This window comes from Sinohyriopsis cumingii, unplaced genomic scaffold, assembly GCF_028554795.1.
Source record: "Sinohyriopsis cumingii isolate HCF-2022 unplaced genomic scaffold, ASM2855479v2 utg000066l, whole genome shotgun sequence".
Taxonomy (NCBI): Eukaryota; Metazoa; Mollusca; class Bivalvia; order Unionida; family Unionidae; genus Sinohyriopsis; species Sinohyriopsis cumingii.
The window spans coordinates 409,724-481,812 of NW_028315866.1; the positions used below are offsets into that span (position 1 = coordinate 409,724).

At 39.0% G+C, this 72,089-nt stretch overlaps 3 non-coding genes across 3 annotated transcripts; all 3 read right to left on the bottom strand.

The window, feature by feature from the left end:
• Positions 1-12,122: 12,122 nt before the first annotated feature.
• Positions 12,123-12,206, bottom strand: Trnal-cag (transfer RNA leucine (anticodon CAG)). The gene has a single exon. It is a non-coding gene; the product is annotated as a tRNA-Leu (tRNA).
• Positions 12,207-12,489: 283 nt separating this feature from the next.
• Positions 12,490-12,574, bottom strand: Trnal-cag (transfer RNA leucine (anticodon CAG)). Its single transcript has one exon. It is a non-coding gene; the product is annotated as a tRNA-Leu (tRNA).
• A 4,925-nt stretch (positions 12,575-17,499) lies between these two features.
• Trnal-cag (transfer RNA leucine (anticodon CAG)) lies at positions 17,500-17,583 on the bottom strand. Its single transcript has one exon. It is a non-coding gene; the product is annotated as a tRNA-Leu (tRNA).
• Positions 17,584-72,089: the final 54,506 nt, after the last annotated feature.

Here is a 72,089-nt window from a genome sequence, read left to right on the forward strand (position 1 = left end):
CACGGTGATGGCTCACAATTTCTCCGGATACGATGGACAGTTTCTTTTGAGATACTATACGGAACAAGGCACCGAGCGTCCTAAAGTGACTTTGAACGGAGTCAAAATCATTTTCATGCAAGGGGGACAAGTACAGTTTAAAGATTCGATGAGCTACTTGGCCATGCCTTTGAGCCGAATGCCTAAAACGTTTGGAATGACAGAAATGGCTAAAGGGTACTTTCCTCACTTTTTCAATACGGAAGCCAATCAACACGCCGTTCTACCCCATTTGCCTGAGGCTCACTATTACGACCCCGACAACATGCGTACCGAACAACGAGAAGCTTTCTACGCTTGGTACCAGTCTCACGCCTCCGACCCTTTCGACTTTCAGGAAGAAATGCTAAAGTATTGTCGTTCCGACGTGGACATTTTACGACGTTGCTGTGGAAAATTTCGAGAACTGTTCATGGAACACGGAGGGGTCGATCCTTTGAAAGAAGCTTGCACCATTGCCAAAGCGTGTTCCTTAGTGTATCGACAACGATTCATGCCTGAAAAGACCGTGGCTGTCATAAGTCCTCAAACGACCCACTATGTCAAGCGTCAATACTCGGTCAAAGCCCTACGTTGGTTACATTACTTGTGCGACAAGGAAGACAAGTGGATTCAGCATGCCCGCAACGGAGGAGGCTAAAAGACCATCGGAATGTATTCGGTCGATGGCTCGGACTTAGAAAACCCCAAGATCGTGTACGAGTTTAACGGTTGCTTATTTCACGGATGTCCCGTCTGCTACGCTACCCTGACCGTGACACTAAAAATCAGTTTTTACAACGGACCATGGAAGACTTGTACCAGGACACTTGTCAGCGGCGCCTAAAGTTAGAACAGCAAGGATACCAAGTGGTGGAAATGTGGGAACACGAATACGATCACCGTTTGAAAACCGATCCCGAGTTTAAACGCCTCGTGGAAAGTTACCAGTTCATGGACCCACTGAACCCGAGGGATAGTTTGTACGGAGGAAGGACCAATGCCACCTGTTTGCTGTACCAAGCCGACGAAGAGAAAGGAGAAGAAATCAAATACTTGGACGTGTGTTCGCTGTATCCCTACGTGTGCAAATATTGTCGCTTTCCTGTAGGGCACCCGCAATTGCTGACGGAACACATCGACCTGAAAAACCTTCGACAATACAAAGGCTTGATCAAGTGCAAAGTTTTGCCTCCCACGAACCTATACCATCCCGTCTTACCTCACCATTGTCAAGGCAAACTGATGTTTCCCTTGTGCCGTACTTGTGCCGAAACGTGCAACCAAGATCAGCCTTGTCATCACAGCCAGGAAGAACGGGCCTTGACGGGAACCTGGGTCAGCGTAGAATTGTTCAAAGCTCTGGACATGGGATACCAACTGTTAGAAGTATACGAAATTTGCCACTTTCCCAAGACACAACAGTACCACAAGGGTGACCCTACTCAGAAAGGCATTTTCGCTGACTACGTGGATGCCTTTTTGAAACTGAAGCAAGAAGCCAGCGGCTATCCTTCCTGGTGTCACACTCCCGAAGACCAAATACAATTCAAAGAGAAATACTACGCACAAGAAGGCATCTCTTTAGACCACATCGAGAAAAACGAAGGCAGGCGATCGTTTGCCAAAGTGATGTCAAATTGCTTGTGGGGTAAAATGGCACAACGACCGTGTTTACCCAAGACGGAATATTTGACAGAACCTTCCCGCTACTTCCAGATGATTCACGACAAAACCAAATACATGAAACACGTGGACGTCGTTCGCGAGGAATTGATCTTGGTCAATTACGAAGAAGATCTGGACTTTGTACAAGACGACCCTTTTGGAAATGTCATCATTGCGGCTTACGTGACAGCCCATGCTGGCTTAAAATTGTACGAAGCTTTAGAACTGTTAGGGGAACGCGTCCTGTACTTTGACACGGACAGTTGCATTTACATCCATCACCCGATTCAACATCACCCTGACATCGAAGGAGACCGTTTAGGAGCCTGGACAGACGAGCATCCCGACGACAAGATTCTAAGTTTCGTCAGTGGCGGCCCCAAAAATTACGGCTACGAATACCGGGACAAACAAGAAGTGCACACGACGTGCAAAGTGAAAGGACTGACTCTGAATCATCGTACCAGTCGAGTGGTCAACTTTGGGGTATTGAAAGAAGCCTTGCAATCGGGAGAGGATGGAAACTTTAAAGTGACCACCTATCAACCGAACAAGATTGTACGTTTACCCACTCACCACATCGTCAGTCGACCCTTGGAAAAAGTCTATCAAATTGTATACCAGAAGCGAGTGCGACTTCCCAATCACTTTACGTTGCCGTACGGTCACGTCGGTATTGGTCTGTATATAAAAAGGAACCCTAGGCAAGATCGATAGTTCATTGTTCATTGAAGTAACTTACCATGTCGTTGACGAAGAAGAAACCAGATTGGTTTGGCTTGGACCCAAGAGGTGGCCCAGTATGCACGAGAGTTATTCAAGGAAAAAAGTTACTTTTCAACCCGTGTTAGTGACGGTACCAGAAGAACCCGTCACCCAGGACTGGACTGTCGTGGACAGGCCTGAAAGACCCTTTCGGGAGGACACTTGTGTGACCTTACCCCTTACTATAGAACTGGTTAGAACTTCACCCAAAACATGTTGTACAGACACTTGTGTTTATTCCACGTTCATGGTTATCATGTGCCTTTTATCCTTGTACTTAAGCCTTTGGCTTTTATGTATTTTTGTCTTTCGTATTCATGTTTGAAAAAAAACATTCAATAAACATGTTCTGAAAAAGTATATAAACTCTTGTCTTGTTTGTTTTTCGTGTCACAAGTGACATTTCTCACACCATGGCTACCTCTGCTGTCTCTGCTCCCTCTTCCTCTACTGTCAAAGTCATCGACGAACACTTAGATCGTGCCAGTTGGGAGGCTTTGTATCTTCGCCATCCCTTTAACATGCTCATTGCTGGACCTAGCGGTTCAGGCAAAACCGAATTCGTCAAACGTTTGATCGAACATAAACATCATTTGATCGATCGGCCACCTCAACGGATCGTGTGGTGTTACAAAGAGTGGCAATCGGCGTACAGCCTCTTGCGAGAAAGTCAAGGCGATTCCATCGTGTTTGTGGAAGGCATTCCTAAAGAAGACGACGGCATCGTCTCTGACTCCCGTCAAACCCATTTGGCCATTTTCGACGACATGTTAGGAGAAGACGAAGAAGAAATTAAACTGTGGTTCACGCGCAAAGGGCATCACCGTAATGCCAGTGTCGTTTACATCACCCAAAATTTGTTTCAACAAAGTAAAGCCCATCGCACCATCAGTCTCAATGCGCATTACGTGGTCTTGTTTAAAAGCCCTCGAGATAAATCGCAAGTGCAAGTCTTAGCCAAACAGTTAGGAACGCCTTGGCTGACTCAGGCGTACGACGATGCCACTCAAACGCCACACGCCTATTTACTCGTCGATTTGAAACCTACGACCCCCGAGGATTTGCGATTTCGTACCCACTTGTTTCACCACTGGTGCCAAGACGGAGGGCCTGTCCTGTACACGTCTCCGTCCTCGACTTCATTTCACTCCCCATAAAAAAATCTATAAAAACCTCAGACCGTTTTTCGTCTGTCTCACACAGCGTCAACATGACGTCCCTTCAGTCGCATCTTCCCGTCAAATTGATTCGTGCCTTGTATGGCATCAGTCGAGAAAAAAATCCACAAACACGAGCTCGTGTCTTAGAAGCTAGTCTCAAAGAAGTCTTACGATGGTTCAGGGTGACGGCACGTCAATTACTCCAAGGAATCATTCAGATTCCTCATCAAACCAAACGCTTTTTCGATCGAAGCAAAGTCGCTTTGGTCCAACTGGCCGATCCCCGCATCGACACTCAAACCAAAAAACAAATCATTTTGAAAACTGGAGGGAGCAGTACTCTAGGAGGGGTCATCATTCGCTCACTTTTAAGATGGGATCCTAATGCCCCCAAAGTTATCCCCAAGACAAAAGTCCAACGAAGCCCCAAGAAGAAAAAGACCAGGTCCCCAAGGAGAACTTCTCCAGTGGCAGGACCCTCCTCTGACCAGACACCACCACCCCGGAAAAAGAAAAGAAGCCCCCAGAAAAAAAAAAGAGAAAAAGTCCCCAGAAAAAGAAAAGTTCACAGAAAACTAGTCGCAAGAGAGGCACTTCGGCCAGGACGCAACCTTACACTCGCAAACCACGACCTGCCACGGCGGTGACTGCGTCTCCGGCAGCCTCACGTTCATCCACTTCTCCGTTAATGACACCCAGAACTGAAGAGTACTTGGAGACGTTGATCACACCAAGAACTTCTCCGTTGATGACCCCCAAAAGAACTTCCCCAGTGGCAGGACCTTCCAATTTAGTGGCAGTGGCTGCTGCTCACAAAGTACCTTCTCCCAAAATCAAAGTTCAAGAAAGATCGGGCATGTTACAAAGTTTACTGGATTTGTCCAAGCAAGAACTGGCTCGATTTAGTCCGTTGCGTACCCCTGTACGACGTGTCATGCCTGTCCTTAAACTAACACGACTTAAAGACAATCAGTGGCGACGCGTTCCAGTATAAAAAAGGCCTGTGACCAAGTCGGGTATCAGTGTTTTTTGGTGCTCCTGAAGACTCAAAGATGTCACCCTCCAGAAAACCCCAAGGAAAGAAAAGGAAAGGACTGCCACCACGTTTAACCAAATATGGGGACATGTTATCTGTCCTGTCCAAAGCTTCTCCACCCCTACGAAAAAAACTCATTCAAACAGCCTCCAAAGAGGTCATCGATACCGTGTGCGAATGTTGTTTGAACGTTTTGAAAGGCACGATCCCTTTGTCCAAACACCAGAAACAATGCTTAGGCAAACATCGTCACGTTCTTCGCCAAATGGTTCAAAAGAAAATTCCCATTCGTCAAAGAAAGAAGATGTTAGTGCAACGTGGAGGTATTTTACCTCTCTTGTTAGGCCCCATACTGAAAGGAGTCTTGGGAACCATGTTGGGAGGACTGTTGGGAGCAAGATAAAAAGGCCTCGGAAGTTCCAAGATCTCAGAATCGACCCCTGACAACCCCATGGAAGGACGAAAACTAGCTTTAGTGCCTTACAAACGATGGATGGAATACCATCGGTGGCAAGGACAACACACTCCGCATTTACCTCCCAATCCCAATTTGAGCGAGATGTCCCAGTCACAACACGAATTGCAGTCCTTGATGGATCGCCAAGATTTGTCCGAAACAGAAAAATCGCAAAAGTACGGTCAACTCTTGCAACGACTGCAACTCTTTCACCAGAAAGCTTTAGACGAAACAGCTCTACCCACTCTGAAAGATTTTAAGACCTTGATGAAAAGTCCAGCACCATCACCAGTACCAGCGACAAAGACAGAAAAAGGAAAAGAAGAAAAAGAAGAAGGGTTTCAAACTCCACCAGAAAAAGTACGCAAGTTAACAACACCACCTACCTCCAGAATTGGATGGATTAAAAAGATGATGGCCACCCCTTCTTCATCACAAGAGAAAAAGAAAGTAAAGACAGAAGTGAAGACAGAAGTGAAACAAGAACCGATATCCCCCGCTCAGACATCCTTCTCCTCTTCAACACCTATTGCCGGTCGCACACGCAAAGCATTGCAATCCAAGAAAATACCCCAAGAGAAAAAGAGTAGCATCCTCCAAGAGTGGGTGTCTTATTAACACACCAACCAACATAAAAAAATGGAAAAAGTCTTAGCCAGCATTTACTACGATCCCTCCCATCCTGCAGGTTACGCAGGAGTTCAAAAATTGTATCGTGCTGCCAAAACGCGACTGAAAAGTCTCCGTTTACCTCAAGTGCAACGATGGTTACAAGAACAAGCTACCTTCACTTTACACAAACCCATTTGACGCAAGTTTGCCAGAAGTCGCACCCGAGTGGAAGGCATCGATCATCAATGGCAAGCCGATTTAGCCGATGTCTCTCATTTGGCCAGCTACAATCGTGGCTACAAATATTTGTTTTGTGTCATCGATGTCTTTTCCAAATTTGCCTGGGTCGTGCCCTTGACTTCCAAATCGAGCAGCGAGTTAGTGCGAGCCCTGCAACGGGTGTTGAAACAAAGCGGTCGTCACCCTCTTCGATGGCAAACGGACAAAGGCACCGAACTTCTGAACCAAGCTTTCCAAAAAGAATTAAAGAAACGTGACATTAATTTTTTTACCACCGAGAATCCTGAAACCAAAGCCAGCATCGTGGAACGTTTTCAACGCACTTTGAAAGAACGCATGTGGAAATATTTTACGCATCACCACACTCTGAAGTACATCGACATCTTACCGCACCTGGTGCAAGCGTACAACTAATCTTACCATCGAAGCATCGGACGTGCCCCGCAAGACGTGACTCCCGACAACGAAGTGTTGGTGTTTGAGCGCCTGTTTGGTACGTCCCCGACGAGGGCTGTCCCCAAGAAAAGTGGAATGTTGGCCGTAGGAGATTGGGTGCGCATTGGCAAAACCAAACGCACTTTCGACAAAGGTTACTTACCTAACTGGACGACCGAATTGTTTCGCGTCACTGGACGAGTACATGGCCGTCATCCTGCTGTCTATAAATTGGAAGACATGAACGGAGACGTGCTCAAAGGAACGTTTTATTTGCCCGAGTTACAACGTGTCACCAAAAAGGAAGACGACGTGTACGACATCGAAAGCATTCTCGAACGCAGAACCCGTAAAGTGGGCAAACGACGTGTCAAAGAAGTCAAAGTACGTTGGAAAGGATATCCACCCAGGTTTGATTCTTGGATCGACGCTTCGCAAGTCATCGACTATAAAAAGAAGTGACCATCATGCCTTTTCACACAGACGCAGCTACGTCGACCACTCCTCCTTCACCTAGTTCTTCTGTGCAAGATTTACAAAAACAACCCTTGTGGGTGTGGTGTGGAGAACGTGTGCCTAAAACGCAAATCGTCTTTTTCTGCCAAATCTTCGTGGTGTATTGTGTCATCGGGGCAGCCATCGCCAATTTGAGTTTGCAACAAGGAGACAAACAATTGTGGACCATTTTATTGAGCAGTTGCATCGGTTACCTGCTTTCTAATCCCTCCCTGAAATTCACCTCGAACGGGAACCCCGGGAACCTTGTGTCCAGTGCCAGTGCCAGTCACCACTTCAACCACAACATGAACCCCATTTTAGACGGAGACACGCCTCTGACGTCCAGTAACCCCTCGGACAGCCACAGAACTCTGGAATTATGAGTCACCAAAACCAATTTTACTTAACTTTACCCAGTGACAGTTCCATGGAGGTGTTTCCCAAGAACACGTTGTGCTGTTACACGGCCAAATTACCTCAGGCCATCCAGTTAGATCACGAAGCCCATTGGGAAGTGGCTTTAGTAGAAATGATTCACCCGACCCAAGTCCTCAATGTCCTTCCCAATCAAAACTTTTTTGATGTGGAAGTTCATGACGAGCAAATGCAACAGTGAATGGATAGCAATGTCAAATATGACAAGAAAACCCGTACATAAAAGTACACCACCTATCACTTGTTCATTCCCCCAGGCTATTATTTTAGTGGTCAACATTTGGTCAGCACCATAGCCTCCAGGTTTAATGTCGTGTTTCTGAAAGCTTTGGAGCATGTCAACAAAAGTGTCACCATGGAGTACCACAAAGCAGCTCGTCGCTTGTTGATGAAATTTGAACGAAGTAAAATCATGTCCATTTTATTTTGTCCTGAATTGTTTGACATGTTGGGCGGAGACATGGACATGAGAAAGGCCATGCTCAAGAAAAACGAATTACCCATCGTTTACGACAACGAGTCTTTTAGCAAGTTATTTCGTGCCCCGGTAGAACTGAACCAAGGACTGAATTTGATGTTCGTGTATTCCGATGTGGTGGAGTACAACGTGGTGGGACACACCTCCGTACCGTTACTGCGTGTCATTCCTTTCAAAGTGGATTCTGCCACGAACACTGACGAGGAAGGTGGAAACACTTACCACGTCCACCGCGAATTTGTCCATCCTCACTATTTGCCGGTCAGTAAGTCGTATTTGGACACGGTCAACATTGCTATAAAAGGAGATCTGGGACAAAATATTCCATTCACCAAAGGAAAAGTCACGGTGAAACTCCATTTTCGAAAACGGTTCTCTCACGACTCGTAAGTAAGTCATGTATCCAGTGTACCGAGGGGTTGCTCGACAGCGAGGACACGGCTTAGGAGACATGTTAAAATCGGCCTTTCGTTCGGTGGCCCCGGTGTTGAAACCGATGGTGACACGCGGATTGCACGCCTTGAAAGATGCGGCACTGACGCAAGGCAAAGAATTTCTCCAAAATGTCATCATCGACAAACAAAACCCTAAAGAAGCCTTCATGAGGGCAGGCAAAAATGTCTTGCTGCAAACGGGCAAAGACATTTTAGGCCAACGAGAGACACCTATAAATGCCCTGCACGCTACCGAGTCAGGCATTCAGCAAGGACAAGGCAGAAAGAGACGACGAAGAAAACACCCTTTCACCAGACTTCAAGCGAGAAAGGCCAAGAAAAGAAGAACCGTTCGAGACTTAGACGTTTTCGATTATTGAGAAAAGAGACAAAAAAATGATGCACCGAGAAGCTTGCGCTTGTTCCAAGACGGAACTGGACCTGTTTGCCATGCCCCCCACGATGATGACGATGCAAGAATCCCAGTGGGCGGAATTTCACCCCGTCTCCTCACTGACCGATTCCGCTCCCATCGAGTTTGAAATCAAAGGACAGCCCGAAGATTACATGGATCTGAATAGCAGTTACTTGTACCTGAAAGTCAAAATTCTAGATAAGACTGGAGGTGCTATAGACGATGAAGCAGTAGCTCCCGTCAACAATTTCATGCATTCCTTGTTCAGTGGAGTGGACTTGTACTTGAATAACAAACTGGTCAGTAGCAGCATGGATACTTACCCTTATCGTGCCTACCTGGAAAATCTCTTGACGTACGGAATAGATGCCAAGAACACTCATCTCAATGCCTGTGTGGTATGGGAAGCTGACGAACCTACCAAGTTTGAAATATTGGAAACTGATGAAAAGAAAGACAACAATGTTGGATTTGTAGAACGAAGAAAGAGAATCACGGGAGCCGAGACAAAGTTTAGAACTGATGGATCGTTTGCATTTGGACATGTGGTTGCAAGAAAAGTATTTGCTGAACGGGGTGGATGTCCGCCTGAGACTGAATCGTAGCAGTACCGCTTTCCATTTACTGGCTGATAGTGACGGTTACAAAACCAAAATCCAAGAAGCCAGACTCTACGTACGCCGTGTGGAAGTGTTACCTAAAGTGGGAAACGACATCAGTCAGACGTTGAGCAGAACGACTGCCAAGTATCCCATACGACGCGTGGAAGTGAAAACCTTCACCATTCCCAAGGGACAGCGATCCATGATCGAAGATCATCTGTTCCAAGGACAGTTACCCAAACGTTTGATCGGTGGTATCGTCGAGAATACAGCCTTCAACGGAGCTGCCGAAAAAATCCTTTCTACTTTCAACACTTTGGCGTGTCCAAAATTGAAGTCAGTCGCGATGGCAAGACCTTGTGTACCCGACCTTTCGAACCTGACTTTACCAAGAAGAATTATCTGAGATCGTACTTGTACGAAGCCACCGGACAGTTAGGAACCAATACCAGTCACGGTATTACGTACGAGGATTATGCAGGAGGCTACGCTTTGTGGGCTTTCGATTTCACTCCAGACCAAGGCAGCGACGAGGGACATTTCCACCCTATAAAATCCGGCCAGATTCGTGTGGAAATTCAGTTTAAAGACCGAGACCCTGATGAAACGGTGAACGTCATCCTGTATGCAGAATTCGATAATACCATAGAAATCAACAGTTTGAGAGAAGTCATCCTAGATTACTAGAAACCATGGAAGACTGTTATCCCTCTTTACCTAGTGGAGAAACTTTTAGTGTTGGATTATTGTTAAAAAATGTTAGAGTTGTTGTTGTTTAGTGTTAAGTGATTTTTGAATAAAAAATGTTGTGTTTTGAAAAAATTGTTTGATGTTATATTGTTGGATTATTGTTAAAAATGTTAGAGCTGTTGTTTAGTGTTAAGTGATTTTTGAATAAAAAATGTTGTGTTTTGAAAAAAATGCCTTTGTCTTTTGTTTAGCTATAAGAATGTTGGATTGATGCTCTTTCATTTCTTACTATCCCTCTCATGATACTCACTAAACGTTGCGACTCAAAAACCGTGTGGGGGATGTTTTCCTTCACGTCCGCGCTTTGACTTTAAGAACCGGGTTGTTTCCAGTCTAACCATCCATTGTCGACTCATCCTCCTACGAAGATGTGCTCCAAACTAGCTAAGCTCAACGAAGCCTACGTGAATTTGCATAGGGTCAGACACAGTCTGATACCGAAGCCAGAAGAAATAGAGAATGTGAGAATGCTAAAAATCACTGAAGACCTGATAGAAGAGCTCTTCAGAGAAGAAGTGAACAGGGAGAAAGAAGAATGGACAGAGAAGTACAGACTTCAGAGACAACAACAACAGCAGCAACAACAGCAACAGCAGCAACCTGAAGCTGACAGAGGCTTTGTCGATTGTCGTATCGACACCAAAGAGTTCTTCTTCTCTTTCCGAAGAAGCAGACCTATCGCCAGAAGGTCTATCCTCAGAGGACATCGCATTCTTAGAAACTAAAAAAGAATGCCATAGCAAACAAAAAAAAAAAACAGCCCTTTTCAGGGCTACCCCAATACTCTAGAAAAGAAATAACGATCGATTTGCCAATGTGTGTAGGTAGAGTAGTGTGAAAATAAACACTAACTTTTTTTTAAAAAAATGTGAGGGTATGCGTTTGTGTGTTTGTGTTTGTAAGTGGTTAAGTAGGTTGGTATGGATAGTAGATTAAAATGATGTCTTTTTTTTTGGTGTTTGAGGTGTAGATTAGGAGTTAGATTGGGTTGCTTTGCGTATGTGGATAGTCTATTGAAGAACCCACAACGTTGGTCGTTGGAACCATTCTACGGAATAAAGGAAAGAAAATGGTAGCTGTAACAGAATTGTTTAACCAGTTAAAGGACATTTGGTATTGGATGGTGGATGGAGCTTATGCAGTGGAAAGGATTGAATGTGAGTGGAAGTTCGAAGTAACCAGGGATTTTGTAAGAAGGCAAGTGACAAACCTAAAATCAGCCATGGATCTGGTGGCAGAGATGATAGAAGAAGAAGTAAAAAGACTAAGAGGTTTTATAGATCCAGAGTATGTAAAGATTGGCCACTTGAAAGAAGCCATGGATAATGTGCTAGAAGTAAGGTGTTTTTTGGAAGAAGTAATGGAATGGACAGAGTGGTCCTTTGTCAAAAAAGGCCTGGACCAGATTAAGAAATCGGAACAACTTATGAGAAAAGTGATGGAGGAAGAGGTCATGAAGATCAAAGACAAGTGGAGTAAAGAAAGAAAGGAGAAAGAAAACTTAAAGAAAAAAGACGCATTTGAAAAACTCAACAGCAATTGGATAAAGATACAAGAGAAGTCCAGGGCTATGGGGCACCCAGACTGGTTACCAGAAAAAGAAAAGAGGAAGAACAAAGGAATTTTGGGAAAGATTAGGGGGTGGATGAGGAAATGGAGGAAATAAAAGAAGAAGCAGAAGAAACCCAAAGGCCCTTTTCAGGGCCAGCCATATTTCTCGAAAAGAGAATGACTTTTCAATTGCCTACCCCTTTTTTAAATTTAAATTTAAATTTAAAAAAAATTAAAAAAAAAATAAAATCCCATGTTCAATTCCCCTTGAGGCTAGAGTCACCCAAGACTTTTTTCCCATGTTCAATTCCCCTTGAGGCTAGAGTGACCCAAGACTTTTTCCCATGTTAAATTCCCCTTGAGCCTAGAGTGACCCACAATTTTTTTCCATGTTAAATTTCCATTGAGGCTAGAGTGACCCAGGGGTCTCTGTAATGCTAATTCCCATTGAGGCTAGGGTGACCCCATTTACTACTGCTGTTATATGCCAGCATTTATGAACGCTGTAAGATTGATGTTATCAATTGCACAGTCATAAGAGATACTGCTCTATGACAAAAGAACAGTTTGTCAGAAGTAGGATTCAAACCCACGCCGGGAAGACCCGACTGCGACCTGAACGCAGCGCCTTAGACCGCTCGGCCATCCTGACATATCCAGCACAAGGTAGTGCCTGGCGATACAGTCTTACAGTATTCATGCAGTGCCTTAAATCGCTATGTCATCCGGATATGTCCGTTATGAGATGCTGTGCTTAATTTCCTAGATCAACAAATGGACCCATTAATAGTCAGACCTGGTAGGTATGTACAGGTTCATACAGGCAGTTGATACGTAATATTGTTTTATGGTTATATTTACAATTGTATTAAAGTGACTTGTATATTTCAAAAAATAGTTATTTCTGTTAAACAAGATAGAAAATAAAATCTGTTTGTCAGAAGTGGGATTCAAACCCACGCCGGGGAAGACCCGACTGCGACCTGAACGCAGCGCCTTAGACCGCTCGGCCATCCTGACATATGCATTACAAAGATCCTATTGCACATAGAGAGATTGAAGGGCGTATAGGTCAGCATACTGAATAGGACTCGTTGAGGCCTCGAATAATCGACTAATTGAATCAATAGTAAGATTTTGTAACAACAAAGATTTTGTAACAGCACAGGATAATCTCCCATCATCTATATTTTTATCTTTGTACTTGTATATTGTGCCTCTAATAATGATAACATTAACTACAAAGTTATTAATTTTTTTCTTGCAGAGAAGTCGATGAGAGAGGGATTCTACTGCAACTTGAATGCAGCATCTTAGACCGCTTGTCCATCCTAATCTATCCATTAGTTTTCTGCACACCTTATCTCTTAGAAATACAGTGGAAAGGAAACATTAAATGATAGAGACAAATGCAAATGTTAAGTAATAGAGAACAATTGAAATATCAAGGGACAGTGAAAAACACCAATGTAACAGGTAAGCGTTATTGAACAATGTTATATTATGTATGCATACATCCATAAAGATAGAGAGAGAGAGAGAGAGAGAGAGAGAGAGAGAGAGAGAGAGAGAGTGAGCGTGTGTGTGTGTGTGTGTGTGTGTGTGTGTGTGTGAGAGAGAGAGAGAGAGAGAGAGAGAGAGAGAGAGAGATATTTGGCTTTTTAACTTAGCTTAAAAAAAAACAGTGACGTCGCTACAATGTCTACTGTGTGGCAGTTTATAGTGATGTCTAGCACTGATGCATCATGCAGCGGACATGTGGTACTATATTTTCCTGACACCAGGCCGACCAGTCTTACACTAACCTCTTAATGCTGAGCGCCAATGCATCTGTTAATACCATTTTTATAAGTCTTTGGTATTACTCGGCCGCAGATGAAACCCACGACTTCCCGCATTCGAGGCGGACTCTCTAACCACTAGGCCACCGGAGCGCTAGAGAGAGAGAGAGAGAGAAGTGTATGGTTCGGCGCATATTATCGGGTAATTGTATACAAATTACAGTTCTATTTCAACACATGGAATACTGAAAAATCATCTTGATCCTTTTTCTGTGTGCTTATATATTGTATCTATAGTGTTATGAGATAAGCTACGAAAGTTAATGCATTTACAAGATACATATTCGTGTGTGAGAGACTCTACTACAACACGAACTCAGCGCCTTAATTCTCTTAGACATCCGGAATGTGCGTTATCATGTATTATGAATTATTTTCAAGAGAAACAAATATATCTATTAATAAACGATTGGATTTGGGACACACACACACACACACGCACACACACTATTTTTGTTGAATATATTTACGCTTGCAACTAACATTTGCACATTCGAATAAAGTTTCTTTATATTATACAATTTACAAAATGAAAAGGATTGTCAAATGTAGGATTCGATCCGAATCCTAGATGACCAGACTGTAAACTGAACGAAACGCATTGTGTAATTTTTTAATTTCAATCATTTCGAGAAAGTTACAAATTAGTAGTAAACCATATATATATGTGCCATGTATAGCCTACCGTATGCTGAAAATTCGCGTTAAACCCTACAACAACAACAACAACATGTATGTACGTATGTATAAATACTATATTATTTGTTTGGTAATATTAAAGATCTTATATTTATAATGTTACTGGCAGTTTCTCCTGATTTAATCTTGTTGACATATTTTGTTACACGAAGATTTAGCAACCAAAGCCTGCGTTTTGTGACTGTAGCATTGATATGCACATAATGTGTTTTGTATTCAAATATTTAGAGTCTTTCTATGCCTATTTTGTTCTCCCAAATAATGTCATCTTTCTTTGTCTTTTGCAAATACACAATGGAACAATGCTCAGAAAGTAGTTAAAAAATTAAACAGTGACTGATTTTGAGTCTTTGTTGATACGTAATGCTGTTAAGAACAGTAACTGTAAATTTTTTAAATAGAATCTCAAGTATGTATAAAACAGAACTCACAAAAAGGTTTCTTCAGTACATTTAAAACGTGTGAAATAAATTTTCTGGTTCCAACTGACATGATCGATATCAATAGTTACATCTGCATGTTTACTCATATATATATATATATATATATATATATATATATATATATATATATATATATATATAGAGAGAGAGAGAGAGAGAGAGAGAGAGAGAGAGAGAGATTTAGTTAGACGGATGGAGAATAGTTGGGCATCCTGTTTTTGATTCGTGGTAAATATAGTGCCATCGAGTAATTGGATTAAAATGAGGATTTTGCAATGACATACAAGATATAAACTTCTTTCGATAATCTCTTGTGCTCGTTTATTTTGTAATGTTTTGAACATAAATTAGAAAAGGCAATGTTTTCTTGGGACTCGACTTCACGTGTGAGAAACATTACTGCAGCTTGAATCACTATTTCATCTTGAGATGTCCTTTATCTGGTACAATACTCTGTGTGTGTGTGTGTGTGTGTGTGTTAGAGAGAGAGAGAGAGAGAGACCCACTTACAGATGAATATATTTTAAAGGCAAGACTTTATCACTAAGACAGCTGATATATACATGCTTACATAAAATATAGTTTCATTTTATAAATTACACATTATTGTTAATTGAAATAAGATCTTTTCTGTAGTTATGCAAAATGCAAGAAACAGCTTTGTCAAGAGTGGGATTCTACCCGACACCGGGAAGACCCGACTGCGACCTTAACGCAGCGCCTTAGACTTCTCGGTCATCCCGACATATCCATTACAATGTTATACGTGGATACACATGTGAAGTATACATGGAGAGAGAGAGAGAGAGAGAGAGAGTTATACTGTATGTGCCTCGTTGAAATATGGATATCTCCAGCAAGCAAAAGATATATATTCATAAATTAATAGGTTAGAAAGTTAAGCACAGATACATAGATACAGTTGGTCATAATTAAACTTGCTTTAAACATACCTCTATATATTTGAATAGCGTTCTTTATATTATACGGGGCCTCAGGTTGCTAAGTCGTACAAGGTGCTCGTCTTTTTTTCTCTTTCTAAATACGGAATATAATAAATTCCAAGTGTTAAAAGTATTGCACACGGATTTAATGCAATGGATGAAAAGTGTGTGTAAGTGATGTTTATGAAAGCTAGGTGACAAAACACATGCGCGTGCAATTAGTCTTTAGATCAAAAGGATCATTTGGCATCTTAATTAATCTCCTTGTTCTGTTAAGATCTAACATTTAACCCAAACACGATACGTCTTTTATTAATTCAAAACTTCAAGCCATTTCACAAACTTCAAAACTTCAAGCCGACTCATAAAAAAATGTATATTCGACGGGGTAAGAGGATCATGTCTTATCATTCATTTTGCTGGGGATTTTTTTTTTCCTGTTCTATTTATTTGAGCCTTTAAATTTATTTGTTAGGTAGTGATCAGTAAAACCTTTTTTCTTTTCTTTGTCGATCCTGTGTGTTAGGTTTTAACTAACTGTCATAATTTCGAGCCTGAATTATTGGAATCCCCGAGGAAAATTATCAGGAAAGGTAACCTTAATAGACTTTTACAAACTGGATTTGTGGACCGTTTAAGGCATTATACTGTCCCAAAAGAGTATAGTTACCGGGAATCCTGTCCAAAGGAAATAACTTTCAATTATTTTTTGCGTTAAGACCAGAATGAGTATCAATAACTCTTGATCTGTAGAACTTTGAAGTAGCCTGACATACACAAAATGCTGTGCAAACGCCACATATCGCCGACCTTTGTACCGGACTCATTTTTGCGATATCTTGAGGTAGAATGCAAAATCGGCGCGTACCATAACTTGAACCTTATAGTGATGACAGCTCCATGTAGCATTGTAAAAACCACTTTTAAAAGTTTAATTAAAAATGAGCTCGCATAAAACTAAAAATATGACAATGGAATAAGAGAATTAATGATGACAGTAACATATACGTATGTTTCATTAAGATCGATCACACACACACACACAAACCGCGAGAGTACAATTTTATCTTTATATAAAACATTTGGTTCCTTTGCCAGTTACTTTAAAGACTGATTACACTAACGATGTCGTACGACATGATACGATTAATACAAGAAGACTACGATGATCTGAACACATAATATGGTTAATATTGTGTAAATACGATTATCTCGACACATAATATGGTTAATATTGTGTAAATACGATTATCTCGACACAGGATATGGTTATAGTGTACATATGATGATCTCTAAACACATACAGTTAATACTGTGTGAATACAATGAATACTACAGTGTGAGGTATGTTTCAGAGGACATTTATACATATACAGAGATTGGCATACATGCGTATGTATGAACGTACAGAGGAAAGGAATGACAGATCTTATGGCTTATAAAAGTAATCTGTATAGTTGTGATATGCTTGAACCTTAATTAATAGGTATACGTACATGTACATTCTTCAATGAGAGAAAGAGTGAGAAATGGATAAATGTGTATACCGAATACGATTCGTGCGAATATAACGCCATCGAGTAAGTGTATACAAGTTACATTTCTTTATCGACACGTAAAATGTTGAATCGTGAGCTGTATTTTCTTAATTGTTTTTATATATTTTTTCTCTAGTGTTTATAGCACAAACTACAAAAGTTAATGTTAGAAAAAGAGATTCGAATTCATGTGGGAGAGATTCTAATTTGAATACAGCACATTAAATCTCTTAGCCTGCTCAAAATGTCTATTTTCAGGCGCTTTCTTTATTACCAGCAAAACAATCACTACTATTTGCAAACGAATAGATAAAAAGGTAATCACACATACACGCTATGTAATATAGTTTATACGATTATGTTTGCATTAAATATACTTATACATTCAAATGACAATTATATTTCGATAAATAATATTTGGGTTTTTGCATTATGCAAAGAAAAAAAATATGCACTGATGGAATCATATAAAAATATTTTTGTCAGAAGTGGGATTCGAACCCACGCCGGGAAGACCCGACTGCGACCTGAACGCAGCGCCTTAGACCGCTCGGCCATCCTGACTTACAATATTTAGGCACTCATTATCTAATATAAACATAACAAGTACGAAGTGCGCTAGAAACCATTGCATAATATTTCTACATTCATGGCAAAAATGAAACCTGTGGCTACGCGAAGAACTACACATCACTATGGCTGTGCATGATTAGTAATACGAATCGCAACCAACCTCATTTTCCATATTCATACTTTCTTATTTTGGTGTTAAGCTCTTTTTTGCTTGATTACATTATGAATAAAGGGAAACCATTTAAGACCTGATCTTCTGTAGGCCTATGCTTAAACTTTTGTGCAACACTTGGCAACGCTTCATAGCAACGTCACTGAGTACTATAAAAAATATCCACAGTGTTTACCAGATATAAATGGAGTGTGTAGCGTGCTTAATTGATTCAACTTTTTCAGAAATATCAGATCAATAAATATTCGGGTAAGAGCTCATTTATATATGAACTTGAAATATTTAAATTATCAGATTATTATTTTTTTTTTACAACAGACACAGTGAAATCAAAGTGTGAATTCTAAGCATATAGTCAGGCCCTGTCACCACGGCATTTAAATATTTTTCTTCAGTGATGTTACTGTCACGAGTTCTGACATGCACAGTGCACCACAATTTCATACAGAAGAGATATGGACCTGTTCAGTCAGGAAATCGAGGGTCATGGGTGGAACGAATTATTTTGAAGTTACTTATCTTCTCTCTTATATAGCATGATAGACAGGGTTCTTTCAGTCAGGAAATCGAGGGCCATGGGTGGAACGAAGTATTTTGAAGTTACTTACCTTCTCTGTTATATAGTATGATAGACAGGGTCCTATGTCAGAACGGGTCATGTGGGTCGTCCATTAATTTTGTCAACAAAATTGGGTGGGGGGGGAGGGGGTTTGAAGAAGTTTGAGAATTGTTGACATGGGGGAGAGGGAGTTCAAGATGAATTGACGTCAACAATGTTATTTTTTACAATAAATTGAATAAATCAAAAAATAGGAAATTAGTCGGTGCGTTGGTATGGCACACTCGCTCGCCCGTCAACAGCCCACCAGTTTAATCCTAAACTGGTTGAGCTCTTGCCAAGGAAATCATAGTCTTGCATCATCATATTTTGTTTTTATTCAGTGTAGATTGTAGACTGTAGACAGTTTAACCACATATGGTATTAATCTGAAGAAATTAATGAATCAGCCACTATGCCCATTATAACAATTGAGGAACATTTGGCTTCCCCATGGGAAGATGATAGAAGCTAGAATAAAAAGTCTCGATTTTTTCATGAATGCAAAGTGTTATAGTCAATTTGAAATCTGTTAAACAAGTAAAAAAATGTATTAAAATTTATTTGTAGACCTTTTAATTTCCATAATTCTATTTTTAGCATAAAAGCCAGCCGTATAAAATATTGTTAGTTTGTGGGGGTGGGGTGGGGTAAAAAAATTTTGGCATAATTTTATTAGGGGGGTCACTGAAAGTTTGACAGTTGTTGACAAGGGGGGAGGGGGGATGTAAAAAATTGCCTAAAAATTGTTGACATAATTAATGGACGTCCCCATGGGGGTAATTTGAGGTATTTTTTTCACTCTATGATTTTTTTAAACTTCAGATGATTTGTTTTCTCAACATCAAGCTCGCGTAGAGCACCTGTGATTCGGACATGACTCGCACATGTAACGATAGGGACCGCCCCGCACAAAATAACAAACTTTGCATAGATTTGAAACAAATGCAGTCTGTGAAGTATGCACAAACGGTGGCATCCTTGAAATGAGGAAGACGGACGGGGTCGTTCCTTGCACCTCAGCAGCAGAGGAGCTGAACGGAACGTTTGCTGGAACGTCATTTTTGGAAAAATTAAGCTTCTTACGACAGCGAAAAAATAAGATCAATAACGTCAAACCAAAGCCTCTAACTTACAGAGAGTTACTCTAATTGGGTTAATTTCTGTTACCTTATCGTTGTCGTTTGTGTTTTTCTAAATTTGTATGTATGTTTTATTTGTCTTCTGGACGTTTCATTGAGGTCGCACCTCCTCTGCTGCTATAAATGTATGTATGTTGTTGTTGTTGTAGGGTTTAACGCCATTTATCAGCACACGATAGGCGGCTATACATGGCGGCCAGTATTAATGGTGGAGGAAGAACCCGGGGAAAATCCCAGAAAGAACCACCGACCCACGAGAAGCTACTGGCAAGCTTTCTCACATACCTACATTGGCCGAATCGGAGACTCGAACCCACGCAGACAGGTGAGATGGCAGTGATCCGTAACGGAGAGCGCTTTAGACCACTCAGCCACTCGGGGCCCCTATAAATGTATGAGTAATTAAATCATTATTATATCAATAATGGAATCTTACACTAGTAGATTAGCTAGAGAAAGATTAGAAGCAATTAAAATATATATTCCTGTCTGTGATGCTCTCAAACAAAAACCGCAGTAACGACAAGAAGCACAATTTGAATATGCTAAAGGTACAAAAAAAAATAAAAATATTTAAACCTGTTACAAAGGTTACTGAAAGAGTTGCAGAAGCTACTGAAGGTCTTCTTTCAACGTTAAAATAAACTGATGAGCGAACTGAAAAGATAGCAAGAAGAACCAAAAAGACAAAAAGGATTTTAAGAGATCTTCCAACTGAAATTGCTGCTGCTCAACCCCCACCTGCTTCTCAACTTGAAGAAGAACTTGAAGGTGAAGATGAACTTGAAAGTGCTGTTGTAAAAGAACCAGAACCAAAACAAGCCGGAATCAGATTTAAATAAAATGATAAGTTTTTCGAGACGAATATTTCCTACATAAAACACACTGAAGAGATAAGATTATCTGCACTTGCCGTGCACAGTTATGATAATAGAAAAGTATTTCTGAAACCTGAGTACTTTAATAAATATATAAGTCATACAACCTGGTGCAAGTGGATTTATAATGTATGCTATGAAACTGATAACGTCAACAATGATCTAAAATATATTGAATTTTTGATGGGATAAACAAATATCTTGAAAGCTTACAACGACTACAGAAACGAAAACAACCACAACAAAAACAATACCAACAACCAAAGCAACCAGTCTAAACAACAAGTGAGGAAGAACGAGAACCTACCGCAGAAGAAGTAATTGATGAAGCTTATGATAAATATTTTGGTCCAAAAAACAGAAAGCTGCCTTATTACCTTTCCTGACAGTGTTCTTGCCGATGTTGACCGACTAGAAATTCTGATGAGAGGAAAACGCGCAGGAAATAATTCTCCAGAAATTGTTAATGAAATATCTGATATTTGTCGAAGGTTGTTTACAGGCTATGTTATGGATCGTAATGTTTATTATTCTCTCATTAATGAAATTGCTGATGATTATTACAGCGACTGAAAACAATTAATTAATCAGCGTGTAAATTAAAAATGATTATACACACTGCTCAACGTGGGCCTGTAATAGTTAGGATAGTAAACTCATGATTGCAAACTTACAACGCGATTTACGGAGATGGACCTGGTGATCTTGTTTAAGGTTTATTTAAGAGAATAGCTCTAAAAGCAATACCGATTGCAAAACAATTAGGAATGAAAGCTATTGATGCTTTTCGCGATAAAGGTATTGGTGCTGTTGTTGATATTGCCGGTAAAGCATTTTCATCGATCGAAGAAAGATTAGCTCGATTAGTACGAATAAAACCACAACCAATGAAATTACCCAGCACTGAAGTTATGCCTGCAAATATCAGTAAAATAATAAATCATTTTGCAAATCAAAAGCTAGCAGAGTTGGCTGTTAATGAAGTCGTTCCTACAAAGTTGACTAATGCAATAATACCGACAAATACAAGTTTTATTTCAGGAAGTGGTCTTCGTATTAGACGACGATTGTTATAATAAGATGTTCAAGCGTATATCCGATCCGGCGTTTCATATAGGCGCACCAGTTCTTAAAGACGAATCTATACGCGATTATCGCACGTGTACCAGATCAACGTGGTCGAATCGAATTACAAGTTCAAGATACAAGCAGATATTTCTTACCTGCTGAATCATTTACTGAAGTAGAAGGAGAAATTGTAAAAACAGATAATACTGTATATAATGCTAATGACAGTTCGTTTTGTAAACAATGGTATTATTTCGTTGTTTGATAGCGCTACGTATATGATTGACGGAAGAAATATTGAAAAGACGTTGACGTTGCTACAACGATAATACATTTACAAGATATTCAGCTGATTATACAAGATCAGCTGGTCCGTCAATGATGTTTGTTAAAGATAATTTTAACAGTCCTGATCATAGACCGTATCATATAAGACGACCAAGAAACCTCGCCGATAACGCTGGCGCTGATATATGGCAAGTAGTTCATGGAGCCAATCCAGAATTTAATTTAGGATTTTCTACAAGTAAATCAATGTTAAAAGACGCAAATAGATGATTTTCATGCGCAATTCCACTGTCACGTATCTCTGGATTTTGTAGAAATGCCAGAAAAGTTATCTTTAGAGCCCCCCAAAACCACAGTTATATTTGTAAACAAAGGTAATGATAATGATACAATCTGGTGATCTGGTGCTGTTGTTAATGATGCTAAACTAATATTAACAAAACTTTCATTGTGGATGCCAGTCATGACTTCAACAATTAGCGAGGAAGAAAAGTTAATTAGTCTTATGAATTCAGGTGGAAAATCGTTGCTGTCATCTTTGACAGAAACTAGAGATAGCATTCTGAGTAATGCTGTTGGGTCATTTACATGGCATATTGCATCACAACAAGGAGTTTCTGCGCCAAGACATATATTTTTTGCTTTACAAAATACTGTTCGATTAAATTCGCAAACACATAGTCATATGATGTGTTATGTATATTTGATTTGATTATATCTGATTTAATATATATTTATTTCAATTTAATTGTTTGTCAGTTTTAAATTTGATATAACATGATATTGTAATGTAAATGTATTCACTAGAGATGATATTATTTAATAGAAAATAGTTTTGACCTTGACTGTTAGTTTATAAAGACCAAGTGTTGATCTAAATCCTGACCTTGTTTCAGAATTTGTAGCAACCTTCGTAAACAAGTTCTATTTTATTTTGAAATGATTGGTTGTTTCCATGGTCATGATGGGACCTTGTCTTTAAGATATAAACATTTTTTTATATTTTTTATTTCTTAGAGTGAAAATGATTGGTTTTGTCAGGGTCACACTGGGTAAACGTGAGCTGTAACAAGTATTTGCTTCTGTAAACTTATAGAAGATGATCACGTGACCCTTGTTTACGTTTTAGAAAGCCCATATAATCCATGTTTTGAAGAATTAATCAGTAGAAGTTGGGCCGTTAAACTGTTCGTTGTATGTTGTGCTGTTTGGAGTTATTTCAGATTACTTGGTTTGGAGTTATTTCAAATTACTTGGATTCAAAAGGATTAATTATATTATTTTTCTGGAAAATACGCGTGCTCATGTAATATTGTGGAACAAGGACAGTACTCTCATCTATATCTTCATCAACATTACCACCTCATAAAGTCGTGCACGATTATTCAAGTAGCCGTTAATCGTTTTAAACAGAAAAGTATAATGGTATATATTTACGGAAGATATTCTTCTATCAAAGACTAGAAAAAAAAGATGATACTGATTTGTCAAATTACGGGACTAAAGATGAACTTTCCGATAATATGAACCTCTCTGGAGTTGACCGAGATGAAGCTGTTATTTTTCAGGATAAATACGGTGTTTTAAAGACGAGCAATATTAAATAGAATGACATAGTTCGTAGAATTCTAGGTGCTACTAGGGATACTATTCCAGTATTCACTGACGGCGGTAGACTCAGAGACTCAAATATATCAATCGCAGCTATTAGAATTGAAACTGCAAAAAGTGTTGCGAATCGTTTACGATCTACCGGTGATACCATGACAGGTGAACTCAGCATGAATGGAAATAAAATACAGTAGATACTAAATTAACCACCCTGAGAGCTTGCGTTCACGTAAATATGTTTTCAAATCTTCGTAGAAACGTTCAAAAACTCAATAAAATCGCAGATGACTTCTTTGGAAGTCCGTTGGCTGCCAACGTAAAACTCTCTTAAATTAACACAATACTCGGCGACATTAAAACAGCTATGTCAGACAGGGAAACGATTAATAAACGATTTGTTGTTATCAGAGATCCTAAATCATTTTCAGAGCTAATCGCGATAGAGCAGAGTAATATGTACGATATTAGGAAAATAAATAGAAGATTTTATTAGTGCAATTGCTGACATCGTTAAAAAAATGAATCTGATTAAAATTCCTCACAAGCAGATTATCAACGTGGTATTTTCAACATGGTCACATCGAAATAACACTATCAAACATACTGCAAAAATCACTGATGTGTAGAGGCTGTCCGTGTTCAGCGGTGCAAAATTTATTATATTTAGCACGTATCCTTGGCATCATTCAACCTATAGATTTTCGGGAACCGTGCAGGCATGACAATGGTTCACTCAGGAATATCACATAGTGTTAATGTATTTCATCTTAATTCTAAGGACAGCACAATACGTATAATCTTAATTCTGAGGACGGCACAATACGCATACGGTAGCCTTCTATACGTTCAATAGATTTCTGCACATCACCCCAATAATCAACCCCGGGAAAGTGTAAAAGAGAATCCACCACGTGGTGACATGGTGTGAGGGTGTGTATATATATATATATATATATATATATATATATATATATATATATATATATATATATATATATATATATCTGCCTTGACAAGGTCAGGGTTGAAATACAGCTATTTACCTAGAGATCTAAAAATAGCTTATTTGTATTGTACATGTAACGGCCTGTGTGACATGTTTTCTGCTTTTATTTTGCCGTTAAGTTAGAAAGTACAAATATCCTTCTAATAATCTGAACTATTATAAAGTTATGTTGCTTCACTGATATTAATTATCACAAAGATGGGTAATAGCTAATTAAAGTGATAAAACGATTAAGCTTTACTGGAGAAAGATATGCTACAGTTATCTCCCCTCTTGAGCTCAGTACGTAGTAACAAGCAAGGTAACTACTGAATTACTCGACAGGAGAGAGCTGAAGGTTGACATAGTTATCTCCCTTCAACAATAGACGTCTCTGAAGTGGCGCTCTACAGTTTCGTATTTTGCATAGGGTTAGAATTTTAAGGAAAAAGAATTTCCCAGGATTTCGTCACTGGTTATACTGGCTATATAATAAAGACTTTGTATATCTTAGGTGCTGTGAAAAGAACTTTTAATTCCTTTATTTTGATGCATGATTGATGGGTGTAATTTAGGTTCTAGAGTATACAGCTTGGGCTCACTTAAGATGTGCTTGTGTAAACAAAATGCAATCACCGCATGGTCATTTTCACTTCCTGGACTTCAGAGGTAAATTGTAGTAAAAAGAGCCGATAACTTTTTTTTTTACTTTTCAGATATTTTGTAATTGGTTCATTGCACTTTCAGTAAATGCTATTGTCTACTTAGCAAAATTCGTTTTCCTTATTTTAATAACTGTTAAAGTTAGTGTACTTTTGATTAATTCTCGTTAATTTGTCAAGCACAGGGGAACATCCATTTTGTTGTACCGTGTGCTTAGATCATGTACAATTTCCACAAGTACAGTATCTAACGAAATGCCAGCCACATTACATAAAAGTAACATAGAGGTATGCCAACATTATCTCCATTGTGCACGTTAGAAATGCAAACAACTTCACCTTACCTACGTCACTCTCTCAAAAGTACAAAATAACTGGTGAGCGCCCCCCTGAATGATAACAAAACTTTGTATTATGACATTTTATGCTAGATAAAACACACCTTACATATTTCATGACTGGCAAAGTGCACTAATATATGTAATTCCGGTACTTTCTCCACTAATGAGTAGAAGTCGCAGAATGAATAGTTATTCTATCGGTAATTATTCTTACAATGAGTATCATGACAAAAAATTTAATAAATAATAGTAATATAGTATTAGTAGCAACACTACTTAGTTACTCTACTGGAGATATCTTAGCTTGACAGAGTTATCTCCCTTCAACAATAATGACAAGTCATCTTTTGTTTTGTATTTTTTCGAAAAAGCAGACCTGGTAATATTAACTGCGACGCACTGAACCAAAGGCATGCAAATATCAAAATACTTGTCAGCTGCATTCATTGATTGAAATATTATTGCTTCACCAGGTTATGTATTCACGGATTTAACCGTTTTTGTATTATCAAATTGTCTTAAATTTTTCAGTGTTACCAAATTTACGAATCTAGCTCTTTGTGATTATTCGTAAATTATAAAAAGAGTTATTGAGTTTTTCTCCATCAATATGATGAATCACATGACCCTCTTCGATTACCCCGTGAAAAGACTCGTATATAAATTTTTGGCAAAGATAATTTTTCTTCCCCTACATTGAATCTGAGATAACCAAATTTATTAACATAACCGACTGTTTTTCTTAGTGGACAGTGCCTGACGATACCATCATGATATGCCTCATAATCTTCCACGATAGTATGTCTCACAAATTACTTTTGCTCCATTTATATATAACCTTATTTGTTTAAATGATTATTTGTCTAAATAATTATTTAAAAAATCTAGCTAGATAATCTTTCACATTTCTTATAACTTTATCATTATTATAGGCGTAATTTTTCTTTCATAATATCCTGTCACTTCTCTATATTTTTTACCATCACATTTCATACACAACTGTTTGTTTCCTCTAACCCCAACACCACTATTCAAAATACGGTTTAGGCTCTAAACTGTGTCACCGTACACTTTGTAAATGATATCCGCAGACTTTGTCACAGAGTTGTAGAGCCTATTATAAGCCATTTGCATTTGTTATTTGTTTGAATCAATATATATATATATATATATATATATATATATATATATATATATATATATATATATATATATATATATATATATGTGTGTGTGTGTGTGTGTGTGTGTGTGTGTGTGTGTGTTAATTATAGTATGAATGAGATACTATGCACAATTAAAATTAAGTTTCTAAGGATAAATTTAATCATGACAGAATATCCCCTGACTTACCGATGTGAGCTATGGTTGATCTGATGAATACAAATTTGATTAATACTATTGATGAAGCCAAGGAAGAATTTAGTAAAGATGGTTCATCCCATGTGTGGTCAACGTTTAAGATCATACGAAACGCCGATGGTGTTGACAAAGTGGTAGATGCTACAATGAACGACAAATGAGCGGCAACGATTATTAATTATCCCGACAATCGAAGATATTTTTTCAGAGTATAGTTTACTGTATTACCAGAAACAAACAATTGCCGTATTAAGTAAAAATTCCATAGACAAACCGTATTATGAAAGAGCATATCATGTAACCATGGTTATTTATGGAATTAAACCGATAAATGATAAACCCATTGTCAATAATCTAAAACCGATGAAATTTTCAAAAATAAATTGTGTAGCCGAACGAGTATCGGAACATTGTACAAATGCGGTACGTGGAAATGGTTTAACGGATAAAAGACGAAAATATCCTAAACGAGTGGGGAGAAATAGTTAAAGATACAGGAGCATCTGTCAAAGACGTCGCTGAGCTAGGAAAGAAATTAATATTCCCGATAACAGTAAGAACGACAGCCGGAGAGATTTTATACGAATCAAAATATAATTCGGAAGAAGGTTCTATTGAAATGATTGATCATAATGTGCATATATTGACTAATGCAATATCAATATTTCCACGAATTTGATATATTGCATTTCATAACGGTGATATATTTGATTTTATTAACAAAATAAGTAAAAGTGATCCTGTAATAGTGTGGTTATTTCAAAGTTCAGATAATGGAAACTATGATCAGTCTGTACGGCCAAATGGAGATATTTATCGTGCAGAATCTCTCCATGAAAATATGAATATTCTTACGTTGAAATATACCCATGACGATGCTGAACTGGTACTGAGTAACTGCTTTACCGTTCCATCAGTTGCTGCTCATTTTGCTAGAGAGAAAATTCGAGGAAATCAACACGATTGGATTCTCTTGAAAAGAAATACAACGAAGTTGTGTCGAATACTGACACGATGTTTTATGGAATACCAGATACGATTATAGAGATAATATTTCGATTGTTATGGTTGCATGTTATCCGGGAAGTTTTCTTGGTATGGGAGAGTGTTCTAAGTATTTGAAGCGATTTGGACATCCCACACACGAGATGACCACATTATCGATAAATGGACCATTACCAGATTTTTATTTGACTGGATTCGCTTGTATCGAACCATTTAAGTTATCCGAAGATCTTCATCCGATTTATTGTCTGGTTTGTCAAATACTTTTCAGAAAAATGTGGGCAACAATATTATTATTACGATATATGCTTGATGTAAAAATACTATTATTTTTAATAGTAAGTACAGCAATTATAGCGTATCGTCCGCAGAAAGAAGTTTGGTTATCACAACAAAATGAATAGCCTGATGATGAAATCATGATATTACTGATTTTGAGAATTAAATGGCAAAAGATCTTGGCAGAAAAATAATTGGTAAATTCACCCAAGGAGGATCATATGATCATAAACGACATTGCACAATATTAGTTATAGATGATGCTGAACTAGATTTTATAATTGCTGAGACAACGAATAGAAACATATTTATAAGTCGAAGTGATGTTAATTTATCAGACGGAACTAAATTGGGTACAATTGTGAGTTATGTTGATGGTGAGTTACCTCAGTTCGCTCATTTAAGATCTTCTATGCTCGCGTATGTTTCGACAAATCTATTTTCGATGATAAATACAGTTTCTGAGTTTGCTGTCAGAGTCGCTACAGATTCATTTTATATCAATATAAAATACAGGATTGCTAGAACAACTATATATCGGCACTTATGTTTCATGGGGGTGAACGGAGAATAAAACAAGAACATATACCAAATTATTCTGAATCCGCCGACGGTGAAATTAAAAATATTGATTCCCAAAAGATCAAATATCAAAGTATCATCTGCACCATCTGTATTTGAACCTGTAGCTAGGCATAAAACAGTTTATCTCAATGGGCCTAGTGGTTGTCGTAAAACGTCTCGTGCGATTAAATTATTCTTGAATAGTTGTTCAGAAATAGTTGTATTAACACCCACACACATACTCGCATGAGCAAAGAAAGAAAGAAATATCAAATCATGCATTTGTCATAACTTCGTTCGATGGAAGGGAAATAAATGGACTCATGAACGAATGGGAGAGAAATATATTCCAAGGACTATTGTTTAGGATGAAATATGCACCGTTTCATTAGAAACATTAGACATATTTCTTGGTTGGTTATTGACAAATAATACTGATACAATAATATGTGGCGGTCATGGTCAACCACCACCTTTTGCTGGCTTGTCTCCACACGAATGGTTAAAGAGTTTTGTAGATTGTGATGAAAAAATAGCTGATGATCATAGAGCACTTGATCCAGAATTAGAAGAGTTTAAGAAATTGATCAGACAACAACAGAATAAAATTCAATGTGAAATAATGCGTGAAATAATTTCAGAAACTTCAATTAATAATTTTTGGAATTTATGGAGACCAAATAAGTTGATAATGCAAATAGAAAGACAGTTCGTGATACACTTCTACAACAATTATTTATCTTACATAAAGAAAAAAATATTTCAAATCTACCTGAACCATTGTGCTATCGACCAGCAGATACGCGACGACAAAATATCAACGTTGATATACCAGGATGGTCAGAAAAACAAAATCTTGTGTTAAATGATATTGTTTCAGTTCCTGTCAATGCTGTTGAGAGCGCGTTAACCATGGAAACGAACTCCATGGACGCTAGGATACGCAATGAGGATTCATTCATCACAAAGATTAACCATCTCTGATACAAATGTTTGGATCGTCGATGATCGTATCGAATGGTCAAATTTGGTTTATGTCGCAGTGTCTCGAGACAGAAGAATATCTCAGCTACGAAGGATTATTATAGACTTTACAGAAACTGCTGGTAATGGCGATGTTACTGATAATGGTATAATAAGAAAAAAAATTAGTTATAAACTATGTGACAAATTTATTTTTAGCGCGACTTTGACCTCGATGGCGAATTTATCATGACATTGAAACAAGATCAAAATAATCATTGTGGGAGATGTAACATAGTAATGTTGTGGCAGTATTCAAATAATAATCCAAGACAATTTACCGTAGACAGCAGTAATAGTAATTTTGGTCACACACGCGAAAATGTAATGCTGACATGTTTTGAATGTAATCGACGTCGGGCTGGTAGTTTACAAAAGTGAATGCGGTGGTAATTGTTTGTCTTGAGGAATTACTTGTAATTGTTCATGTACAAATCCACGTTGAGGAGCAGTGGAATCAAATCTGTAGATTGCAGGTCTACCTGTAGATCTTACCACGCAAAAAAATGTTATGTGTCGTAATACTCCAAATAGGATCAATCGCTCTTTTATACCGTCTGCAAGTTCACCTGGTACATATAGATACATGACAGTAACATTATCTAATGCTGGTTGTTTTGAGAGAGATTCATGCCGTTGCATTGGCATATGGTTTTTTATTTTGTAATTGCATTAACGGGTTTCATATAACTTCCACTAGTAATTTCATTATTTAACGCATTTATGACACTTGGTAATCTCGCAACCCATTCGCGAGATCTTATTTCTTTCTGAATTATTTCCTTCGCATATTGATATCCAAATAACCGCTCAGCAAGGTTTCGATTAAATCGTTCAGCAATGTTAATATGTACTTAAAGATTTTAATGAAACTGCAAAATTGTTGGACGAAGATGGTAATGATATTATTTATTATATCACTGATATTGATGAAACCCCATACGTAGACGACCTCAATGGATTTATTAATACCTTAATAGTACATGACGACGTAATGCTGGACAAACATTCAAATCCAGCTAGAATATTTTCTCGAGGCAGACATAAAAACACAGTTGTGATTTATGTTACTCAGCGATATACACAAATACCTAAAGTGATCAGAGATAACTGCAATATTTTAGTTGTGTTTAATGAAGTTGATACACATACTCGGCGAAACATTCATCAGACTTGGTGTAGTGGGGATATGGACATGATTAAGTTCAAAAACTTCTTTTCAAAAGCACATCTACTAAACACGGCTTTATAACAATAAATTTACATGATCCTTGATCACAATATCGTATAGGTCTTGATAAAATATTTTGTTGAGAGATTGATTTAATTACTGGTACATTTACAGCAGCAGAGGAGGTGCGACCTCAATGAAACGTCCGGCGGGTAAACAAAACACACATACAAATTTAGAAAAACACGAACGACAAAGATACAGTAACAAGAAAACCTAATCCAATTAGAGAAACTCTAGTTAAAGGCTTCGGTTTGGCTACCTCTGTTTCTTGAGACCTGCTGCATGGGCATGATTGTAATAGCGGTCAATCGTATAAATTAAGAAGTACGCAAAAGCGTACAATTTTAACGAGTTGTGAATGCCCATTGGGCAATATACGACTTTAATTAAAAAAGAACAAAGAACGAACCACATGTTACAGATAGAGAACGCGGTGCATTAACTATCCAATTTAAGTTCTGAATAGGCAAAGTGCCGTCTTAAGGCATGGGCACAAAGGGCAGTTGCCCAGGGCCTCACACTTCTAGAGGCATCATGCTGCCCATATTGTTAATGAATATTGCGAGATCTTTTGGCAATTTAATTTGCTTTAAAAGTGCAGTGTGAAGCATGTTTCCCAGTTTTACAAAATAGTGACATCTAGCAAAATTCCTGTGGGTGGGTAGGGCCGGTAGGGGTCCCCAGTGCATTGCTTTGCCCAGAGCCTACACTGTTGTTAAGACGGCCCCGATTAGGCGTAGGTTAAATTGGACAGTGCGCATACTCTGTTTGGTTTCTGTTTTGGTACGAACATGTGAAATTTCAGTTCCACCCATCTCACTTTGCTTAGATCAAGAAATGTCGTTATGAGATTCGTTACACTTATTAGTTCATATTTTGGCGAGAAATATCCCCAGCTGATTATCTTGGCCTTTCATTCTTCCACTTTCATTGTCTCATTGTTTCGAGAAGAATTAATGACACATCCATTTATAGAAAGCATCATAGGATATCGTACATTGACTTACTTCAAAGAAAATAAATGGAATTTGAACCAAGATTTCGCTCGCTAGGAAATTAAATAATTTTAAAAAAAGGTGGATGTGTTGGATATAGGCGATTTCTAAAACACATAAGGGCAAACTAGAAGAATGTGAAGGCAAGACTCCATGGAATATGTACACATGTAAGCAAACGAAAACAATGGAAACAACGAAAACAACGGAAACAACGGAAACAACGAAAACAATGGAACATAATACACATGGAGGAAGTTCTTGCACTGAATCTATGGAATAGTTACTAAGGTAAGATTTATGCTTTAATAATGGTGCAATTGCTGATAATTGAACATATCGTGTGGGATATTAAGTTTGTAACAATATTTATTTAACAATATATTTTTGTCCTGATGCACTTACGTTCAGAAGCTTTCTTAAAGATCTTGCAATTTTCAACGACATTTTCTAGGCGGATGATTCAATGTAAATGCATTGCCACATATTTCTGTAATGAGACGACTGTTTAACAGTTCTATTTCTGCACTCTTTTCAAATTCAATTATTGTGATTCTCAAATATTCACAAAGAGTTTTGTTTTGCATTAAGAGATGTATGCTTATAGTTTTTGTCACGAACTGTTTTGGTTTTAATCACAGTTATTTCATCCCTTCCTATTGTATATATTGCCGCTGACCTTGGAAAGAGGAATGTATTTGCACTATGTTGGAAGACTGTTAAATGGAATGGGGGTAGCTGTACTCTAAGTTTAAAGAAAACAAGACAACAACACCCCCCCCCCAAAAAAAAATCCCCAACAAAACAATCATGAGACTAGAGTAGGCTCTGCCTTCTACGTTATTCTGAGTAATGCGATTTTATAGGTTTTCACTGTCAAAGAAAATTCCAGCTGTGAATGATACAAAATGCTGGTCGATCGTTATTGCTGGGACGCTTTCCAGAAATCACCAAAATGTGTAATGTAGCCGGCATATTTATTTACGTTCATTATTAAATAATAACATATTTATCATTTCACGTATACAGTTATAGTCTGTTAAATCAAACGCATTTTCTACTACTACTACTACTACTACTACTACTACTAATAATAATAATAATAACAATAATAATAATAACAATATTAATAATAACCACCAGACCGTGTCTAAATTCAGAACATGAACATTAATGAGCAAAAGTGATCCGAACTAACGAATAATGTCTTATCATGATATATGATAGAAAATCAGTGGTTTAAGGGTCTTGTTGTTTGTTTTCATCTAAAAGAGACAGGTTTTTTGAAATATTTTCTATATTAGAATTATGTCATTAAGAGACCATGGGAAGCATTTTAATCCGAAGAAGTTTAGCAAGTATTGCTAATTATTTTTATTTCGAATAATATCACATTGAATATTTTTTATTAGTGGGATTGAAAACACGGTTTAGATATTATCAAAATAAAATTAAAGTCACATTTAAATTTAGCGAATAAGCCAATAATTCAGTTGATTAACTAAACTAACTAATTAGTTAAATTTTTTGTTTTAAGATTGTCAGTATCGGTTTAACAAGGGAGTAACAATCAGTGTTCTAATTTGCAAGAAATATCCCAACATTTGCTGTCGGCATCACGAATAGTTTGCAATCAACTTCCATAATACCCCCCCCCCAATAACTGATGCTTCCCGATAAGGTCACTAACAGATGATATTCTGCCCATTTTACATGAACGATGGGGAACCTGGCAGTTTCCCCTATATGCAACCACCAGAACAGATCATTTTGAACAAGGCACACTGAAGAAAAATAAACTAATGAATTACAAATATAGATACTAATAGAAAGGGTATATGAGAAAGCTTGCCAGTAGCTTCTCGTGGGTCGGTGGTTTCTTTCCGGGATTTTCCCGGGTTCTTCCTCCACCATTAAAACTGGCCGCCATGTATAACCGATCGTGTGCTGAAAAATGGCGTTAAACCCAACAACAACAGCAACAACAACAACAACAACTAATAGAAAGCCTGATTTGTCTGTTTATGTATGTATGTTTTGCAACAGTATCTTGTGATTCAGTGAATTTATTTAAACTTCCAAGCACTATATAAACTCAACGGTAAATTTGTCAGCACATCACAAATATGGCTTCTGATGACGTCATTCGGAATTTATCTATAGTTGACCTACTACAAGCCATATTATTACAGGTCTTAATATAATTTATTGGTTCTATTTAGTCATGTTAAAATTTTGAATCACGACAAATTTGCTAATTTAGGTTTGAGATCAATCCTTTTTCTATTCTCCATGGAGATAGTTAATTGATAATATTTTATGTTAACATGACTTTGGGCAACTTTAGCAGTCGATAAAAGTTGGGTTGAGGGTGAATAAGTTCACAGGTGTTATTTACTAGAATTTACGACGTAGTTAAAAATAATAAACACTTGAAGTTGTTAATGAGGGTCAACAAGTTCACCAGGTGAACCACCGAGATGTATCGCTGCGAAAACTGAAACACCTCTTCATTTGACACATGGACCGTACTTTAGAGAGTTGGGTCAACACAGGTGTATTATGGGTTTATATATATATATATATATATATATATATATATATATATATATATATATATATATATATATATATATATATATCTGTTTGTGTGTGTGAGAGAGACAGAGTTTTCGAATGTCTGTGGCTTACAATGCGATCTATTTGTCTTCATACTTAGTTAATTTTGTTGCTATTTGTTATATTTTTGCAGGTTTTCAGAGGTAATGATGAATACTCTTGATGTAGTAGAAATTAACGCATGTGTTCATATAGATAGGCATAAAATACAAATTGTTAGGGAAAACATCAATTGGTATTGCATTCCTCTATCGTCCGAAATTTTTTCTCTTGTTAAACTAGCTTAAGTGTCGTTATCAGATGATTAAGTAATTTGCTTTCTTTGTACTGGATGAAAGATTTCGATTGCTAGATAGTGATTTGTATGAAGTACTGTAAAATGGAAATTACTGATATGATGGCAGTATATGAATTATCTACCTGATGAGTGACTTTCATTCACACAGGAAATATTCAGGATTTGTTCGATATAAATAACGACGATGAATTGAATGTCTTTTTTCCGGACAAACGACAGTTCAAATTTCCAAGCGGTTTTAACTCTAGCTAGAATGGGTGCTTTTTACCTTCTAAAATCAAAGGATGCAAAAACTAATATATACGGCCAAAGTGTTAGTTAATTCACCTTAAACCAACTCATGACACGTGACGTATTAATAGGCCAATTCACGTGTAAAATTTCGAGACATTATTTTTTTCAGCATGTGATAGATCATACGGAGAGGACAGTATTTGTGGTCAACAAAAATTAGGTTTAATATCGTTTCAAATCGGTTCTTCATTCAAGTGAAGCTGTTATCGAAAAACTGAAATCTGCATCTCATTTAATATATGCATACTGTATTCCATTAAACATTACTAGCTCTTTTAAAGGACAATTTCTAATTCAACGGCATGTATTTGCATTAATTTCATTGGAGTAACGAAGCTCACACTTCACTGATGACTGGACAGAACCGCTGAATCGACATCGTTTTACTAAAATCTGCTGGCATAGATACTGTACATGTTTGGGAGTTAAATAAACGTAAACCTATGGAATTACACAAGTCAAGATTTCTCAAAGCTACAAGACTTAAGTGCAATCTTTCAGACATTTTCGCCAGAGTCGCATTTATCTATTTAGCATGCATCGACTTCATTGATGAAGGGTTATGGTCCACTAGTACAGTGCAAGTGATCTTTACAATTTTTTTATTCTATATGAAATGTTTAGCATAACAATTGCTAACATGTGACTTTAATTCTTCATTGTATTCTTTATTTATGATAAAATCTATGATAAAATCTAATCGTTAAAGTTGCAGGATCAAAGAAGTTCTAGCATTGTTTGCTATTTAATTTACAATTGTTGCACTATAATGGGCTCTGAACATATGAAATGTTGCCAGTGTTTGCTAATTCATTCGAGCAATTCGCAGCTGGTCGAGTCTTTTGTTCACTTGTGGAATAAAGTCATTATCGAAAACGATCGCATTTAAAGCTGAAATTTACAAGCCTTATGCAACTGTGTTAATGCCAAGAACGTCAGAAAGCATTGATGTTGGAACTTTATTGACAGTGTAACCGGATGAAGTTTGCAGATGGCATTGCAACATATAGCCATTTTAAGTTTTGAATAGATAATTTTGCACCGGGCTAAATCCGGGGCATGTTAACAGAATGCTTGTATTTAAATACATCTGGTAGGGACATTATTGATGCTTAATGGTACCGTTTGATAAATATGTTAACCAAAATTGGCCGAGGGGGTGAAGATCGTGGATTTTGTTTATCAAAATGCTAAGGGTCGAAATGTCTTAGAAACAGTGTTGAGCATGTTGAAATAATTGTCAAATACTGAAACATTGCAGAGATCAGTATATCAATAGAAGTGGGAGACAAGATGTACATTTTTTCAAGCAATAGCTGTGGCGTGTGTTAATAGTAGCGGTTAGAGAAACCTGAATTCTGATTGGATAGCCTAACCGTATAGGGTGTATATACCGGTATATGCCTCGTATTTTATAAACGTTTTTGCGCTACGCAAAACTTCTTGGCTCTGGGGATAACGTGGCCATCGTTAAGTTGTCCAAGCGACGTGTAGTTTGACAGTCTTTGAGAGACACGTAGCCAGAAGTATAAGGAGACGTCTCAAAGTACTATATCTTAATTTAGTACATAATGTTTCTTTGATATGAGTCTTAAGGTAACGTTTTAAATATATTTGTCTTAAATTATATATGAATTATGTATGCTAAGAATTGATAAGTATTGGTTTTTCATGCTTTATGCCGATGCATTGACAGATAACAACAGTGTATTTAAGCTAAAAAAAGTTTGACATATTTGTTTATCTACGAAATTAATTGTTTAACCCATGAATCGGCTGTATTAACGTTGGAGGAGCAATATCTCGCACACGGCTATTTATCGTCATAAATGGTCTCTTTGAAAGATTTGTATGCCACACTAACCAACATTCTATGTTTGTGTCAGACCACCAGAGAGATTGTTACCAGTTCATTCCTTATGTCATGTTTGCCTTTTAATAGTAGCATTCAAGAGTCAACACAAGAAACACACGTCTTCATGATGCGATAGCACTATTTCAAGAAGTATTCACTCAAGTCAAACACAATATCGAATTATTTCAGCAAAAAACAACAATTTTCAAAGAACCAAAATCCCAAAGACCCCAAATCCATTGTAGGAGAGACAGTTGTTGGGTATATTCAGAATCCATTAAGCCAGGCCTTTCTAAACTCTACACCGGTAGAGTGGCAAACATAGAATAATTGCGAAAACATCAATAGTAAGGAATCAGATTGTGAGTTGTGACGATAAAGAAACATTGCCGGTTTCTACACGCAAATCGAATTTAAGTGTTTATAGCTCCGGATGCCTTCAAGCCAGATCTTTATTTTCTACAGAGGCACCAAGTGACAACGAAAAGTATTATGACAGTAATATTGAGATTGAAGAAAATTGGGAAAAGTTAGACGATTCACACTTTTGGAAATCCTTTACACCTTGTATATGAATGTCAAAGGTGGGGGATGAGAAACATACCATTGTGATCGGTACATAAATTATGCAAAGAACAAAGTCTGGGTATACACACAAAAGGTCCCGTCTCTGCTTATCCAGGCGTTTGAGGAAAATAAATCGCCTCAGAAGTAGAACTAATAGAAAGAAAAAGTGGTTATAGTGGATTTAACCTATACATCTAGGAATTTGTTTTCAATGCTGTATATATTTCAACACTTTATAAGTGCTGCCTTCTTATCAGTGCCGTTTGCATGTCATGACTGACAAATTACCGTGAAGAAAAGAAATGTATTTATTCCCCTCAATATACGATTCTCGGGTGAAAAGAATTCACAACTATATTTTACAAACATATGAATGGACTAGACTTGTCCTAACTACATTACTCTGCAAATTTGTGATTCATTCACATACATTTTCAGACATAGAAAAATCAATTCTCAGCATACATGATACAAATCATTGAATATAGATAATTTACTTCTCACAATTCGTTTCAGAAGAAATGCACGAAAGTCCTAAGATACACGATTTCTACATCAAGCCAATGAAATAATGTGTAACGTTCTTGCAATACATGAATCATATAACATTTCAGACCATAATGCACGATTATTTTATAAACACAATGAAAACTTAAAGCATAAATTTAAAACGAATAAATTCAACAAATAATTAAACTTATATTAACGAACATACTTTTTTTTCTGGTTTCAGGTCTCTCAAATTTCCAGATCTTATATACCTTGGAAGATTTATTTAATGACACGAGTACTTTTTACTGATCTCGGGGCCAGCTTCCCCTTTCGGCTAAAATCTTGGACTGACTAATGTTGCGAGGGTGATTACTTTAACACCTTGAATTTTGTCTGCGAAAACACACCTTATTTCAGCCTAGACAATAGTAATTATTTTCTCCAACCGCAAAATTTTAACACTAACAACGAAGTTAGAATTATCCTCTTTAGTCCGCCTTTGTTAATAAATAGTCTGGAAAATATCATTTTATGACGCCTTTTTCAAAGGGTCCACGTTTTCCCAAAATGTTTGCTCTGGATTGTCCCAGCTTTGACATTCCTTATACATGACCTTACACTGACATATCCGTCAGACTGTTATCGAACTGCCTTTAATTAAATTTCATTTCACGTCCCAAACACAACAGATCCCATCTTTTACAGTCACTAATTTCTTGGCAGTCAAACTCATGAGGCAATCATAATTCAGACATGTGGCATCATGTTCCACCCAATCACGTTATCCTGACACCACTCCGCGACCAGTCCTAACACTAACCTCTTAATGATGAGCGCCAAGCGAAGTAGCTGCTAGGACCATTTTTATAAGTCATGGGCATGGTTCGGCCCGAGTTCGAACCCGAGACCTCTCACATCCGAGGCGAACGCTCTGATCGCTTAAGCCACCGCTGCGGTATTCGAATTGATAAATTGTGATTCTGAAATAGACGCTAAATCGCTTTTTTTTAAAACCAGGAGATATATATTTATTGTTTATCTTGCTAATATATAACTGTTTTGCTTTTAATCTCGACTCTTTAATCCCTCTCACTGACCTTTGAAAGGTGAAAGTATTGGCAACCTGTTCTATAACCGGCAGAGGGAATGGAACTAGTTGTATTCTAACTTTATAAAACCATGACATTAGAGAAGGCTCTGCCTCCCAAGTTATTTTTATTTAAGCGATTTTAAAGAGTTTCATCAACAAAAAGGAAATTGAAGCGGGGAATGATACTAAATGCTGCCGGAACATCGTTTCTTGGCTTCTTTCTGGAAATCACGTACAAGTGTAATGTAGTGGTCATAATTAACTACACTTCCTCATACAAACCTTTTCGCGAATTGAATTTCATGCTAACACCAAAGTATGTTCATTCGCGGTCAGTGGTAAATATAAAAATGATGATATCCGATGTTTTGAATGGGCAATCTTATCCTCGTTGTATTCCGTAAGCGATCGTTAAGACCAGGCCCGAATTTCTTGGACTGGTTACTAATATCAGTAAGTACGAAACGTATCAACCTTGTCATTTGGATGATATTTGATAAGTGGTATTGAGTCAAGACGGTTGATCAATTTCACCAAAACCCCAGACAGCTGGTATTAGCTCAAAAGTTCAAGACTGTGTCCATTATGAAGTTAAGACCTACCCTGTTGAGCAAAAGGTAGAAACTTCAGAAAAATGGTCCTCGTACTCCTGAAGATTATTTATTGACTCACAAGGCTTTATTTATCAAACATGTCTTCCTCAGCAGTTTTACGATAAGAAACCCATCCTAAATTCCATAAGAGTACTTCCAAATCTGACACTAGCAGAATTATTAGAAATCAAACTAATTATTGTACTGGTCAGAGATCCTTATCTATTCCAACGTACACCTAATGTAAGAGATTGAAAACGGAACAGAATAAAGACACAAATATTCCAAATACTCTTATTTCTCAGAGGTCATGGTGTTCGGATATATACATTTTTATATTTGTATTGCAAGCAATACATTTGTTGATATTGTTATGGACAATTATGAACCATTCATGTTGACAGGTTCTGCATCAATGGCTGATGATGTGCCAAACCTATCCCTATTGAAAAAGTTAAGGGACACATGAACTTCTCAGAGTCTTTGACTATTAGGCACCTTCTTCTGCTAAGTCTTCTTCTAGCGAAAATATTATTCAGGGAGTAGAGTGCATCTTTATTAATGTTCCTCTCCATCGTGTGTATTTGTCACCAGATCCAGTTGCAGGACACGTGATAGTTGGAATAGCTGCGTAATTGCCAATCAAGAGTATTTATTTATTGCTAGGCAATGACCTAGCTGGAGATAAAGCTGTGGTTAATCCACTTGTTACTGATAAGCCATGTTTGGATCGAAAGCTGATCATATTCAAAATGAAATCGCTGATTGATATCCAGCTTGTACAGTTACTAGTGCATTGACAAAAGGAGCTCTTGTGAATGATGTTGATCCGGAAACAATTTATTCAGGTGACCTATGTTTTGGTCAAGGTTTAACTGAGGTCACATTTGCTCTTGGTATTAATAAATGAAGAGATATTGATCCCTGTGATATTTCCTTTTGTTACGCATTCTTTTGATTCCAATCAGAGTGACAAAGGACAATCACTTGTTTTCGAACAGGAAAAAGGTCATGGTATCTTCCGTTTGTTTAGAGGGTATTAGCGAAACTGAAGCCAGACACATATATGTTTATTATTTTCTTACAAATGGGGTCCTAATGAGACCACATGAGGTACCATCTGGTGACGTATGGTCAGTGAGCTATCAAAAGTTCTTACTTTAGCTCATAAAACTCCTTTGGCTGGTCATTTGTGGGAGAATAAGATTTATACCAAAATCTTGAGTAAGTGTTATTGGCAGAGAATTAAAAGTGATTTTGAAAAAGCCATATATCTTGTTACACTTTTCAAATGGAAGGAATCCTGTTGAGAAGATACCTAGGTTCATCCGCAACCTACTGCAATTCAGTAAATTAATGGTAGTCTGTGTTGGTCCTTGACTTAAGACCGAGTCAGGCAACCAGTACATGTTGACCATCATGTGTGCGTCAAAACGATTTCAAAAGGCAAATCCTTTGAAAATATTAAAACTGTAATGTAATGACCCACTGCCTGTGGGCTCAAGGTAAATCGGTTTTCTCATCGTAAGCACTTTGCTCGTGCATCATGGGATGATCCGAACTCACCATTTCGAAATAATATACGATATACATACACCTCCCTCAGGTAACGCTGTACAGAGAAAGGAAATCCGAGTACATGTATTCAATTCAAATAATAAATAAACGATAGATATATACAATTCGTGACAATACACACCCTTAAAAAGTGTCAACGCGTTTAGAAAATCACGGAATATGAATAAAAACGATTATTGAAACATCTGATTTCGAATAATGAAGAAAATGATGTGCTAATTACACCCTACTTAAAATATTATCACCCACATTTTCCGACCCTCGAATCGCCTCGATTCGGAAACTATACGGCTGCAAAGATAACGCCTAACGCATCAACCATGCGTTGGTGACCTTTGCTTTGTTTAAGTATAAAAGGGGTTGACGGTCCGTTTGTAGGATAAATTCCCTCCCGATAAGGAATGTGTGGAATTTTCGTGTCCCCCATACTAAGGCTAAGCATTCCTTTTCAACCACGGAGCAGTTTTGCTCCCGAGGGAGCAATTTTCTACTTGCGCAGGTAATGAACTATTTCATCCCCTCGTGCTCCTATAGTAAAACAGCCCCTAGCCCGTATTGGACGTATCAGTCCTCAACACAAAAGTTTCCCTCAGTTCTGGCAACTTTAGATTGAGCACACTTATCAGTTTCCCTTTAAAAGAGTTAAACGCTCTTTCCTGGCACACACCCCAGAAAACTTTAGTCGATTGCCCCTTCCTAGTCAGGTCATTTTATGCGCTGGCTATAGCCGCAAAATAGGGATAAAGTTGCCTTTAGAACCCAATCAAACCCAGGAAAGGTCGTTTTCGTTTCTTGATCTCCGGTCTGGGGGCATCACTGATTGCTCCACCTTTTTGTCTGGGTGAGGTTTTACCTGACCTAAACCACTTACATGATGACCCAAGCATTCCAAGAAACAAATAAGATCTTTCCAAGACGTTTGATTTGGTTGTCAGTGAGCAGTCCACTTTATGACACGCGATTTCCAGCTGTATAGCTGATTGATTGATGACTGATTGGTCATTGACTGATTGATGGCCGGTGACTGGTGGCTGGTTAATGTTGAGCGCAGTGCTGAAGGAGTGAATAAGGGACGGAGTGATAGTTATTCTGTATCTCCGTTTATGTACCGTATTGTAGGTGTTGTTTAGCCGTGGTTTTAATTTCGTTTGTTATACCCAGTGTGCTGCTGTCGGGGGTGACGTTGACCCTGAAGAAGATAAAGTTGGTCAAGTGTTGAAGAACCCGTTATCTGTTACAATGGGTTGGGGTCGGGTTATAAGAAAGAACACGTGATGCTGACAAAAATACAATGTTTATTTATGAATTATTCAATGAAAAAAGATTATATTTGACTCGCGCGCCAAAAAATCCAAATATTGGATATTTAACAAAATATGCATGAAACTGATAATGTATTGCGATTTAAATGAAATATAAACTGATATGCAAGAACATAACTTAAATAGTAAAAAGATAGAATTATTAATGATTCAAAGTGGCAGCGACAGTGGCAGCTTTTTCATATGCCTGTATTTGCCGAGCCACATACTCTAACCCAAGCAAACAGAGGTGAGATGGCAATGATCGGTTAAGGCGAGCCCTTTGGACAATTTGTTTAACCGCAACTCTAATTATAGATGCTTTATCCCCCGAAAATAGATCAAGTGATCTGTAGTGGCGAACATCTTAATGTTGTTTGGTTTCGGATTAGAAGAAGGTCGAAGGATTTGACCAAAGTTTGCCCATTTGTATTTGTTATTATTTGGCATACATGTCAAATAAATATACTGTAGTAGAACAGCAGTCGTCTAGGTTGTAAACAATTATAAATAGAGATGTAAAAGGTGTGTTAAAAGACGAACCAGTTGTGACGTAAATGCAATTACAGCAGAAAGTGAGATAGTGACAAATATATAAATTCATTGCTTGTATATTAATACATAAATGCTATGCTTGCACATTTCGAAAAAAGAAAGGAACTTAATGTAAGTGACCTAGGGGCTTTCCTGGTCAATCACTCTTAGCGCGCAAACAATATTCCGACTGGACAGAACATATCAACCGTAACATGAAAACAATGTACCTTACATAAGTCGGGTGCGTTCCGGGTCAAACATACCCAGTTGTGCGCTGACTCCTCGCAGGCAGGTATAAAAAGACAGCGAATATTATAAATTGTGTTCCCACAGGCAGAATGGTCTTGGACAATCGTGACTCCTGTTTAACGAGGTAAGACGTATATGCAGTTGCAATTTTAAAAAATAAATAACATATATAGAATGAAATAAAATCAACAGATCTATAATTATATAGCAAGATTAGGAAAAGACGAAAGAAAAATCTAGATTAAAAAGCTCGTTAAATTCTAGTGCCTACTAAATAAGATTTGTTTTGCCTTTATGTCTTTATGACAGTGAACTTGGTTGTGTTTATGACAGTGAACTTGGATGTGATTATTTTGCAGGTATTACATTTTTAAACCTTGTCCTACCAAAACTATAATGATAGATGATTTATCCCCGAAAATAGATCAATTGATCGGTAGTGACTAACGTCTTAATGTAGTTCGCTTTCCGATTTAGAAGAAGGTCGACAGATTTGATCAAAGGTTGCCCATTTGAATTTGTTATGATTTGGCATACAATTCAAATATAGACACTGTAGTAGAACAACAGTCGTCTAGGTTGTAAACAATTATAAATAGAGATGTAAAATGTGTATTAAAAGACGAATCAATTGTGACGTAAATGCAATTACAGCAGAAAGTGAGATAGTGACAAATATATAAATTCATTGCTTGTATATTAATACAGAAATGCTATGCTTGCACATTTCGAAAAAAGAAAGGAACTTAATTTAAGTGACCTAGGGGCTTTCTTGGTCAATCACTCTTAGCGCGCAAACAATATTCCGACTGGGCAGAACATATCATCCGTAACATGAAAACAATGTACCTTACATAAGTCGGGTGCGTTCCGGGTCAAACATACCCAGTTGTGCGCTGACTCCTCGCAGGCAGGTATAAAAAGACAGCGAATATTATAAATTGTGTTCCCACAGGCAGAATGGCCTTGGACAATCGTAACTCCTGTTTAACGAGGTAAGACGTATATGCAGTTGCAATTTTAAAAAATAAATAACATATATAGAATGAAATAAAATCAACAGATCTATAATTATATAGCAAGATTAGGAAAAGACGAAAGAAAAATCTAGATTAAAAAGCTCGTTAAATTCTAGTGCCTACTAAATAAGATTTGTTTTGCCTTTATGTCTTTATGACAGTGAACTTGGTTGTGTTTATGACAGTGAACTTGGATGTGATTATTTTGCAGGTATTACATTTTTAAACCTTGTCCTACCAAAACTATAATGATAGATGATTTATCCCCGAAAATAGATCAATTGATCGGTAGTGACTAATGTCTTAATGTAGTTTGCTTTCCGATTTAGAAGAAGGTCGACAGATTTGACCAAAGGTTGCCCATTTGAATTTGTCATGATTTGGCATACAATTCAAATATAGACACTGTAGTAGAACAACAGTCGTCTAGGTTGTAAACAATTATAAATAGAGATGTAAAATGTGTATTAAAAGACGAATCAATTGTGACGTAAATGCAATTACAGCAGAAAGTGAGATAGTGACAAATATATAAATTCATTGCTTGTATATTAATACTGAAATGCTATGCTTGCACATTTCGAAAAAAGAAAGGAACTTAATTTAAGTGACCTAGGGGCTTTCTTGGTCAATCACTCTTAGCAGCAGGGGGGGGGGGGCGAATCCGACATTTTGTCCAAACGTTATTTGGCTTAATTGTTACTTTCTGCACTCAGCGGATCCGGTGTCGTCAGCGCCTGGTAAAAAAAAAACGACGTCGTCGTCGAGGGGATCGTCCGGACGTCATTTGGTTTAATTAATACCTTCTGCGCGCCGATCCCAGCGTCGTCAGCGCCTGGTAAGCACAGCGACGACCGCGTCGATGTCATCGCCCCCCCCTGCTGCTAAGTGGTTATTTACAATGAAAATTATTTACAACTAACCGAATATTTGGTCAAGTCCGATACGATATCGTGTCCGAGGATCATGTAAATTTATCGTTACGAATCCATGTGGGGTCGACTGAGCATGACTAAAAAAGTTTCGAAAAACATTAAAGTCCATGTCACCGCCGCACCATGTCTGCCAAATATTTCGTAGCGTGTGTGTATCAACGCCGTTGAACACAGCAAGAATATTACAGTTATCTCTGATTACTTTTGGAATCTGAGTATACCGTTGAGTGACATATATCACGTCAGTGTTTTTATGCCTGCCTCTGGAAAATATCCTAGCTGGGTTTTTTTGATTGTCTAACATAACATCATCATACACGACTAAATTGTTAACGTCGCCATCAATATCATCAATACCCGGTGCATCATTGATATCTGTAATAAACTCAATAACATTTTTTTTTAGCGATCGCTGATGCATTCTCGTTGAAATCTTTCAACACCTCGTAGCATCGTTGATCATCTACGCTAGGAGCAACCAAATACAACTTATCCCACTTCATCCATCTCATTATTAAATTAAGTAACAATTGCGTCTTGCCGGATCCAGATGGTCCGATGATAATCATCCGGATCGAGTTTAGTAACGCTGCAACATGCTTAACTGGTTCTCTTGTTTTAGTCGCTGAAAAGTCAATTATATTCATATCTCTATACATAAATTATGGATCTATATTGTGTGAAGTGTAGAGTGCGTACTGGCACAAATGATATGACAACCGTTACAACAAGAAATAATAGATCGGCCCTTACTGGTAAGTGTGTACAATGCGGTACAAAGAAATTTAGATTTATTTCTATTAGACCCGGAGATGTTTTAAAAAAAAGCGAGGAGGTGACATCGCAGCCGGGTTATCAAAACTCCCCGGAACCCCGTGGGCAAAGTATCCAGGAGAAAAGTACCTCCCAGGATATAGCTACTGTGGCCCCGGAACACGATTAGATATCAGGCTCGATGATCAAAATCAGCCCAAACCCGGTGAGTATCCAATAAACGCTATCGATAAGGCGTGTCATGCTCATGATGTTGCTTACTACAAAAGTAGCGATCTGCAACAGCGTCATATCGCGGACGTAAAATTAATTCACGCGTTAAATGCTATTCCTGATAAATCCTTCAAAGAAAAGTTGGCTTCATGGTTGGTAAAATCGGCTATGAAAGGTAAATTAATGATTGGAAGCGGAGCTTCTCGCGCTGGTAATTGAAAACGCCAGCGTTTATAATAACAACATGGAATCCATCTATTATTCTCCGAGAGGATACTGGAAGGGGAAGGCCGCAATTGGTAAGCTTGCAAGCGCTGCAAAAGTAACGAGGGCCACCGCGGCTAATTGGTTATCCAGACAGGCTATATGGCAAATTTATCTACCACCGCCTAAACAAATCAACTTCTCGCGCTTTGATGTCAGCGTACCCAATGAAGTTCATCAGGCTGATATACTATTTTTGCCGCATGACAATGGTTACAAATACGCGCTAACCGTAGTTGATGTTGTAAGTCGATACAAACAAGCGGAGCCGTTAAAAACAAAGTCAGCAACTGAAGTAGCCGATGCGTTTGAGCGGATTTATCGAAGAGGTCCTCTGCGCTGGCCAAATCTATTACAAGTTGATCCTGGTAGTGAATTTCGCGGCGCTGTTTTATCAACGCTGAAACATCATAGCGTCGCGATACGACCAGGTCATACTGCGCTACATCGTGATCAGGCAATTGTTGAACGATTCAATCGGACTCTCGCTGAACGGTTATTTGGATATCAATACGCGAAGGAATTCATCCAAGAAAAACGATCTCGTGAATGGGTCAAAAGGTTGCCAGGCGTAATTGCAGCGTTAAATAACGAGATTACCCGAGCAATCAACATGAAGCCCAGCGACGCGATTAAATACGAGTATATACCCGGAAGATCAAAAATAAATAGCGTTTCCAAGCCGATTCTCGGCGATGTCACTGTTAGATATCTATATGAACCAGGAGAGCTTGAAGGCGGTAAAAAAAGAGCTACTGATCCTATTTGGAGTGTTACCACACATAACATATCAACGATAACACGATCAACTGGTAGACCATCGATCTATAGACTGGATTCAACTGCCCCACAGCGGGGGTTTACACGCGAGCAACTACAAGTGATACCTGACGATACTCAATTGCCCCCGCGTGGTCTTAACTAGCGCCGTTGCGTCTATTGCACTCAAGACAGGTCAACCTCACATTGGTTTTGACATGACCGAGACTGTTATCGATCCTGTCCACGGTAAATTGGCGAGCGTCTTTATCCGAATAACGCCAGCGCATTACACAATTACAACTCGCGGAGTGATTATTCTGTTGTTGTCGTAGCGCAATTATTAATTCGGCATCAATATCAAAACGCCGCTGTTTTTTTTTATCCTGTTGGCGGTAACCCGAGAGTTTTCTATCAATGACGCTTGCATCGATGACCCCGTCGGTGACTCCGTCAATGACTCCGTCACTGACTCCGTCAATAACAATTCTTCGAAGCTGATTTATCCTCCGTACTCGGGACACTGCAAGATAGACTAGATTCGACCATTCGATGCGATTATCAACTATCCAAACAATTGTGTCCGTGATGGTTAGTCCCTGCGAGGAATGTATTGTTGTTGCGTATCCTAGCGTCCACGGGGATTTATCAGCACGTAGCGCGTCCTCGACGACGCTGATATCAACGAGCACGATATCATTCAGCACGAGAATTTGTTTTTCTGTCCGGCCTGGAATTTCAACTTCAATGTTCTGCCGCCGTGTATCCGCGGGTCTATAACATAACGGCACTGGACGCGTTGGAAACTTTTCCTCATGCAACGTAAACAACTTCCGCTGAAGTGTGTCCCTGACTATCTTTCTACTCGCTACAATCAAATCGTTTGGTCTCCATGTTTCCCAGAATTCATTTAACGGCGTTTCCGGAATCACCTCGCGGATTATTTCACACTGAATTCTATCCGGCTGTAATCTGATTAATTTTTTAACCCCGCGCAGTTGTTCATCAAGTGCTCGGTAATCAGTATCGGTTTCTTCATAATAGTCCACAAAACCCCTTAACCAATCATGTGGACCCTCGCCGACAAATGGTGGTGGTTGGCCATGATCCCCACACATGATTACCGCTGTATTCGCGAGCAGCAACCAATCAAGAAACATTCGTAAAGTATCTAACGAAACAGTACATATCTCATCCCAAATGATAACCCCAGGAATAAATTTTTCACCCATTCGATCAGGAGTCCACTCACCGCCGCTGTATCGAAAAAAGCTGTGATAAGTAACGGCGTCAACATTTCGTTGTTTTATCTCTCGCGCTAGTCTATGGGTCGGTGTAAGCACGATTATACTTGCCCGCGTTCGAAATAATTCAATTGCCCGAGTCGTCTTTCCTGACCCGCCACAGCCGCTTAAATAAACCGTCTTGTGTCTACAAATTGGATCAGAACACGGTGGTGCATTAGACCATTCCGATAATTTATCACCGCGTAAGTAGTTGTTCTCAACGGTGACATCTGCTGACGGGGAATAATCGCGTCGTATTTCATTTTTAATTCTCCATGTACCCCAACTCTCGTCCGGACTAGTAAACTCGGCTACGTTTTCCTTATACGCTACGTCAACATAAAATGAATCAACGGCTACTCTAACCGCGGTGTCGGGGAATCTATTTATCATCGAGAATAAATTGATAGCGGCGTAACCCAGCATAGATGCCCTCAAATGAGGGTATGCCGGGCTGTCTCCATCGCTGTAGGTAACAACTGTACCCAACTTTGTTCCATTGGACAAGAAAGCTGTTTCGCAGTTCACGTATCTATTTTTCGCCACTGCGTCCTTGATTACGAAATCATATTCTGCGTCATCTATAATCAGCCGTGAGCAATATCGTTTGTAGTCGCAGTTTTTTCCACCTTGTGTGAACTTACCAATTATTCTTCTACCGAGATCTTTTGCCTCGCGGTTTCGTTGGTTGAATATCCTCCTGGACCATTCGACGATATATTCCTCGTCGGCATCGATGTGTTTTCTGGACTCGTCAATTATGCTATCTAGACGCTCCGGTTCTGGTAACCAGACTTCAGTCTGCGCTCGGTATGATATAATGGCGTCACTGACAATCAACGAAACTAGCATGCTACAATCAATCATATACCGTAGCAGCGCTATTGGCAACCACTTCTTTTCAGCCATGTGTCTACCGATCCAAATATAGCAACAGCGATGAAGTCCTGCCGCGAACTCAAATGATACTATGCGAGCGAATCCGGTTAAATCAAAATCAGGCAGTGGTCCATTAATAGCAACACGAGTCATTTCATGTCTGGGGTGTCCAAATCGTCTAAAGTACTCAGCGGCGGATCCATACCCGAGAAAACTCGCTGGATAACAGGCAACCATATCAACCGAGATCATAGCGTCGCGGTTGTATTCAGTGTTCCATAGTCCACCGTGATAGTATTCCAAACAACTGGATTGTACATCCGGTAGAAATTCCTTGCGCGTTGGACTCCACGCATTTTTCCTTGCTGCAACATGAGCTACAACCGATGGAATCGTAAAACAATTTGTTAGCAGTTGTTCATCATGCTCTTCAAATTCCATGGCGGTTTTTTTCATCTTGTTGTGAAATGCTTCAGTGCGATATAATTCACCGTTTGGTCTTACAAACTGATCAAAGGTATCAGCGCTGCGAAGTAACCACACTGATACAGGGTCGTTTTTACACAAATAAGCGATAGCATCAAATAGTTTCCTCTCCGCGAGAAACCCGTTCTCTTCCAGGAATTCTTCGGGTATATACTTTACTGTTCTATCCCGTGGAAACACTGTGATCGCGGGCGTCCATGCGTGTTCGTTATGATCAATAATTTTGATTGGGGCCCCATTTGATTTGTACTTTGATTCGTATAATACTTCACCGGTTATCGTTGTAACGGTTATTGGAAATCTCAGCGATGTTTCTAATCTCGCTATGTCGCTGATGGTTGCTCCACGCTCGCGCACTGTCTCCTCCCACTGGTTGATTTTGCTACGTCGTAAATCAGTCAATTTGTTTCCTCGACACGCATTTGTAAAATGCTCTGTTACTCGTTCTGCTACACAATTTATCCCCGTTGACTGTTTCATTGGTTTCAGTTTTCCGATATCAGGTTTCTTATTTAACGGGTATATTCCATAAACAACTGCTGTTTCAGGATACGCTCGTTCATAGTATGGTCTGTCAATTCCGGTTAACAGCCCCGGCTTGGAGTCGCGGCTAACAATGACTGTTTTCTTGTCGCTGAGAACTGGTTCAAATTTATCACGTATGATCCAATTACCTGATTCCACCCGGACAATGAATATTACTCTGAAGAAATACTTTTTACCGTCAAGTTGTGATATTATCGTTGCTGCGCGGTTGTCGTTCATGGTAGCATCAACAACGCCATCAATTCGAAATGTTGACCAACTATGAGATGCGCCATCACGCTTGAATTCATCGATACAATCGCGTATTTTGCTCAACAGGGTTCTATCGTTTATTAACGCTTTTGGTGCGTCCTTGAGGACTCTATCGAGATTGAACTTAATATTTTTCCAGGGCTTAATTGCTGCCAATCTCTCGAACTCATCCATATAATTAAAACAAGTATTTAAATGAAAGAATATAGTATAATGAATCACTGCAAATGGTTGATGATTGGGTCGACAACCCCGTGCAATAAATCATGTAGAGGTGAATTCTGCGGGTATCATTTACAAAGCGTTCGTAATGGTTATCTTGGCCCCCTCCCGTGCTTGGTTTGTCACGTCGGTGTAAGAGGAAAATCGCAGTTGTGTATCAATTGTGGCGGAAAGCGATACAGGGAACTAAAACGCTATTATGACAAGCGAATTAAAAACGCCGTCATTGACCCCACCGCCGACTTCGTCATCAAAACCCCCCAAGACTACGTTGAAAGATTTATAATTAAACCAAATAATAAATTAGACAAATAGTATTATTATACAAATGGACCAAGAATTTCAGCCGCATCCTGTGCTCGTCAATTACGAGGCATCTCGCGACGGCATTGTTAGAAACCGCAAACTGAAGAAGCCGGTTGGTACCGTAAGTAATCAGGGGTATCTGATGTTTGGTGCCGGAAAGAAGAAGTACCATGTTCATAGGGCGGTATTTGAGGTATTCAACGGATTAATCGAAAATGGACTTGTGATTGATCATATTAATAATAATAAGACTGATAATTCTCTTATAAACTTGCAAGCTGTCTCGCAGAGTCAAAATACCAAAAAAGGCCAAACCGGTAAATACCCAAAGAAAGCAAAACCCGTAAAGTCATTTGATACAACAACTCACGAGGAAAAAATATTTCAGTCGATGAATGAAGCCAGTAGATACTTTGACATTTGTATCGCCTCAATACGAAAAGTAGCAGAACGAGTATATCAAACAGCAATCTCAAAAAAGACCGGGCATAGAATTCGATTTTCATATATAGATACGAAGTCACCGGCGCCCATGGCGCTGACGAAGTCGCCATGACAATAAATTGTCCATTCCGGAAGAAAACAAAGTATTCAGTATTGTTGAACACCTCGGAATCGATACACGGGGTTTCATTTTTTTTTATTTAAAAACAAGATGTTCTATAAGAATAATGAATATCGAAGACATCAATAATATATTAGCCGAGATTTCAAAATTAAAAAATCAAGGAATTGAATTATCTGATGGTCTCGACAGTGAAAAAATATTATCCGATTATGAGATTATTAACGAACAATCGAAACGGGGGCGTTTTACCCTGGCCCGCGAGTACTTTTTCATAAAACGATTACAACATACGATCAATGAAAACTTGTACCACAATGACGCAAATGCATTCATTGGACTATTCACTGCCGTTGAAATAATACGAAAAAAACTCGGACGTGTTTATGAACGACGCCGGGAGATTTCTAGTAAGATCAAAAACATTAGAAGGATTATAGACGAAAACTCCGGCGAGAAATTAGAAATTGCTTCGCAATTGCAATAATGGTAGGTGAATCACTCACTACTCGGCTAGCCAGAGAGCGGCTAGCAGCGCTTAGAAAGTTCATACCGTTACGAGACAGGGTCCGAGAACAACTTCAAACGCGGCAGCAACTACAAACCGATTTTACTGTTGGAAGCGAACAACTCTTTGCCCCGGTAACTAAAGCGACCAAAGATGTTACGGCGGCAACTGTACCCGTCCTCGATGCGCTTGAAAAGATAGCGGCTCAGACCGAACAAACAAAAAGGTCTTTAGAAACACTCCCTGCAAAAATAGCGGCTGCTACAACACGGAGGCCACCACCACTCGCTATAACCGAACCACAAGAACCTTATGTTACAATGGCCGACGAAGAAGAACTAGGTGCTACCGCAAGAGAACCAGAAGAAGAAATACCGGAAGAAACACCGGAAGAAACACCGGAAGAAAAAGAGAAAGGGGGGAATATACCCCGTAATGTGCTTAGAAAGTCCACAATAGATCAAATTAGAGACCTCAGCAGCAGGAGGGAAGAATTAATTGATTTTGCTGCCAACAATTTTGCTAAGAAAACACGAGATAAGGAGCATATCAATAGCGGTTACGAGAAAAATATAAAGTCGTTAAAGAATTGGACAAAAATAGTGTATTTAGCGAGTAAACATAAAGATGTATTACTACGTGGTGATGGTCCCGATTACGACGCATTCCACAAGGAAGTTGAAAAAAGGGTAAAACTAAAAAAAGGAAAAGGATACTCTGTTGGTAAAGAATCCTACGGCGTTACCTGTCCTAACAGTGTTCTCAGTGATATATCACGGCTAGAGGTACTAATCGGAGGAAAACGAGCCGGAAATAACTCTCCGGAAATAATCAATGAGGCCGCTGATATTTGCAAGCGGTTATTTACGGGCGGTATCATGGACGTTAGTGCGTATCGAACGCTCATAGACGAACTCGTGGATGATTAAAAAAATTATCGTTTTTGTTAATTCTGGCCGTTTTTGGTCGTTTTTGGTCGTTTTTTGGTCGTTTTTGGTCGTTTTTTGACCGTTTTTGGTCGTTTTTGGTTGGTTTTTGAGGGCAAAAACCCCAGGAATGCATTTAGAGAAAATCGATGTTTTTGCTGAAAAATCGAAAAAAAACGACTATAGGCAACAAAAAATGACCAAAAATGACTAGAAATCAAGAAAAAACCGGAAAAAACCGGATTTTTATCGAGGGCAAAAACCCCAGGAAATTTTGATAAATTTATTCCGGTTTTCCACACGGCGGTGGGAAGGGGGTGATCAATCACTGGTGATCACAATCACTAATTGAAAAACCGGTGTTTTTATAATAAAGATGATCATACACTACAACCACGATAAACCAGTACTCGTCTACGTGGTAAACTCGCGATTGCCTGTTTACCGCGCGTACTATGGAGATGGTCTCGGTAGCACCATTGCGGGGTTATTTACAAGAATGGCTCCAAAAGTAGCGCCGTTAGCCAAACAATTAGGAATGAAGGCTATTGATGTTATTCGTGATAAGGGTATTAGTGCTATTGGAGACGTTGCCGGAAAGGCGCTTTCTGCAGCAAAGGACAAACTAATGTCGTTGGTGAGGAGAAAAAAACAGAAACCACCGGTGATGCCATCAACGACGGTGATGCCTGCAAATGTCAGTAGAGTAATAAATAACGCCGTGGAAGAAAAACTAGAGTCGTTGGCGGCTCAGTCATCCACCAACGCGCCCATGAACACAATAGCGGGAGAGTGGTCTTAAACAGAATTCAAAGAAAATCGCAATTGAAAACATCAACATGATAAATAATAAAATGTTTGCGCGAACCGCTGATCCCGCGTTTGATATAGATGCCCCAGTGCGCAGGGATGATTCTGTCCGTGATTATCAATATTATTCTTATTATGCAGCGCAACCCGACCTACGATCGCGAATTGAACTTCAAGTCCAAGATACCAGTAGATACTTTCTGCCGTGTGAAGCGTTTATCGAAATTGAGGGAGAACTCGTGACAAATGCTGCCGATAATGCACCATACGCAGATGACGATCGTGTTCGAGTTGGTTTCGTCAACAACGGTATCATGGCGTTATTTGAGAGCGCCAGATATCTTATTGACGGGCGAGAAATTGAATCAATAGAACGCGAGGTTGATGTTGCAACAACGATAATTGGGTTAGCGAGATACTCGGATGATTACACGAGATCGGCGGGCCCATCTATGATGTTTGCGAAGGACACCACCGATAACGCTGACCATTTTCAGTACGTTAACGTGCTAATAAAAGAAAATACCGCAGTTGACCCACAGGCTGAAGCAAATAACCCAGATCGCAGAACAAAACCAGGCGTTGATTTCACTGTTATAAAAAGTCTTAACGATAATTACAATATGGGATTCGCAGCACGAATGTCGATGCTAAAAAAACCACACCGGCAGTTTTCATGCGTGATTCCACTCCATCACATATTCGGATTCTGTAGAAATGTCAGAAAGTTATCTATGGGGCTAAGCATACAATCGCGCTAACGCGAAGGGGCGATGATAACAATGCAATATGGCATGCTGCTGGCGTCGCTGCCGGTAAAGTCGTTTTAACTAAAATGGCATTGTGGATGCCGGTGCTGACTCCATCAGTTACCACGGAAGCACGATTGTTAGCATTTATGGAACAGGGAGGAAAATCGTTGTTGAGTTGGTTAGCGGTAACAACTGATGCTAAAGAGGATAACGTCGCCGATACGTTTACATGGCACTTGGCATCAAAACAGGGTGTTTCAGCCCCGCGTCATATTTTTATAGCGCTACAGAATAGGGAACGATTGGGCAGTCAAGAACGCAGCCATATGATATTTGATCAATTAGGAGTCAGGGATGTTTCGCTGAGAATAAACGGACAACAGGAACCATCCGAGGATATACAGCTTAATTACGGCGACAACCATATCGCACGTGTGTATCATCGATTGCTGTCATATATGGGTCGTGATCAAAACGTCGACACTGGTTTGCAAATATCACAACTTGATTTTAAAAAGCTGTATCCGATTTATTATTTTTCGTTGGAACATCTTGATTTAACGAGACAATCCGTCGTTGATATACACTTCCGAGCTCGTATAACCCCGGCTGGTGTTAATTATAGAGCGGTTGCTGTCATTCTCAGCGATAAATCAATGCTGCTAGAAGGTGTTGGCGGACGAATGAGAATCATTGATGCACCAGTGGAAAACATGTAATTGAAAGCACAAACGCGTTTACAATAAAATGTCGTATAGTGTCGTCAGTGTAGAGTTGACTGATGGTCAAGTCAAGAAATTACGATCAAAGTCGGCTAAACAATGCGGAACCACAATAACGCTGAAGCCGTCACAGATGGCAGGTGGTAATCATAAGATATCGTTGACGGCGCGTCAAATAAAACATTTCAATGATGCGATGAAGAATAAAAAGGGTGTTCAAATAGATTTTTCAGCCGCAGCGATTAAAAACATGGAAAAGACCGGTGGGATATTTCCGCTGTTAGCCGCGATTCCGGCATTGATTGCCGCGGCCGCACCAGCAGTGGCTAAGGCGGCAGCGTTAGGAGCCGTTGGTACCGCGGCGGGAATGGCATTGAAGAAGGCAACCGGGAAAGGCTATAAAAAAAAACGATCCGTGGCCGGAAAGGGTCTAAGACTACCGGGGACCCCGTATTCATGGTACTCGGGAAAGGGTCTAAGACTACCGGGAACCGTTTATTGACTCAGGAGTCTATGACTCCCATGTCTAATTTTGATTTAATAGACGCCGCAGACGCGCTAGCGATAAAAAACTTCAGAGGTGTTTTTATGAGGGATCAATTACCGGCGGCACCAAGGAATATTGAAACCGGCATAATTAACCTCGATGGGTCCTCCGGAGCGGGAACTCATTGGGTTGCATACGCGATTGATCCGCGTGCGATCGTCTATTTTGATTCATACGGGTTAGCCCCGCCGAACGAGTTTATGCGGTATATCCGGGCGTGTTCAGCCCGGGTTTTTTATTCCACGCTGCCAACACAGCAGTTAAGCGACCCGCCGATATGCGGCCGTGAAGTATTGAACGTACTCGCGGCGATTTCATCATCGCGAAAACCACCTCATGTGGTTGTAAACGAATACACTAGTGGGGTCGTAGAGACCCGGCGGGTTAATTAGAAACGCTGTTTTTTTTTACAATAACGATGATTGATATTTGGGGACGACCTATTTCGGCGCTGAAAGGATCCACGGAAACGCCCGCCACCGATGACATAAAAAAACTAATCGAGGATGAAATCGCTGATACGTTGAATTTAACAAGTGTTGACCCAGGTGAAATAGTTGTATTTCAAGACCGCCAGGGTAAATTGAAATCCAGTAATGTGTCGCTGGATGACGTTTTAACACGACGGCGTGATGCCGCCGAGGACACTATCGCGCTGTATACCAGCGACGGACGACTCAAGCCGGGTGAACATCTGTCGACGATAACATTAGTCAAAGACGGTTTTATAAGGTTAAATAGATCGGTGACCGAACTTGACGCGCAGGTGAAAAAATCTGTCACCGAGGTGAAAAAATCTGTCACCGATATACAACTCACTACCGCTAGTTTTTTCGGGACCCCGACGGTAACCGAACCGAATCTTGCAACAATAAAAAATACTATTTCGGAGTTTACAACGCTGTCGGGCCAATTTTACACGTTACGAAAAAATGTTAACAGGATCGATGACAACTTTGATAAATTCTTTGGTAAAAAAAATACCAAGCTGGATGAAATCACAACAACTATAAATGATATCACTGCGTATGGACAGGAAATAAAAACAATCAAAACTGATGTTGCAGCGAACAAAGGGAGTGTAGACGTGCATGAACGGGAAATAGAAATAATCGGCGCTAATGTTGCAACGATCATAAATAATGTAGACTCGCATACAGGGGAAATAGGAACGATCAAAACTGATATTGTAGCGAACAAAAGGAATATAGACGCGCATACACAGGACATAATGACAATCAGAGCTGATATTGAAGCGAACAAAAAGGGTGTAGACGTGTATAGAGGGGAAATAGGAACGATCAAAACTGATGTTGCAACGAGCAAAAGAAATATAGACGTGTATGGACAGGAAATAAAAACAATCAAAACTGATGTTGCAGCGAACAAAAGGAATATAGACGCGCATACAGGGGAAATAGAAACAATCGAACTTGATGTTGCAGCAAACAAAAGAAATATAGACGCGCATACAGGGGAAATAGAAACAATCAAAACTGATATTGTAGCGAATAAAAAAGGTATAGACGTGCATGAACAGAGAATAGGAACGATCAAAACTGATATTGTGGCGAACAAGAATAATATAGACGCGCATGAATGGAGAATAGAAACAGTCAAAACTGATGTTGCAGCGAACAAAAAAGATGTGGACGCGCATACACGGGAAATAGATACACTCATTACTAAGGTTGCAGCGAACAAAAAAGATGTGGACGCGCATACACGGGAAATAGATACACTCATTACTAAGGTTGCAGCGAACAAAAAAGATGTGGACGCGCATATACAGGAAATAGATATACTCATTACTAGGGTTGCAGCGAACAAGAATAATATAGACGCGAATTTGCGGAGAATAGAAATAATCGGAACTGATGTTGAAGCGATTAAAGACGGACTACCGAGAGTAGCAGAGCAATTCGAAAAAATAAAAATCCCTCATGAGAACATCATCAACACAGTATACACAATTCGGCATGGATCATTCGATTGGACTCCTACACAGAATACAGTAAATACTACCGCAACTGTTAAGGGCATTTATCGATTGACACTGGTTTCAATGATGCAGTTTAATATATTATCGTCGAGTTCATCCGGGTTTAACAATACAATATCAACAATTATAGACAAGAACGCAACTGAACAGTTTACAATTTATGACGTTGATGGAAATTTAGCCCGGGCAAACATCACATGGTATGTGGAATTTGTAGCGAATCTAAGTAATTAAAAACACTAGCTCTTTTAAAATAAAAATGACCACCAGGGTAATTGAATCAGAGGTATCACCGATGTCACATCAATATCGATTCGATACCGCAAAAGAGTTTTCCGCGAACTTGAAAACGCTTTCCGAACAATACCGCGCAAAAATAAAAAAATACCGCAGAAAAATAACCACCATCGACGCGGTCGTGTACTCGGTGTCGGGTATAGTAGCTGGCGCCGGTGTTATTTTATCCACGGTGACCACGATAGCCCCGATCGCTGTTCCAATCGCTATCTCCGCGATGACAACAATTGCTGGAGTCGCCAACGCAATCACTAAAAAGATATCATCTTGTTTTCAGAAAAAACTCGACGAGTATACAGTAAAACATCAAATAGTATCCGACGCGTACTCGAAATTATCCGGGTTGATCTCGTTATCGATTGATAATTTGTTCATATCCGATGTTGAATTCTCCACGATGGTCCAGTTGTATAGCTCCGCGATGTCAAAAATCGAGGATTTTCAACTGGAAGCCGGAACCACCTGGTTGTTAAAATTAGACACTAAAGACAACGAATAATAATAATGTCGCTGAACCCCGAAGGGTCTCAATTACTTCAGCGGATCGCGGAGAACACCACTCCGGTACAAACAAATATGATATCGATAACGTCAACGAAGCCAGAATTCAGTGTGAACTTCCCGTCGCCGGTTCCAGTGAAGGAAATAGCGCTGGCAAAATTGCGAGTATATCACAGTTGGCCTAATATTCGAGCGGACGCATTTAACGGACAACAACCTAATAACTCGCTGGTTTTTGCACGGACAAATAAACCCGATGGGACCCCAGACTGGGAGGAGGTTACAATACCAACTGGGTCATACCAAATAGAACAAATCAATAAGGAATTTCAACGCAGGATAAAATCGATCACAGGAAAAGAATCAAAAATCGCTATTACGGTTCATGAACCGACGTTATCGTCGACGATTGAAATAAGCACACCGGGGTATATGGTTGATATTTATAACAGTTCAATAAGAACCATACTAGGATGGCCTAAGAATCCACCCGCGGACGCCCCCCCATCAACTATCCTCAGATACGATAACGGAGATGGTGGTAGGCATATTGCTCCATACAACGTAAATATTGCATCGGTGATAGCGATTAATCTAGTGTGCGATGTTATCGAAGGGAGTTACCAGGTGGATACCAAGCAATCAAATCAAGCTCAACAGGGGTATATCCTTTATTCGTTTTCACCAACAGCCCCTCCGGGATTTTTGATCATTGAGAGTCCGATTAATCCGGTCTATATGCGATGCCATGATCGGTTTTTAACGAGAATTAATTTTAGAATTACCGATCAGTCAAATAACCTAATTGACCTACAAGAGGAGGAGTTAGTGATCACTCTGTTTGTAAGATCATAGCAGCGGGGGGGGGGGGGGCGATGACATCGACGCGGTCGTCGCTGTGCTTACCAGGCGCTGACGACGCTGGGATCGGCGCGCAGAAGGTATTAATTAAACCAAATGACGTCCGGACGATCCCCTCGACGACGACGTCGTTTTTTTTTTACCAGGCGCTGACGACACCGGATCCGCTGAGTGCAGAAAGTAACAATTAAGCCAAATAACGTTTGGACAAAATGTCGGATTCGCCCCCCCTGCTGCTCTCTTAGCGCGCAAACAATATTCCGACTGGGCAGAACATATCATCCGTAACATGAAAACAATGCACCTTACATAAGTCGGGTGCGTTCCTGGTCAAACATACCCAGTTGTGCGCTGACTCCTCGCAGGCAGGTATAAAAAGACAGCGAATATTATAAATTGTGTTCCCACAGGCAGAATGGCCTTGGACAATCGTAACTCCTGTTTAACGAGGTAAGATGTATATGCAGTTTCAATTTTATAAAATAAATAAAATATGCAGAATGCAATAAAATCAACAGATCTATAAATATATAACAAGATTAAGAAAGGACGAAAGAAAAATCTAGATTAAAAAGCTCGTTAAATTCTAGTACCTCCTAAAACAGATTTTTTTTTGTCTTTATGTTTTTATGAAAGAGGACTTCGTTGTGAGTATTTGCAGGTATTACATTTTCAAGTCTTTACAGTTCTAGGATAACATTAATAATTTGAAAGGATTTATATATAATTTTTCTCAAAAGGGATCTGGTAGCTCTTTCCACAGAAAGACCGCTGCATCTACAAACGGTTTTATGCATATATTGAGGTTGTAATTTTTGGGACAGCTAAAATATTTGATTATCAAAAATTGTTTTTATTGTCTTTAAAACATGGCAGGTCATTAAAAACATTGCAAAAGTTTCGAAATGCATCGATCTAAGTCTACGTACTATCAGGTATGTAGTTACTGTCACAAGTCAAAGTTCATGGTAGTTGCTGGTACAAATATCAAAGTAAGCTCATGTATTTTTAAAGCTTGGCGTTTTTTTTTTACTGCATACGTTCCAAGCTAAAGAACAAAAGTTGAAATTGGTAAGAACAGAAGTATTAGATAGCCGATACATTTACAATGAAACAGTTGTAAAGAAGCTTTCAAAAAATTTAATGTTAAAAGTTGAATATCGAATTACAGTTTATAATGAGTATCCTTACATTTATAAAGAATTATTTTATTAAAAATATTTTCACTGTAGATAACTTGTAATTATGAAATAAAAAAACTTGTTAATCACATTTTATGTTTAATTCATCAAAATTGTGTAAGGATCGTGTGAATTACGTCTACTGTGAATCCATCTGGAATTTATTCAGGCGTGCAAGATTTGTGAAAAAGTGATAATTGGTAATATGCAGATCCTCTATTAGTCCAGCAGACTTTGTTTAATAAACAATTTTTATAATCATTTTAAGAGAGAGAGAGAGAGAGAGAGAGAGAGAGCCATCAGATATTATTGTTGTCTGTTGAGTAGATGTTATTGTTCCTCGTTATTTGAACAAATGTAAGCAAGACAACCATTTTACGAAGCCGATTAATGTCTGCAATACACATAAAATAAGAGCTGTTACCGCCATATATATGCGTGTTTCACGTGTGTGTGTGTCTTGGAAGGTATGTGCGTTTTTCATCGAATGCGCTAGTGGATGAATAATTTATGTCATTACAGTAAATCGCGATGCTCTAATAAGGTTTACTATTTTTAGCAATATTTTGATATATTGTCTCCATGATTTGATATTTACTTTACAGAGGAATGTCTTGGACCTTATTTGGATTATTCTGTCTGTGCTTCATGAGGTAGGTCATTTCCTCCCTCCGATCCCCTCTCACCCATCTCATTTGTCTTTTTTTAAAAAATTATACATATATGTGAAAATAAGTGATATGGATTAAAATATCATATACACCACTAGATCAATATCAGCGCTGACGCCTACTTAGGTAATTGCACTGACCTGTTGTCTTAAAGTGTGTGTGTACAGACGAAGAGAATGTACGTCACTTTAGCAACTGAGATTGTCGAAAGGGGGGCGGGGGTGAATGCATCTAAGAAACAATCATTTCTATTTAACTAAGTTGGGGACTCGAAAATTTCCTTTAGCATATTGAATCGTTTCTCCGTGTATTAAGGGATACTTTCTAACTGTTTGCGATCTTAAGTAAGAGGAAAAAATCATTTGATGTTATCTTTACACATTAGTTTACTTTACTCCGTACTTTTTGATAAAGTCATTGTCATAAAAGCGCCTGTAATATCACTTTATGCATTGTGAAACAATCGTCGTGTGCAGTGCGATTTTTGTGTCTGTTATTGTTACTAGCACTACTTGATTGTACTCTTTAACTGAAACAATTGCTTAAAAATATCGAAACAAATAGCAGTTTCTTTTCAATCCTGACTTTTTACACAAGGATTTTACTTTGCGGTCTTGAGGAAACTTTGAAAGACTGTTTAGAATACATACTTCCTTTCGCGTACGATATCTAGCGGCTAGAATAATGGACTCACCCTTCTACATGTAATCTAATAATTGTCTGGAAAGCCCTCTGAATGCGTTAAGCTGGCTCGGTATGATAAGTAGGTGTCTCGCCCCTTTCGTGGTTAAATATTTTAGTATATCAAGTCTTGCTTATCGCCCAGTGCAAGTTATTTGCATTTCCCATGAAATCATTTTTTTTTCCCCATTGAAAAATGATTACATATCTGATGGGAATGGATTTAATCACATTAAATGCACTAAGGCATTTAGCAAGTGGACATGAAGTTACTTTTATTTCGAGTTGTTAAATAAAACGGCATAATAACTTTCACTTTCTCATTGTATAATAACATAAGAAACAAAATGCAAACATAATTAAATATCTTAGTGCATACTTCAATTATGTTTAAATAGAACACTTCTATTGAGTCATCCAGCCAGAAAATGTTATTTGGTTTGTATAGTGTCTTTTGTATATTTCTGATAGTTCTAAATTGTTTCCTTTATACGCCTTTTAAAGTTTATTTGTCCATAATTAGTGCGCAGATGACAGTGTTGAACATCTTCTTTTATCATAACTTTCACTTGGTAATACCTGTCAAAGCATTCAGTAAGTGATGCAAGATAAGGGGTCGCTCCTGCTACATATATATTGGTAAAATTTCACTTTGAAATATGTTTAGGTATCAAATTTATTAAAACTATGAAAATTAAGTTTAAGTAAACATAATTTGCCTTTTCTGTTATAATCCAGCTTGGGATCGACTCAAAGCAGTGTACGAGCTACAACGACGAGTGGTGATAAAGAATCATCCACAGAATCATATTCAGGCTATGGCGACGTGGCGTACTATCTGTTCCAAGTGATGGATATGCAGATTACACGGGACAGAAACGTTACAATTCCTGAATACGAGAAAACTTGGAGGACGTATGACACAAACAGTGAGTCTGATTGTCTGTTTGACTCTTTGTCAATGCCTTACTGATTTCTGTCCTTCCTTCTGCATACACACAGGCATCGATTTGCATATATATTGTCAGTCTGCTAGTCATTTCTGAGATCATCAGCTGATCCAACAACAGACATGCATGAAGCATATTGTTTATGTTATAAATGACAATATTTATTACAACACCAATTTGTATCATATTCTGTTTCCTAACTGATCCCTTTAAAAGCACTGCTCTCTAAGGTGCAACTTAAACTTTCTCTACTGCAAGAAACGGCATGTGTTATGGAGACCTATTGTCAATCCACAGAGATTTCATCACTGAAGGGCCAATTAATCACTCACATAAATTGAAGGAAACGGAAATTTTCAATGAATTGGGAAGGAGATCGTTACTGTTACCATATCACCTCATCCGACATGATGTGCCAAAGTAGAAAGTAATCCCTCAATCATACAACAGGGTTCTAGTGTATTCACATCGCATCTGTGCCTCAAATAGGAATAAGTAAGAAATCATACTTCACGTAGCTGAGAGATTACAAACAATCTGCGTTCAAACAAACAAGAGGCATGCCCCATCCAGAACCCACGCATATAGCAGGCAATATATATTTTCTCACCGCGGATTCTCTTTAGAAAAGCATAAGCGGAGATTGTCTTTGAGAAGAAAATGACTGCATCATATCTCTGGAGCACCAGCTCAGACTATGAATCAATGCATCATACTCTTTAGCTAGGAAATATTTTCATCTTTTAAGTCACCAATGGTTAATCATGGAAATTAATGACTGACAGATGTAAACAAATACCGCAAAGGAAGAAATATACAAAATGATCACAAGGATAGAAACGATCGCAATTTCAACAAAATTTCCCAATTAGAGAGACGCTTTGCCCTCCTCTTAGTATAACCATGCTTTCAGTGCCACATATAAGACACCTCGCATGGCTGGATGGTTTGCACATAAGTCGTATGAGGGAAACATATATACTTGTGTTATTGAGACCCATATTTGCTCTGAATCCGCAAGTGTTACCACCCCAATCACGGGTTGCCACTATAGCAGCAACAGCAACCAACAAAACAACTAAGACAATTTGTGCACAAGCACAATATCCGAATAACCAGAAGCACAATAAAAGCCGATATCCTTATGATAGTAGACTCGTATGAACATAAACGTCGTCTCACCTTTGCTATCGCTACTGAAGCGGCCGAGTGTATTCGTACAAAAACACAACCATCATAAATGCCCATATTCAAATTTCAGCAAAGTAGTGGCTAGTTGGAAAATCACGTGGTAATTATCTCGGCCACCTGTACACCAGCCGAAGACGCTCGACAACCGTTGTAAAATCTGATTTCAGGAATAGTAACGGTGTTACTAAACGTTGGTCACATTATAAGGGCAAAGCAGACATTGTCCTCAGCGCTCATGTGGTAATGCCGCTTAGTCGTGACAAGGATTAATTAAAAACTACTATTATGTGGATCGACAGTGGTGCTAGCGTGATCCTGAACCGCAAAGACGCAGCGCCATCAGCAATGAAATTTGCAAAGACATTGAAAATATTCTCGAAACGTTGAAGAAATGTACCGATACAGGATCGGGATTCATTCTCTAAAGATGTGGCTAAGTTGAAGTCCACCTCTCGCAGTATCACCAGTTTCGTGGATCCAGTTGCATAGCAATACCAAACTGAGTCCCGACAAGGTCGGTGATTAACGTGAATAACTTTTGTAATGCTTTTTTTGAATGGGAGATTTTGTCGGCGCTATACCCGAACAGGTACAATAAATACACTCGTTATAAATACCTGAAATACTTGGGTAAACTCAGCTTTGGTGATATCGAGTTTCCCATGCAATTTTCCAAAGCCACATTGAACAAATTTGAAACACTAAAATCTTGGCCTGCTGCTTAACCGACAAGGATGCACGTGCATAACAAATATCCGTGCAGAAGGTTCATGTTTGATTTTAATACTCAAGATTGGTGAACAGTCATGATTTTACTGCGTCTGTATCAATGAAAAACCACAGTTCACGATCATGCCCGAACCTGATAAAATACTGTGAAATTTACTGTAGTACAACGAAAGATGAAAGGCATGTATTTTGAATTCTCGGATTTTGAATGCCTAAATGTTGCAGTGGCAAATACAACCGGCTCTGCTAATAAAGACGCAAATGCGCCTGATGACAAGCAGACAGTGCAAGTCACAAAACATATTCCGTGCGGATTTTGTTATGTTGAGGTTTCATGTGATGGTAAATCAAAGCCGCGGGTTCTATATGCTTAGAGTACGAATACACTAAGCACAGTGGGGTTGTTCCCACGATTGATCGAAGTCACAGCGAAATTGATTCGACAGCAGCTCAATTCAGCAACAGACACATTTATGAGGAAGGATACCATTCGTGAGTTCTTCGCAGCCACTAATTACTGGATTTGTGAACAAGCTTTTACTACCAGCCCTGTTATAGTTTATAATCAATGTCACATTACTGGCGCGTACAGAAGTGTCGCACACAACGCGTGTACTCTGCAGTTACGAATTTAGCTCAACAAGAACGAGCTTCCTGTGGTGCTTCATAACCTGCGAGTGTACGTTGGACACTTAATTATAAAAGCAGTATCCACGGAATCCGACTCACCGAGTAGCGTGATCCCCAGCAACATGGAAAAAATACTTGACGTTTCGGCAGGGACAATTTCAGTTCATCGATTCGATCCAGCTTATGAACTCGTTCTTGGAGAGGTTTGTGAACAATATGACCGCGGGGAACTTCAAAATCACCCGTCGATTCTGTCAAACCAAGACAGACCTGATAACGAGGAAAGGTGTGTATTTCTACGAATACATGAACGACTAGAGCACATTTTCCGAAACTCAGTTGTCACCGATCGATGCGTATTATTCATCGTTATCACGTGAAGGTATTTCAGCCGCCGACTATTAACATGCGAATAAAGTTTCGGTCAGCGTTCGAATGAAAAAACCTAGGTGACTATCACGATCTATATCTAATGACAGATTTGATGTTGCATGATGACGTGTTTTAATCATTTTGTGACACCGCCATTCACGTGTACAAGCGCGATGCCCGCATTACTTTTCTTCACCAGGAACAGGGGTGGAGACATTGTTTTCCAATAGCGAAATCGAGCTGAAATTGCTCTCCGACATTGAGCAGCATCTGCTTATCGATTGATCACATCCTGACGAAATATCCATCTCAAGTCACAGATACGCTCGTGCCAACAACCCCAATGTGCCCGGGTATAACCCCGCTTACCCCCCCCCCCATTTATCTCACGTATCTCAATGCCAATAATTCGAAAGATTGGGCGTATACCAATGCACCAAAGCAGGTTTGTCTCCGATGAATACCAATCGATGGATAATTCCCTGATTGAATCACCACTTACGAGCTTGTTCATCGTGCTATTGAGACCGGTACTGTCAAGTGCATGAGCGTACTAAAGAAAATCCTGGTGTCAGTTCCGTGCTTGCTGGAACGATTTCATCTCGCAAAAATGCAATAAAAGGATGTTTTGGCCCACTAGGTGCTGATTGCCCCATTCGGTAACAGGCCGGAAGCTGGTATTGCGTCGTACATATTATGAGGTGCATCATGGTATTTTTAAAGGTCGTGGATGACGCAATTCTTGGTCTGTAGACTGGATACACAAAGTACTGCTGTTTTCTATGCCAATGGGCTAGTCGTGTGAGAGATTCCCACTACATCAAGAGAGATTGGCCACTCTGACAGGCATTGGAGCAAGAGTCTGATGAAGAACTATGTCAAGGTCATTGACAAAACACAAGCAGCTTTCAAGTACCTCCGTGGAGAATTTCCAAGGTCAAGTGAAGATAAGATAAAGGGAGGTGTCTTTGTTGGTCCTCAGATTCGTGAACTTTGTCGAGATGATGCATTTGACTGTGCACTGCGTCGCAAGGAATAGACGGCATGGAAAGCCTTCCAGTTAGTGCCAATACATTTTATCAGAAACAACGATGCAGACCACTATAGGGAGTTGGTGGAAAACCTCCTCAAGGCATACATTAGCCTTGCTTGCTAGATGTCACTAAAGATACATTTTATTTTTCTTTGCACTCTGATCTAGATATTTTTATCCACCGAACTGCGGAGCAGTGAGCGACGAGCAGGGCAAGCGATTTTACGTGGATATTGCAACAACGGAGAAACGCTATCAGTGCAAATGGAACCCATCAATGCTTGCTGACTATTGCTCGAGAGTGAGAAGAGATGCTCCATTTAACGAAAACAAGAGACGAGTCAAAAAGCACATATTAGATACTGAATAAGGACTCCACTATGTACTTATATATGCATACTATTTTTTGCCTTTTGTTTCATAATAAATTTTATTTGTATAACCCTTTAGAGTGTTACATAAACAGGACAGGTGAAATATTTTCATTTAAAGCAACCATAAGTACATTAAAAGACTAAGCGTTTTAATTTATGATTAAAACTCTATATACACAATATAAATAGATGTAAAATGTAAAATCTTAAATATCTTGAAAACTGTAACCAATCAGTTGTTTTGTCATATTTGAATTCAGCACATCAAAATCCCTAATAAATAGCATATTTTATCTCTAAAGAAGACGACTTCTAAAAAATTGTAGACCCATGTAATATGCGGCTCTTCGTGTTCATTGTTTGTACTGTTTTAATTTAGTCTGCCTCCAAGTGGACGCTGTCCACCACGAGAGGTGGAACCTTCAAGTGCAATCTTGGATTTCATACCCCCTTTAACGACCCATCGTGCGGTTCGTTCTCCCAGTGATGGATCAGTCGCATTCAAGTCATGAATGAGAACTATACTGGAACGTTGTTGTGCACGGATATCACTGGATGCTCCATAAGCAAGCACTAAGGTGGCCTAAGTGGCTAGAGTATCCGCCTCGGATGCAGGAGGTCGCGGATTAGAACCCCGGGTTATACCAAAGACTTATACAAAAACGTAGCATTAAGCGATTAGTGATAAGACTGATCTGACTGGTGTGAAGATAATTTGATTTGGTGCGTCATCATACCTAGTCTGCGGCATGATACCCCAGTGCTAGACATCTCTATAAACTGCCTCACTGGTGACATCGTAGCGATCTAACTGAAATTGTTTCAAACGTACGATAAAAACGCATTTATATCTCTCTCTGTCTCTCTCTCTATCATACACACACACACACACACACACACACACGTTTGCTTGCTTCCTTGATAAGCAATGCCATGTCAGTAAGACGCAATATCAGCACGATTAATAGGTGCTTCACCAGGCTTTGTTTGCTTGCGAGAATCAAGTCGTACCAGGCCCACATTAATTGCATCCTAGAAGATGCCTCTCGTCCAGATATTTACTCCAATGTCCGTTGTAATTTTGTTATTGTAGTCGCGATATCGTCGCTGCCAGCGATTTTGTTTTAAACTGGAACCTACGCGTCCCTGGCTTTTCCTGATGCAACTGGAAGTTCCAACAAACACAAACTTCTTTGCTCTACACAAGTTCTCGTAACCACTTCTCGTCCATTACGTGTCTGAACTCGAGTTTGATTTCTGGTTGTGTTTTGGCACGACGTCTCATGTTTATGAAGCTATAACCGTATTATAATGGCAGAAAAATATTCAATGTCACGACGCAAAATGACATTATTAGATGATACTGAAGTTAAAACGAACAGACAATATTTGAAAAGCTCCGCTTTTAACGTCATCGACTTGTCTGCACAAGCAACAGCTAAGCCAGGAAAGCACGATGATGGATCCGTGTGTTCAAACTAAGTTCTTGCACTCATCATTGTCCCTGCTGGATGCAGTAAAATGCAGCTGTTGCTGAATATGGTTGTACGACGGTTAACCTGTGATCCTTGGTACAAGTTTGTGCCATCGGATTATTGTCAACCGTGTTATAATGTTCTCAAAGATATGCAAAAAGTAGAGTAACAAAGAATCTTTAAAAAGTGGTACCAATGCTTCCGTCGATTTCTTTTCCACCGTTGACGGATACACTACCATTGGCGATTTGGATGCCAACATAAACAATCTAGTGGTGTAAGATGATATGATTCTCTAGAATCAAGCCAATCTCGCACACATTTTTTCACGAGGTCAGCGCAAAAACACGGACGTGATTTATTTCACTCAGCGATATACCCATGTGCCCAAAGTGATTCGTGACAACTGTTACACGCTGATGATATCTCGTGGCATTCACGCGCATGGTCTTGGGAAAATTCATTGGACATTCGTGGAATGAATTTCATGACATGTTTGCAAGGGTTACTTTGGACCCGTTTAGTATATTACATTATCGACCTCTTACGCTGATTAAACCCACCAAAGAAATTGATGTGGCCACATTACAACAAGTGTCAGCGCTCACGAGAACAGAAGCCACAAAGCAGCTGCAGTGACGAACGTGCATATACCAGAAGCGGTAAAGGAGGTCAAAGTAAACGTTAAAGATCTTACCAAAGTACCAGACGGTCCACCGGACTAGAAGTCAGAGTTGTTTACAGCGCTTCAAGTTTGTTTTTTTTTTTTAAAGTAGCATACCAGGGAATATTTGAAAATCAATCCTTTGCGTGTGGCTCTTGGCAGATCTCCCGACCGGAAAGAGTACATGATAAAAACGACAACAAAGACGCATGATAAATACATGAATTGGGAACGACCTAAAATGATATTCAGGGAGTTTGCTGAAAAGAAACAAGCTACTGGTGCTCTGTGAGATCAAGTTGTGCAAATGTATAACACATTTACAGAAGGTATAACTAAAGAACATGAAGCGTTATGGAGAAAATTGTTACGATTGCAGACGCCAGCGTCATCACAAGAATTGCCAATAGAAAGCTCTGGGCTTCGTGCTTCAAGTTATGGGCTTTGTGCTTCTCCTCTACCAGTTCCTGAAGTATCTGCACCTGTACCTTCACATAAGCAATTTAACAAGTGGCTCATGAAACAAAATTTCCCTCAAAATCGCTTACGTGGAGAACAAAACTAGTGGATAAAAGACGAATCAAACACTCAATCAAAAGCAATTGTGGGTTCACATTTAAACTATCTGCATCAAAATTAGTTGGAAATGTCTCTCTGTGGCTGAAACGAATCTTGCTCAGCTTAATGCTGCCAAAAACAAAACCGCTTAGGTAATATTTAAAATTATTAAGTCAGAGGTGGCAGAAATGCAAAAGACAGTGAAATATTCCACTTCTTGAAGCCATTCCAGCGTTTCTGGCAACAGCGCTTTCTGCGTTTGCAAAAGCTGTAGAGTTGATGGCTGTTGAAATTGTATCAGGAATGGCATCAGAATGGTGACTGGAGGCGGAGTCTCTCGTGAAAGTATAGCGTTTCGCGGCTGCATGAAAAAGGACGATGCCGTCGATTACCAGCCACGAGTCGTCGGATACCTTCTGGCAGATGTCTTCTATTACCCGGTCGCTGAAGCTCTAGCCGTTGACCAATATTGATTTACTCACGATGGCAAATCAATCAAATGTTTAAGTTACGATGGGTTAAAAGGTGGAACCTCTAGCGGGACAACATTAATCAAAGGAAACATCTAAGGGCCACGAGGTGGATAGTTTGTCATGGGGGTTAGATGCGAGGACGAGTGTCCATGGACCCATAGGGTAGCTAATAAAGCAAAAGCAGCAGTTTCAATCTACTCCAAAAAAGCAGTTGAAGCCTTATATATATATATATATATATATATATATATATATATATATATATATATATATATATATATATATATATATAACACTCTTATTGTGGTCGGTTACAGCTAGATTCTATATACGTTTGTTCACCTAGAAAAAGAGGTTTCCTCAGTTTCAATATCCTACAATCCTCCAAATTTAAGTCAATGTTTATTGACGATTTCGCGTAGGTAAGCACTCGAAATGTAAACAAGTTGACATAATTATCAAACGATTTGGCTCTGTGATTGTGACTCGTGTGTAGCCTCTGATGATTCAGCAGTACTTGACAGTTGTGGAGAACAAAGTTGATCTAGGAATGCTATTGGGAAAAGGACAACTAAATTTGTATGATATTGATCATGATTAGTTTGGTGCTACAACATATGATATTGTTGCACAATACAGCGTCAGCATTTAGAAAAAAAATGATACATTTCAGCAAAGATATAACCGTACTTGTTCTAGAAAAATATCGATTTTGCGAACGAGCGCTCAGTAGCGATGGAAGATGCTAGGAGAAGGATTATATTAATTTATGAACATTCAGTTAGTAGATAAACAAGGAAACAGTGACTGCTAAAATACAACAAAAAATAATAATATCCAACATTGAATACCCAGTCTATAAAACAGAATTGAGTTACAATTTATAACTTTATAGGATATCATCAAGACAGTTTTAAGATTTTTGAAGTATCATAGCTACAGGTAGATTGAAAATGAGACTTTTGACAACTGGTTTGGCGTGAGACAGTTTTCGTTTGGGAAACATTGTTTCAAATGTATTTGTTGTTGTTGTTGACTTGCTAATATACTTTTGCATTTACCTGTACTATGGAGATTAACCTAACTCCCTTGCAGGTGTCACAGCAGTGGAAGTCCATTAGAAGTTCAGTGTGTAACTGATAATACACGTTGTGGGGAAGCCTTATTTCATCAGTGTAAAATGTAGCATGAATGGATTGCGTACGTGGCATCATCAAATGGGTAGTAGGTTCGTCCAAGTCTGCCGTTCAAAAGGAAAAACAATCAGAACTGATTTTATTAATATGTCATTTCACTATATATATATATATATATATATATATATATATATATATATATATATATATATATATATATATATATATATATTGACAGATTATCTATGAATTTTGCACAAACCTATG